A 71,266-nucleotide genomic window follows, 5' to 3' on the forward strand; every position below is an offset into this window, starting at 1 on the left:
CCACAACTTATCTTTTCTGTAAAGTCATATCTACACTTGCCGAACAGTGCTCTAGTAATGTCACCCTCAGATAACATCTGTAAAACCGTTTCCAAACATGGGAAACAGATTCTGTCCATTGACACTTTGAGGTCACATGGTTCCAGGGGGACCTGCCGGAGAACAGGTAAACCGAGACCACCTCCTTTCATGCTTGCAAAAAACGCCTTGTTGTTTAGCCGGAGGGGAGGTAGAACACACACTGCCATGGTCTACATTGTAAACAAACACATATACTCCTTTCCACGAATGCCACCTCAGAATATGACCCATTTATATCAGGACATAAAAAAGCTGACACCTCCCTGACAGAGCGCTGCCCCCTCTACTGGCAGCGAGCCACATACCTTGTGTCGGTGATGAAAGACGGGGTTCAGTTTCACTGCCCCGAGCAGATAAGTGCTGCCGTTTCCACGACAAGTGACAATGGAGGCTTGTACTGCACGCGGAAGCAACTACCGGAGACTGGTGCGATTTCACGATGAGTGACATTAAGAGGTGACATGCGGAGCAGAAGAAGCACTCAACCCTTTGAAATCAGAAGCTGCAACGACACGTCATCCAATCGTAGACGTTTTTTGTTTTTTTTAAAGCTGTTGAATTTCCAGCATTTATAGTTGTAATGGTAAGTGACTGTCGGAGGAATACAACAATGAGCTCAGGGAGAACGGAACGATGGTAACTTGAGAGCACCTTGGGGTCTCGTGAGAAACTCGATATTGTACGGGACAGATAGAGTTGCAACCAAAGGGAACGAGTGTCCCAGTTTTAAAACTGTGATGGCCACAGGTCAGTCCTCATGCGGTTTATGTGACACAGTCAGCAGGTAGGTCAAGGTAAGGCTGGGAGACTAAAGAGCGTGTTTACAAAACGACTCACGATGCACTGTGGAAGAATAGACTCATGAATAGTTCAGTGTTCATGCACTGGGAAAGGGAAGTAAACATTATTTCTTTTTGTCGTTTGCAGATGAACAAAGAGTGGCACGTAAAGCATCAGATCTAAACGTCGCAATGTTGATGAGGTCTCACTCTGAAAGAAGAGCCCTGCTTGGGTTCTCAGCCCTGCTGACGCACAGCACCCCAAAACAAAAAGCTGAATCCACCCCATCTCCTGTCTCCTACACCCCACGGGAGTCCCTTTTCACCCCCACGTCTCTGACTTCACCGCCCCCATGGGTGACTCAGGCTCTTTCCAACCTGGAGCAAGGTGAGCAGGAGCTGCAGAGCCTCCGGGAGAGACAGCAGGTGGAGGTGGAGGAGGTCAACCGAGAACTGGACAGCGCCGTGATCGACGCACAGCGAGAGGAGCGGCGTCTCCTTGAGAAGATCGAGCAGGACCATCGGGAAGCTCAGCGGCAGCTGAGTCAAGTGAAGAGGGAAAATGCCGCAGCCGTGAGAGTCATGCAGTCCCTTGTTGACCAACAGCTAAGAAAGATTGCACAGTTGAAGGGACAGATCCAAAGATGGGGTAGCACAGCAGGAGGAGCGAATAAAAATCAGCTCCAAAGAGGAGTAGCTGAGGTCACCCAACCATGGGAAATCGCTCTGACACTGAAAAGGGTTAGCTTCTTACCGAGCTCCGACTATAAGACCTTAATCTTAGGGGAAGTCGATGTTCGGGAGGAAGGTATGACCTACCCCATTGGTGTCTGTGGCGTCCAAGGTCAGAAGTGTGCCTTGCATTCAGGAGATACAGCATTTTCAAACAAAACCCCCCTTGAAATTCGAAAGGAACCACAAGCAAACAGAAGTGGGCAAAGGAACGGTTCACAAGAAAGCCTTAAGACAAACAGTGGAAACATGCGGGTTGTTCGGAAACTACAGTTGTCAAACTCGACAGAGAACGAAGAAGAGCTCAGATCACCCAAGTCTCCCACAGAAAGACATCGTGGAGTTTCAGAGTCATCCCAGGAGGAGGAAGTGGAGTCCGTGTGCTCAGAAACACAGGGCCTGGACCTCTTCCTTGAAATCCCACCAGTTTCCAGTCAGGGTGAATCTGAAGGAGATGACTATGACGGCAGACAGAATGAAAAGAAGAGACGGAGCACGGTGAAAGGTAAAAGAAAGGAAAAGGCCCTTGTCTTGATCTCAAGCGAAGAGGCATCCTGTCCTCCAGAGGAAACTGATGAAAAAGGCAGTGATAAGTCTCCGAAGCCAAGACGCAGTAGTTCACTCACCAGGCGTAGTCTTGGTAATGTTCCCACAAAACAACTCAGGAAGAAGAGCTCCAATGAATCATCAATGGACAGTGGTAGCCCTCCGTCTCCAGTGGACAGTGAGGAGTCCTGCTACACCTACACAGTGGGCTCTCCAGTGAATGAACCCATCAAGCAAGAGCACTTCCGTTCGATGTCTACTGCTGACCTCTCTGGCAAATTGCGTCCCCTAATTAAAGAGGCCAATGATGAGCCACGGGGAATCCGAAAAATCAACCGGATGCGTCTCGCCTCAGAGTCATCAACTCTTGACCAATGCCGAGGGAACAACACCAAATCTGACCGGATCGCCGCAAGCACCGATGAACAACGGTCACAATCCCAGACTGGTGTTACAAAAGCCTCAAGTTTAAACCGTGTGAGCAGATCTGTGTCCATGTCAGCAATTGAAGGAGACCAATTCCATCAAGTCAAGGAACAGCAGCAACACTGCAAAGACAAGCAAGAGAAAGTTGAGCCAGTGTTGAGAGAACTCGATGAGGAAGGGGGTTCAAGTGCGTTCGACTCGGCTCATCTGGTGAGACAGTTTGGAAAACAAGGATCGGGCCGCACCGACTTCAACCTGCCCAGCGGCGTCCACGCAACTACAAAGGGGCAACTGTTTGTGGTGGACTGTGGCAACGCCCGAATTCAAGTGACAGACCTGCAGAAGAATGTCGTACAGCAGGTTTCTCCTTTAGGCTCGGAAAGGTCCTCACGCATCTGCAACTATTTTGATGTTGCTGTGAACTCAAAGGGCCTGATCGCGCTGACCTGCGCTGCAGAGCGCGCTGTGCTAGTGTTCAGCCGCCATGGACGCCTCTTGCAGACATTTGGAGGCACAACGATCGGCTCCACCAACGAAGAGCTGGACGCTCCCAGAGGGGTCAGCGTTAACCGCCACGATGAGTTTCTAGTTGCCGACATTAAACGTGGGACCTTGACAGCCCTGAAGCTGGAGCCCAAAACCGGGGCCAGGCTGGAGCGCACCGTGGTGACGGGGTACCACCGGCCCTACCTGGTGGCCGCCTGTCTCACCACTGGGCTCATGGCTCTGTCAGAGCGAGGCAATGAAACTGGTCGAGTCCCGTGCATTCGGGTCCTGGAGCCAAGCTGGAACACCATCCGGATCCTGGGGGTGTGCTCCGGCCTGGGGCCCGTGCTCACCTGTCCCTGGGGCCTCTGCATCGACAGTGACGGGGACGTCTTGGTGGCAGATTGGGGCAAGCAGCACCACCGTATCCTGATCTACCCAACCAGGAGTGTTGGATGGCCCCTGGTGGCAGAGGACCTCAGCAGTCCCAGGGGCCTGGCGCTTCTGCCTGACGGCCACGTGGTCATATCAGACAGCATGAATCACTGCGTCAAGATCTACCAGTACAAGTGATCCACAAACTGTGAGACAGAAACGTCAGAATGAAATGGGGGGGGGGGCGGGTTTCATCATAATGTGAGCTCTTCAGGTGTTTCACCTCTTCTACCTCTTACCTATAAACTAAATATGATCAAAAGTTTGTTCAACGTAGTCTACAAAAAAACAAATGATTTTATTTCCTTAAAAACACACAAACAAAAAACTGTGATATTAAATCTTCAAGTGAACAAGACAGCTTAATAAAAAGAAAATAAATATTTCTAGTGCCTCTAAAGAACGACTCATAATCAGTTACTATGATTTAGGGGGTGGTTTAGCATGATCTTTCATTAGTATATTCACTGAAGTCTACAGCATTTCTACACACCGTGTTATCATCTTTTACAATTTAAATATGTCTCAAATGATAAAATCAACATGAACAGGCTCAGTGTGAAAGAACTGTGAAAACTAAAGGGGAAAAAATAATGCAGAGTTTTGTTTAATTTCATATGGATATAGATTTTGGTTTTGAAAAAGTATCCAAGTTGAAGCCATTACTAATAAAAAATTCAAAAAAAAAACACAACAGGGATTTATCTTTCACAAACAAGGAATAACGTGGACTTGCCCTCTTTGACACCTGGTCAATAATTGTCTTTATTTGTACTGTTTTAATAATCAGTTTAGAAAATGATGTTCAAATTTGTTGATTTAAAATTAAGCCAAGCTCTAGTATGAAATTTAAAAAAAAATGTACTTGGTTGTTTCTATTAAAAAAGAAATTAGGTAGATTCTGGGTTAGGGTTCGGGTTTTTCATTCAACTTTTAATAAATGCATAATCTCAGGTGTGGCTTGGGTTTATATTAGAAATAGGAAAATAGTAAAAGCATACCACTGTGATACCTGAGCAGGATCAAGTTCAATTCGCTGGAGAAAAGGGGAAAAATGTGGAGCATCATAAAAAAAAAAGAAAATACTAGATTGGATTTTTGAAAATACTCAAAAATAAATTAAAAGTTATTATTGGATTAAAATTAAATTGAAAAGAATAATTCAGGCTTAGATTAAAAGTCAGCTAACTGAAATTCTTTAGATTTCAAATTATCATTAGTTTATAAAAGTTGGACTTTAAAGGGCGTAATCTGTTTAAAGAACAAACAGTGTGAGCAGGTTCAGGACTGAGCTGGATTTTCATGACTTTGTACTTTATCCAAGGGAAAGTCATTAAACTTTGATTTCAATCTGATAATGCTGTTTGTGGAGTTATTTTGAAACACAATTGCAAAATCACCGGGACAAATAATTAGTTTTTTGGTTTTTCTATCGCAGCATTTGTGTCTGAATTGAAAATACACTTATAAAAGTCATCTTGTGATTCTTAATATACATTTTTTTTTCTTGTTTAGCGGCTAAAAATGTTTGTAATAAGTCAACAAAAAAAAAGGACTGTGGAATACGATTGATTTGTGCGTGGGTTCAAGTGTGTTGAAATATTTTCGCAGAAAATTACAAGGCCACATTTCGTACCGTGTTGAAGGCGAGCTGTATTTGTACAAAGAAGTATTTTAAAAGACAAAGAAATTCAACCTCCATTAGAAGCAAACGTAAACCTACACAGAATAGCACAATGATAATGTCAAAACCATTGCTTACATAGCTTTACCTTCATCAACATATAAACTGTTATTCTCACATTTGGATGAAAAAGCAGAAAAGGAACAAGTGACTGTTCAAGGCACATTTTGCAAGAACAAGAACTTCCAATGTTTACTCTGCACAAAGTCCACACACACCCCCCACCCACCCATAAAAGGCCAGGTTCAGTCCTGCTCCAGAGGACCACCATGGAGTTCTTCACCAGGACGCTGCTCCTCTGCCTTGCACTGGCCCTGGCCTCTGCACACCCTGTGTGAGTATGAATCTTAATTTGTATAACTTATGATTGAAAATGTGCTATCCCCACCCTGAAGGTCCTTGCATTGTGATTCCTAAAACCCTCCCTTCGTCACATAGGGTGCATTAAGATTTGAATTTGATGCAACCAGATGTTTAGATCATCAACTTTCTCACAGTAATTCTGTAATAAGCCACAAAACAATTTCATATATGTAGACGCTGTGTCTTTTTCTAACGCACGGTATTTTGGATTACTCTTTTGAGATAGGACCATTCAAACAAATGGCCGTCCATTCGTTTCACGCCTCCACTCATGGGTTCACCAAGTTCAGAGTGCATCGTTGAGCAAACCCAGCAGCATTGTATAACCCTGTGCTTCGTCACTGATTGACTCGTGGCTCCAGCAATCCACATCCAATCTAATGCTACGCCATCTTTTTAACAATCCACAGGCTGCACGACCATCATGCAGTGGGTAAGTTTTACATCCTTTTACATTCAAAATGTGTTCTATGCTTTATGAGTGATCTAGTAAATATTCTTGTTTTTATTGTGATAAAGATGGAGCTTTGCCAGAACGGTGCATAGGAATAGAGTTTGATGCCATCACCCCTGATGAGAAGGGAAACACTTTCTTTTTCAAAGGTGTGTGTTTTTTCAGGGTTTTTTTACATCATCTCAGTCATCCATGAGGAGTTTCCTACCTCAGCCCGTGAAAATGGTTTGTCTGATGCTCTCTCACCAGGTGAGCACCTGTGGAAGGGTTTCCATGGTCCGGCCCAGCTCTCCAACGAGTCCTTCACCGAACTGGATGACCTGCATCACATCGGCCATGTGGACGCTGCTTTCCGCATGCATGATGAGGAGAACAAAGATGATCACGATCACATCTACTTCTTCCTGGTAGAAGCAATAAAGATTACAGCAAAGTGACTAATTGAAAGCAAGAGCCGATATGAACTTTGGTTCTTATGCGATGACATTATCTCCCAGGATGACAAAGTCTTCAGTTACTACAACCACAGTCTGGAGGATGGCTACCCTAAAGACCTCGTGGAGGACTTTCCCGGAGTGCCCGATCACCTGGATGCTGCTGTCGAGTGTCCCAAAGGAGAGTGCATGACCAACTCTGTTCTCTTCTTCAAAGGTGTGTTTTCATCCACAGCTTAAAAGAAAAGCCCCGTTTCATGCATAATTAAGATAATGCCGCCCTCTCATGGAGAAAAGTGGTTACTACAGGACCACTTCATTCTGAAGTTTGTACCTGTAAGGTTGGTTTAAATGGTTTTGACATTATCATTGTGCTATTCTGTGTAGGTTTACTTAATTAACAGTCATACTGGGTATCAGCAGAATCAAAAGGAGTAGAATTGAACACAGAGACATAAATCTACTACAAACAAATCTGCTGAATGACTGCGACTGAAACTTGTCTTGTCAGGACATGACGTGCACGTCTATGACATTGCCACAAAGACAGTGAAGACCAAGAGTTGGCCCCACCTGCCGGTCTGCACCTCCGCTTTCCGCTGGCTGGAGCACTACTACTGCTTCCACGGACACAACTTCACCAGGTTCCACCCTGTGACCGGCGAGGTGTCCGACGGGTACCCAAAAGACGCCCGCAACTACTTCATGAAGTGCAAGGACTTTGGTGAGAGAAGAAAAAGGATGACAACATCACCAAAATACTTAAATACTTACATGATAAAACACATCTGGTGTGTTCATTGCAGGTCATGGAGGTGACGGGGAAATCCCTCAATGCAGCGAGGTCAAACTCGACGCCATCACAACAGACGACTCGGGAAAAACCTACTCCTTCAACGGTAAAGTGGAAATTTTTTTTTTATCATGTAATTTCAATCTTAAGCTCCTTCTAAGATTACCGCTCACTCTGCGCAGGTTCCATGTACATCCGACTCGACACGCACCGTGACGGCCTCCATAGCTTCCCAATCAGGAGGACGTGGCCTGAAGTGAACAACGGGGTGGACGGCGCTTTCTCCTACGGCGACAAACTCTACTTGATTAAGGTAGGCAGGACAGGAGGAAAGCAAACAGATTTCTGAGCTGGAGAGAGAGAGAGACTGAAAGCTCTGCTTTTCCACCTTGCAGGACGATCAGGTTTACATCTACAAAAGCGGTGCCCACTACACTCTGATCGAAGGCTACCCGAAGAGCCTGAAGGAGGAGCTGGGCATCGAAGGCCATGTGGATGCTGCCTTCGTCTGTCCCAATGTACACACAGTACATGTAATCCAAGGTAAGGAGACTGAGAACTGACTGGCACAATTAAGTGCCTTTAATCTGCTTTAAATAATGATATTGATGACCATATGTCGTTTTGTAACCGATAGGAAACAGGATGCGAGATGTCGACCTGACTGCCACGCCCAGGGCCGTTGGCAGTGATGTGCCCCTGCCCCTGTCTGACATTGACGCCGGCATGTGCGGTGACGATGGCGTTAAAGTCTTCAAAGGGTCACAATTCTACCGGTATGAAAGCGTAATGATCCTGGCTATGGGCAAGCTTGCTCCTGAGGCACAGCCCATCACTTCAGCCATGATGAGCTGCCAGGATTAGAGAGCGGCGCTGCTTTCGGATTGACCTCGGATGGAAAAACCTTGAATAAAATGTTCAATTCAAATGGCGTAATTGATTATTTGCTGGGTAAAATGTGAAAAAGCAAACTGCTGATGGGAAGGCTCGGCTCACTGGCAGAACACGCGGTCCAGTGGCGTGAGACATTATTGAGTGATGTCAGTTTGGCCACCAGAGGAAATACTGCAGATGTACTTGTTTCCTCAAATTTCAACCACAAAGACTAAATGTTTTCAGCATTTGTCAATTAATCCAAACACACGGACAGAAAACTGTGTCACGCCAATAAATATATTTCAAAATGCAAGCGCAAGTTGTGGCAAAGATGATCTTATGTGTTAAAAATGAACCCCCACATGTGAGTGCAATAGAAATTAACAAGCGCAGCGTGATGGCTTGTATGATAGATAAACTGCACTTTTGAAAGATGCAGTACAGTATTTGAACCGGCTGCTGCCGGATAGTATGGAGATGTATGCAGAGGTCGGGACAACGCCGGCGGGCATTCAAGGCCTTTTCACACTCTGGAGAGGTTTTTTTGTTCGGCCAAAATCCCTGGGACTTTCAGCATGCATAAAGGAAATGCTGGCCTCAGCATAGCTTAACGGGCGAGGCAACGGGTACATGTGCACACACACACTCACACACACACACACACACACACACACACACACACACACACACACACACACACACACACACACAAAGATATCAGCATGTGTTTTCAACGCCCCGGTCACAGCGTAGTAAAACACACACATAATATCGATCTAGAGTTTGAAAAAACAAACAAAAACCTGAATTAGAATTATTACTTTCTTTATCTTTTTTCTTTTCTTTTTTTAAAATTCCTCAACGGGTCAATTGTGTCTCGTGTTTTTGTGGTCAATGTGGTTCTGGAGCCCAGGACACCCTGAAACAAACAATAAATATGGTACAAAAAGTTTATTTAGTAACAGTTTTGTAAACATCCGAGGTAAATGAACATTTACATCAACATGTTCTTGAACAAAAGGTGCAGACGCAAGGCACTTCTCTTGAAAAGACAAGTCATTTTCCTCCATTTTTCTTGAACCGGCGGGAATGTGTGTCCCTGCTCCATGATAATCCCGTCACACAATCTCCAGCTTTCCAATCAAAGTCGCTTGTGGATTCGGTCCACGTTCAGGACAGAAAAAGATCATTTCTTGTTTGACCCATGTCTAATTTGGTTTTCATTATTAAAAAAATAAAACAAAAATATGTTAAAACCCTCTGTTATGTTTTCTTCTGGGTTTATAAATCTCTTCAGACTGTCATCTCACTGTGCAAATCTTCATCTACATAGCAAAAGAACTACAACAGCTCGGAACGACAAAGTTGTGAAAAAAAAACAAAAAACTTGTTTCAACATTGTTTAGAGACAAAGTTCAACATAATGTCTTTCTCAGATTTAACTGCGGGGCCGTAAAAGCTTTCCTGTGGCTGGAGCCGCGGTCGCTTCTCTTTGCTTTGGTGAATATCTTTGGTCAAATCACAGAAATCATCACAGTCAATGACTTCTCTGAAAATACGTGTGAAGTATGAAAGCTTCTTTGGGCTGAAATTTTTTAAGTTTGACCAGAGACGTGCCAACATCCACTGGATGTGTCGGAGGCTTCGGTTTTTAAATGAAAGTGCATCTGATTACACATGCAATATGTAAACATATCAAATATGAAGAAGTTAGTATGAATGCTCATTGACTTGGACCATGAGCCAAACGGTTCCAATCGCTGAGTCACTGAGTCTCGATCGGCTGAATGAACCGTCTCTTTATTTACCTCTCACTGGGAGTCGACGTCGACAATAAGAAATCTACCGGATCATCCCTTCGGCACCATTTCTACTAACGGCAAGAAGACATCGCAAGCCTGATGATAAAAATATTTCACATGGCCAACTTAAAACTACCAAAATCAATGAAGACCCCAGAAGAAAGCACCGGAAAAAGCCGGCACACAAACAGAAATGACTTTAAAAAATGTTTTTTTTTGTTTTTGTTTTTTAAATCTATCTTGTTGACTAGTTTTTCATCTCTAGACCACAGCGCTCACTCGACTTACAATGCTCGCTAGCAAGTTTCTAAGTGCTCCAAACTATTCTCCCTCACTTGTTGTTTAAGCGTTTTCATACTACTTTATTCCTATCAACAATAGAAAGAAAGAAATATGAACTCTTAACCTATCCCAATAACCCATTTTCTCAAAATCTTTTGTCTATTTTCGGCAGGAATTAAAGAGAAAAACGGATTAAAAAAACCAACAAACGATCCTATTAAGGATATCCGTTAACCGAAAGTTTAAAATAGTATTCTTTAATTACTTTTTACCTCCCAAAAAAAGTCTAAAAGCTACAGTATAATCTACAGCTCATCTAAGAAATGAACCCGGAGTTCTCCCATACAGAACAACTAAGAGGGAACCCAACAGCTCGTTACCACACTGCAAACACAACCATCACAAAGAAGGTGTACTGAATACTACTTTCAAGCTGCGAAGCAGAAAATCCTTCACCGTAACATCGTTTCAGCCCTCAGCCCTGTGCTGCGCCTCGACTGTTCCAACACTGGGTTTGCATAAAGTGACTCGTCAGGACAGTGTCAGGAAGAACCAAAGGCCTTTTTAGTTTGAAACTGCAGCTTAAGCAGACACCCACTTTCTCCTTGTGCATATTATCCTTTGTATATTTACATATTTATATCCTTTATGGAGTTTACCCTGATGTAACTGCAGAGATGTCATTTTGTAAACACTGAAACAACACACACACACACACACACACACACACACACACACACACACACACACACACACACACACACACACACACACACACACACACACACACACACACAGACACAGCCTGTCAAGCCTGCGGTCTTACATCCTCAAGTCGTCGCTCTGAACTGAAAGCAAATGTCCATCCTTCTCTTCATCGAAACTACAGGCTGAGTGAGAACGAAGCTCCACGACTGACCAATCAGAGACCGCTCGGCTCTACTGTTGTATCACAAAAAAATAAAATAAAAAATAAAGCAAACAACAAGTGCAAACCTTTCCTCTGGTGTTTCCCAGCAAAGAAATACAAACAAATATTGCCGCCACTCTGCTGTAAAACCTCTTTGCATGACTCCAACCGTCATCATCATCATAACAATAACCCTTGCTCATTGTGTAAAACGGCTGTCTACTTCTTATAATCACTTTTTAATGGTCTTTTTTAAAACTTTACTGTCATATTTTATGTGAACTTATATATATATATATATATATTTATGTTCACATAAAATATACATCGATACCTTCAAATCCTGGCTTCTGAACTCATATATATATATATATTTTATGGCTGTAATCATAACTGCCTACTCCATAGTCCAGTATGCACTGTAAACACCAGGAAGCGGTCAGATCACCTTATTTTGCATTAACCACGGTCCTGCTGCAGTCTCTTCTGTTAAAGCAAACTAGGACATGAAACAGAGTCTTTCCACACTCAATGATGAGATGCTATGAATATGAATATCAAGATATTCGAATTGTTTGTTATCATGTGACCGCTCAGGTAATTCTGCCCAGCATCATTTCAGTCAATAGAGCGACAACGATGATGCAGCCTGACCCTGCAGTTATGATCCACCTGGTCCCCTTGACCAAAAGCAGATGGGATTTTTACATTGGTTTCTCAAGATGCTACAGGAAATGCATTCTTTGTTAGGAAAAGCTTTACGACATACAGTTTTAAAGCCGACGACTATATGTAAAAAGCCCATGTTGAATGCTAAAATCAAATTACAGTGCTACTGTCAAGTGACTTTCACTTAGTCTGCACTTTTACCAGTTTTTCCCTTTTACCTAACCTGGGGAAAAAAAAAAAAAAAAAAAAAAAACTACAAACACATCTAACTATGAATTGGAGAGTTTAATTTTGAATAGTAGATAATGTACAAACACAAGCATGGATACATGTTCAGTGGTCTGACATATCGTCTTGGACTGACAGTCATCACTGGTTAGCAGCTCCCTTCTCAACGAAACGTTAAAAGCCTTCTAACAATTTACCAGAGGTGTATTTAGTAATGTTTACAGTTAAATCCTACAGCGTCTGTGTTTAACACAGTCTCTATCGCAAACATCAAACCAAAGACATATTTTTAAAAACCCATCTAATTCAGAACAAGGGAACCAGAAGCACCAAAACTTCTGAGCGGTGTCTGACTTTTAGAAATCATTATACTGTTAATGTCGCAGGCAGTTTGTGATGAAGCCAGTCTTCTTACTGGTATGCAGGTAGAGCATCTGTGGGACAAAACTCTATATGTTCTCACATGAGATTCACAACTCTGAGATTAAAGTAAGCAGCTGACTCCTGATCTGTGGAGAAAATATAACAAACTGCATCCTGCTCATGCTATGTGAATGCTTGGTAGTGTAAATGTGTCAGTGTGTGTGTGTGTGTGTGTGTGTGTGTGTGTGTGTGTGTGTGTGTGTGTGTGTGTGTGTGTGTGTGTGTGTGTGTGTGTGTGTGTGTGTGTGTGTGTGTGTGTTTAGCTACACTGCCAGGTCATCGGGGCGAGCGCGGACACCGCTGCTCCGGCCGGCCCGGCTTGGTTTCCGGACGTCAGCAGGAGGCTGATGGAGCTCCGCCCTGGTTATCACTTTGGAGTCGTCATGTGGCGCGGCGACGGTGTCGTCCCCCTCGTCCACCGGCTCCTTCGGCGAAAGCGGCGCCAGAGGGGTGTTACGGGGAAGGGTGGGGAAAGTAGAGGGATGCTGTTCATCTCGTAGTGGTGGAAACTCCTCCTGAGGAGAAGAGGAGGAGGAGTTCTGGGGCGAACAGCGATGATGATGATGATGATGATGATGATGATGATCAGGGACGTTGGAGGAGTTTTTTCCATTCAGATTGCTCAGCTCCAGCGCCATGTTGTTCCAGTTCTGTTCTGCTGCAGCCAGACGTCCGTTGTTCGCATTCCCGTTATTGCAGAGAAAGGAAGCTGGCAAGCCCTCCAGCGGGAGGTCATCTGGGTGGAACCCTGTGCCGTCCATCTTGCGTTCACCGGGCACCAGTGCAGGGATCACCGTGGGACAGGACTCGGCGAGGCTGTAGGCCCCCTCATGAGCCGCTCCACCCAGCACACTTATGCTGGCATATGCTGGGAGGCACTCAAGCACAGATGGAGACGCCGGCTCAGGAACAGTCCCAACTTCCCCGGGTTTCTCTCGGGCCAGCAGCAGCGACTCACTATCAGATACAAACTCGTTGGTGACCCCCTGCTTGACTTTCTTCCAGCCCAGGTGGTAAATCTCCAGCAGGTTGAGGACCAAAGAGATGCAGGCGACCACCAGCATGAAGATGATGAAGATGGTTTTTTCAGTGGGTCTGGAATGACAGGAGGACAAACACACATTTAAGTCTCAAATATATAACCCAAAATTTCTATATGTCCTACAATACAACTTACTTATGAAATCAATTGATGTATAACGTAAAGGTAAGTTCTTTTAGTTAAGAAAATGTGACCTAAACACAGTGACTACTAGAAATCTGAAAAGATTTAATAGGTTCGAAATGCAGATAGACACATAAATACACGCAGAGATGAATGTATTCGCATTATTTGACTTAAATTAGAATACCTAAATAATACTAGGTAATGTCAGTGACCTGGAGATGCATAAACGCATATTAACAAAAGTGTGTCTACATTGACGACATTAATATGGCATTTGACGCATTAGAATGTATGTTATCTGATTTAGACACTGGTTATTCTTTTCGGAAACATAATTGGTAGTTTTTTTGAGTTAATTTGGCGAAGCTTAGCATAACGTCCGGTAGCATTAGCATTGCAAAATTAGCATTGTAAAAATGTAGTTTGCGTCTTCTTTTTACCGTAGTATTGTAGCTTTGGCCTCTTTTTTCTTCCAAACGTTTTCCAAAGTATTCAGCTAAGTTTTGAAGTAATAGTCGTCACATAAATATACTTTCTTTTTACCAACAAAACAAAACCTCCCGGAAAGGGCGGGGCTTAGTGCGGAACAGTGACGTAAAGGCTCGATTTGATTTTACTTTATTTTTTTATTTATTTAATAAAAAAATTTTCGTTTAATCTGCACTTAATTCGCATATGTTAATTGTTACTCTTTTACTTTTTACTTTAATAATTCTTTTTTTCCCTGAATTTTCTTTGAATTCTTTTGCTTTTTTTTCTCATCGGCTTCTGTTTGGTTCCGTTGGTGAGATCCTACTTTATTTTCAATCAAAAATTACTCTGTAAACATCCTAATTGATTAAGTATTAAGTAATTAAGTAAGTGGTAGGCTGCAGTTGTTGGCTGACCTGGAGATGAAGCAGTCCACAGTGTTGGGGCAGGGCCAGCGGCCACATTTATAAAGAGGCCTCAGGTGGAAGCCGTAGAGGAAGTACTGCCCCAGGATGAAGCCCACTTCAAACAGAGTCTTGAAGATGATGTTGAATATATAGGTCCTCAGCAACGCCCCACGGATCCGGATCTTCCCATGCTCGTCGCGGATTGGTGGCTTCTCCTTCTTCCCGCCACCTCCATTGCCAGCTCCATTGTGGTAGAGATTGTCGTGGTCCTCCTGGTGGCGTCCGGACTTCCTGAGCTCGTCCTCCCTCTCTCTCCTCTTCTCCTCCATGCGGACAATGTGCAGCACATGGCCCAGGTAGATGAGCGTGGGCGTGGAGACGAAGATGATCTGCAGCACCCAGAAGCGGATGTGGGAGATGGGGAAGGCCTCGTCGTAGCAGACGTTCTCGCATCCGGGCTGCTGTGTGTTGCAGGTGAAGTCTGACTGCTCGTCGCCCCAGACTTCTTCAGCAGCTGCACCCAGCACCAGGATGCGGAAGATGAATAAGACAGTCAACCAAACCTGGGGAAGGTTGGGGGGGGAACTGGTTAGACCCCAAAACTTAAAAGTGTCCCAAATCCAGCCGATCAGGGGAAATAAATCATCCCAAATTACGGCACTGAACCAGAATGTATTCTGAGCCAGTCCAACCCCAAGTCACATCTGGTGACTCGTAACTTGGTAAATTAACACTGAAGCCTCTGCGGTGCCTCCTTGGCGTCCAGATATTTAAATCCAAATTACTTGATTTTTGTGAAATAATCCAAGGTTCAGACACAGGATTAGCAGTCACTCACCTTTCCAATCACAGTGGAGTGTTCTTGAGCATTCTCCAGCAGCCGCCCCAGAAAGCTCCAGTCCCCCATGCTTCACTTGGTTTTCTAGCCTGCGGAGAGCAAAGGGGAGTGCACGTGCATGGCAGCGCACATAATAACTCTCATCTAATTGATATGGAACTGTGTGTGTTTTCACAGATTTCTAACATTTATGCAAACAAAACCATGTTTCATTTGGTCAAGGACTTAAGAAGAGCTTGATTCTCATACTCATACTCATACTATCATGTCGTTGGAATGCTGCATGCAAGTTTTACCAATCAGTTGTACTGTAGTGTAGAGTAGAAAAGGAAATACAGGCTTACTAAGATATTGTTGTGTTGTCACTGATAAATCCATCGACCAGAGATCAGAAGAAATTATATACCTGCAAACGAGAGTCAAGACATCATTGTCAAAGAGAAATCACCCAATTCAGAGCTGGATTCTTTGTGCATATGTACATAAAAACTATATATATTGTAATAAAATCAGGCTACTGCGATCTGTGTGAGCAGCGTGTTTGAGGCAAAGTCTGTTGAGGCTAATAGCCTGTTTTTATTCAAAATTGCACATTTCATGCACAATGTACATTTGCTTGCAGATAAATGCGTGTATATGTGACCATGCTGGCTTCCCAGCAGACAATGGGCTGCCATCTGTGGGAAGTGAATGAGGGGATAACAGGTCGTTGAAGCTGAATGCCGGACTCATCACATCCCTGGAATGCTGAGGGGGGCAAATGCTGCTCCAGTATTCAATCATCCAAACAAACCTGCATGCAGACTTAAAAGTTGCAGGTGTAATAGATGATCCTGTGTGAGAGAGAGATGTGTGTGCAGCGTTATCAACTGGGCCAACTTTGCAGCCAATTTAGTTTTCACCTGCGAAAACTGCTCATGTGTCTAAAGATATGTGGACAGTCACACGATGTGTTGACATGATGAAATACCAGCAGACAATAGAGAAGCTGCGAGATGGACATTGTCCGGGAGTGTGTGTCTGCGTGTGCGCGCACGTGCATGTGTGTGTGTGTGTGTGTGTGTGTGTGTGTGTGTGTGTGTGTGTGTGTGTGTGTGTGTGTGTGTGTGTGTGTGTGTGTGTGTGTGTGTGTGTTTGATAGATCAGAGGACTTTGTGCTAAAACAACCCAAACCGTTAACTCTTGACCTGCCATCTGCTCCCTGAAAAACTCCTTTTTGCTCTCCTATTCAGTCTTCTTAACAAATTACAATAATCCACAATAATCATCGAGTGTTCATTTGCATATGCAAATAGTTCAAACTACCTCCTTGATCAAAGTCAGTACATTTTAGGAACAAAAGCAGTCAAGATGTGGAAAATACCAAAAGATATGAAAGTGTGTGAGATTCTATGCAGGAAACATAAAGCATAAAGCTGCAACAACGTTCTAGAAATAGATGCAATGCTGAAAATGTGCAAAGACTGAAGGTGCATACGTAATAAACAAGATGATTGCAGTCACTCACCGTCCTGATATCTTGGTCAGATTGATTTACATAAAGTGATCGTGAGGAATTGCAATGATATCTATAATATGTTGAATAATGGTTGGAGAGGCGACATTGAAATTGCATTAACTTGTGTTGATATGAGTTACATCAGTAGCCTAACTACCACGCACACTCAGCAGCAGAAAGACACATGCAGCTCCTACAAGTCACCTTTTCATGCACGTCTGCATCACAAATGAAAAAGTTTGTTCGTTCCTGAACATCTCGTGAGCGACCTCACAAGACTCCAGCGTGGCTGGAAGTTCTTAGGATTCAATGGGTTTTAATACGAGTAAATCAGAAACCTCACAAGACAAATATGTGTTTTTGGTATAGAATCTTAGTGCCTGCCTTCTTTCCCACAGGAAAGTGAACACAGCATGAGAGGCGCTGATATTCCAGCAGGTGGAAGGATGATAATCCCTCCTCTTCCCTCCCACTTCAGCCACAGCACCATCACTCCAGCATCCACCTGCTTACCCCTCTCCCTTTTGAAACGCGTCTCCCTCCCAGCGTCGTCCACTTCCACGACTTTCCTTCTTCTCCTTCTTCTTCTTCTTCTTCTTCTTCTTCTTTCTTTTTTTAGTCCCACGGGTGCAATCAAGAGAGGTGGCAGGAAAAGAGGAGGGAGGGCGAGAGACACACACACAGAGAGAATTACAGAGTTACAGAGAGGGCGAGAGAGTTTCCAAAAAAAAAAAAAAGACAACAGGCCAGTCTGGTCTAAAAAAAGGGGGGGGGAGGATAGGGAGGGGAGTGTGGGCACAGGCAGAGGCGATTCACCCATCACATTCCTGACAAGCCGTCATGAAAACACAAATAAATCAACAACAATTTAGGTTTTCCATCGAAATGACCAGAGAATTTACACTCAGACTAATGACTCAGTGTTTGAAGTCGTTACATTTTGGTTTTTTTTATATTTCCCATCATGGTTTTAGATAATAGAATAGACTTTATTACTCCGTTAAAGAGGAGATTGCTTGAATTTTCTGAATTTATATCTCTTCTTCTTTCTGTAAATTATCAAACAAATGAATTGCTGTGACTTCTTTTTCAGAGTAATTCTATTTACATTTATAAAAAAAACGTTTATCCTAGTAACATAGCAAATAAGATATTCATTTTAAATATGAAGAAGAAAACAATGATTTGAGTAAACGATGTAATGATGAACATTAGAGATGATTCTAAATCATTTTGGATGGACAAAGGTTCTTAAAAATGTGAACTAGAGATAATATTGCAGTAGTCAGTTGCAAGGTTTGACAGGCTTTAACGTCCTGTTGCTTGGGTAAAGTGATAAAGAGGAATGATGCATGTGAAAATATATCTGAGCTACAGGTACAGCTGCCTGAGACTGGCTGCACTTCTCGTCACTCATCAGCAGATGACAGCAGAGAGCAGCCATTCACTCATCTGCAGGAACTTTTGCTCTTATCAAAACAAAATGTTTGGAAAATATCGATCAGCCTAAATGTGTTCAGTGATGCGAGGGTTGGTGTCACAAGTCCTTCTCACATAGAATAAAACACAATAAAAGAACATTAAACTTTATTGGAAGAAGCAAACTGAGAAATAGTGAGTCATACACAGTGAATTAATATTCTTTAAATGAATGACAAATAAACAATTTTCTGTGTATGTGTGTACAAAGTATAAAGTAGCTGCAATAAATAGTCACACTCAATCACTTGTGATATTTTCTTGTTGTCCAGTAGATGATAATGGCACTAAACTAGTCCTTTATATAAATTATACAAATACGAAAAAACAACTAAAAGTTTCTAGAGAAAGTATTGAGAGAAAAAACAAACTGCAGCCTAACTTGTTGACATCCTCTCCACCACTTAAATGTTGCATCTCAGCACTTCAGGTATCACAGAAAATGTTTGCTTTTCATACATTCACATGTGTTTTGGAAGTTTTATTGTCTGAATTCTTCTTTTGGCTGCTTTCTCAGGCTCAAACGGTCACTTTCAGGTCTGTCCTTATCCGTGATTTCTCTTTGATGGATTTCCTCTTCTTTGAATAACAGAGACTCCTACAAAACAAAGGTTGCACAGATAAACAGCTGTAGCCTTTAACAGGCCTTCTTGACAGAATTTAATATGAAGATTTCTCAAAAGCAGTCATAATTGATGGAATTATTGCTGATTAATCACCTGACTGTCTGACTGATTAATACTTCTACCTCGTGACAGCCTTGGCCACAAGATAAGCCAGCTCCACCATGTTGAGGACGATGCAGATGGAAGAGGCTGTGGCCATGAAAACAGTGAAGATGGTTTTCTCTGTGGGCCTTGAGATGAAGCAGTCCACCAGGTTCGGACACGGCCACTGGTCACACTGCACCAGCCGGGGCATCTGGAAGCCGTCGTAAACCACATACAGGGCGTACCTGGAGGAACACATGTGAATCGCGTCACACGTTTAATAAGGTAGAGTAAAAGAAAAGTCCGGATCTTACATGAATCCTCCTTCAAACATCAGCCTGAACACCAGACTGCAGGCGTACGTCCACCAGAGAGCGCCAGCTATTGGGAGTCTCCGCCTCTTCAGGGTCTCCAACTCTTCCTCCTGACCTTTGGTGGCCAGAAAACCGGCTCTGCTGGAGCTCTGTTCACAAGACACCATTGATTGAATGACAATAAATTCTATTTAACATGACACAGATGTGGTGGCCGCAGAAAACACACAGTGAGTTGGAAGGTAATGAAATACTTGGAACGACACCCATGACATTATAAAAGACATGATGTATATTTACATTACATGATGAATGTAATCTTGTAAGTCATGCAGTGACGTGGCTGTTGTTAAATTTTCCAAGTTTTATTATTCTTATTATTCCCCTCCTTTCCTAATATTGAAATCAGACTGATATGATTCCCTGGTGTGATCAGATGATGTCAATAATACATCATGTCTTCTCTGCTTGTTGTATTTGATGAGGCATCGCATGAAAAACAATCAGACAGGTTGTGAGCTTGCATGATAAAACACAATGTGACATGGATTAGACATTCACAGTAAAAACCTGACAACCATACATCCAGGCAAACAAGTCAAAGGGCTGACACACCTGCAGGAGCCTCTTCCTGTCCTTATGGTTACGATAGGCCACATACGTGGCAACCAGGAGCGTTGGAGTCGAGACAAAGACGAGCTGGAGGCACCAGAGTCGGATGTGGGAGACGGGAAAGAACTGATCGTAGCAGACGTTCTCGCAGCCGGGCTGAACAAGTGCACAGGTAAAGTCAGAGCTCAAGCTTGTCCTGAGTAAGATCAAGTAAATGCAGATGGCTGTAACGTCCCGTTTCCATTAGTTCCAGGGGGAAACTGCTGCCCCACCTACCTGCAGAGTGTTGCAGGTGAAGTCGGACTGCTCGTCCCCCCAGACGCTCTCTGCAGCCACGACCAGCACCATGACCCGGAATATAAACAGCACGGAGAGCCAGATTTTTCCCAGACTGGTGGAGTGGCGGTTTGCTCCGACCAGCTGAGCGTACAGAGCCGGCCAAGACATCCTGGGGGGGGGGACACACAGATAGCCACAGTCAGAGGAGAGGCTTGCTGCTTAAAGACATCCATCTGGGCCTCCTTGGCAAAAGACTTGAAAGCAGAAAGCGGCACTGAGACAAAGGAGAAGTTTGAAAGAGGACGAAAAGGAATGAAAGTGAGAGGAGGAGGGGTGAAGGACAAGCGCCAACATTCATGTGAACCCTTGAACCTCTCTGCCCACTGTGGATTGCACTGAACTGAACCCTCTCTACTAAAACTACACAGTCCTCACGGAGCCACGACCGGCCGTCACTCTCATACTCAAGGATTCACTTTTCTGATTTAATTACATGTTTGCAAACACCTGCTTTCTATTGGAAGACTGCTCATAATGTAGCAATAAAAGATGAAATGTTGTTTTCTTACCTTGTGTCTGGAGCGTCAGGTGTTTTGCCAAAAATCACTCCTCATGGTACTGTGAACAAAGTTTCGGTGACGTCGGTGCTGTCCCATGTAAACATGAACTGGAGATAAAGTATTGAGTGTCATACAAACCTGCAGCTCCTCCTGGAGATACTTCTGTGAGAGTGAAGGCGTTCTGGAGAGAGACCACAACAGGTTCCTGAGCAGTCTCTTTGTGTGTGTGTGTGTGTGTGTGTGTGTGTGTGTGTGTGTGTGTGTGTGTGTGTGTGTGTGTGTGTGTGTGTGTGTGTGTGTGTGTGTGTGTGTGTGTGTGTGTGTGTGTGTGTGTGTGTGTGTGTGTGTGTGTGTGCAGCTGTAATTGGACACAGGTAGAAAGTCCTTGTGACTTCTCAGATCAGAACCATCGCTTGGCAGCGGTTGGTCTGCAGGACAGGGCGGCTCTGTGTGCTGACCACTGTGGCCGATGAGAGTTTCCCACAGTTTGTAAAAGTGTGGGAGCAAAAACCAACTTCCTCAGTTTACACTGAGGACGCTCACAACGCTGGAACCAGAACTCCTGCAGACAAGGTGGCATGTTGTAGCTACGGTGTTTTAACAGTGGTCAACACTGCACAAGTGTGCACAGCAGGTTCAGGGAGACTGAGGGAAAATAACCTGAAAGAGCAGGAAAAGTGAGACAGCGAGGGCGTCTGTGATTCTAATGGAGTCATTAGAGGAAAAACAGCAACACGTCTTCCTGATGCATATCAATGAATGGGGATCAGTGTCGGGGCCAGACTCAAAGAGCCACTGTTTGGTCATTCAGTCAGGACGGGGCTCAAACAGAAGGATAAAATGAGGCAGGACCAGAGAGGTGAACCACAGATGATTGTTAGAGTAACTCCAGAGAACAGAGCACAGCACTGTTACGAGACACACAACCACACACTGTCCAGACACACAATCACATACTGTACAATGCTCATATAGATGTAACCCCGGAAACTACACACACTCACCCACACACAGTGTAATGGGTGAGGGGTAGACCGAGCGGCATGTGACTGAGCAGCAGGGTCCACCTCTGGAGGTGGATTTAATCAAACCATAGGCTGTCGGTACAAATGCCGCAAGATGTCGCTCAAGTTTCTGAAGACAAAATTAGTTTATTAACAGAGAACTGGCACACAGCATCACACACAGGTCCAACCACAAAAAAAGTGAAATGCTGTAAATAAAACAAACGCAAAAAACCCCTATTCTGAATCAATATGAAAATCTGAATACCATCCATCCTGTTCGGGGTTGTTATGTGGGGCACTGAAGCCAATCACAGTTAACTACCTGGACAGGTTTTTAGACCATCAGAGGACAGACGCTGAGAGACAGACAACCACATCCACTCATATTCACACCTATAGGGGAAGTAATGCTCACCAATTAACCTCACGTGCATGGTTTTGGACTGTGGGAGGAAAACCACGCACACATGAGAGGACCAGCCAGTAGTTGAACCCATGACCTTCTCACTGCGAAATGAGGTATCTCACCAGTGCTCTACCATGTGAAATATAATTTTTTTTTACTGTAAGATGGTTATTGTTTTTTGAAGTAACAACAAATATATGCAACATTAAATAACAAAAACTACCACAAATGTTGGTTGACCATGAACTAATTATTAAAAAAGTGACAAAGTGACACAGAAAAAATACATACAGTAACATACGCACGACATAGATGAGTAGCAGTACCGCAGACAGACACCAAGAGGCAGTGAGCGGCTGCGGGAGAGTCTTTTCTAAATCAACAAAGAAGAAATCCAACCGCCATTAAAATACAACGAAGAAGAAGAAGAAGAAGAAATCCACCGTGCCCATTAGTGGAGGTCTTGCACATGTGAGCAGGCGCAAGTTTGTCATATTATTTCTATCTGTGCAACATCAGCATGGCGCTTGAATCCCGGATCACACAGGAGGAAATAAAGAAGGAGCCGGAGAAGCCCATTGACCGAGAAAAGGTAAAAGAATCGGCTCCGTGCAGCCTATTTACACGACGAGCTTCATGCTAACTAGCTGAGCTTCGCTAGCTCTCGATGAGAAGCGGTAATGTCTGAAGAATTGAAAACAATGTCTAAAGTAAACATAAAGGCACGCAAAGCTCATGTTCTACTTGTATCCGCTTGTAACGTCGACTAATCGTCCTTTATAGCTCAGACGGGTTTTAACAGACATGAACCTACAGAGTGCTAATGCTAACGTTGCTATGAATGGGATATTTACATTGAAGACTGTTAGCCTCAGAATCCTGCAATAATTGTTTCAAGAGAAACACAGTCAATCTAACCATAACAATCTTAAAGCTTAACTTAACAAGATGTCATTTAATTGAAATAAGAAAATGACTAAAGTCGGTTTTAAATCGTTTCGATTTGTTACATGACGACATGGGATTAAGGAGGATTCAAGGATTCTTTATTGTCGTATCAAAAAAATGATACGAAATTTGGACTCAGGTCCCGGTAAGCCAAAGTAATAAAAATAAAAATAAAAATATATATATAATAACTCAACTGTTATGCAAATCCAGTGTGAATTTTTTTTTGTTTTGAAAAAGCAGTCTTTATTTCTCCTTTCAAACCCACAATATGTATTTGAAACACTAATCTCTGCATTCATCTATTAATCTATATCTCTGAGGAGCAGAATTGGGCTATAAGAATGACCAGACAAGTGTTGACATTATCAAACAGTAACATGACAAGAAATGGATACATGAAGGAATTCACATGCTCCAATAAAGTAATGTTAGCCAGCATTTAAGCATTTGCACCATTTGTGTGTTTCTGCTGCTTTGTGTAGTTGGAAGTTTTACGTTCTTCATTATTCCTGCAGACCTGCCCTCTTCTGCTGCGAGTGTTCACCACCAACAATGGCCGACACCACAGAGTCGATGAGTTTGTGAGAGGAAACGTCCCCTCCAGCGAGCTGCAGATATACACCTGGTGAGAGCAACAAATGGTCTTTTTACAAATGTATTGTAGCATGCACATTGTTACATTACAACTTAAAGGGGATGTAAAATGACACCCAAGCCATAATACACAGAGGTCTAACTTCACCACAGAGAAGTACAATAAAACTACTACAAAAACTTTAGAAGCGAACACAAAACACTGAGAATGACCACAGAGAGGCTTAAACCAACAGTAAAAAGAGACACAAATGGATGTAATGTAACCACAAGTCTACAATAAGCTACCTCAAGGAACAAAACCATTATTGGAAGTTGCAATACCATGTCTGGTTGTATCTCAGGATGGATGCCACCCTGAAGGAGCTGACCAGTTTGGTGAAGGAGGTGTATCCCGAGGCCAGGAAAAAAGGAACTCACTTCACCTTTGCCATCGTCTACCCAGACCCCCGAGGGAAGATGTACAGGTCAGTATCGGTTGGTAATTCGCACCGATGAGTAATGTGGGGGCGATTCTGAAACTGTGTCTCACCTTGTCTCAGGTTGAAAGATATTGGCAGCACCATGTCTGGCAGGAAAGGTGCAGACGACTCCATGACGCTGCAGTCTCAGCGCTTCCAGATTGGAGATTACCTGGACATCGCCATCACGCCGCCCAACAGAGCTCCGCCCCTCAACACACGCATGAGGCCGTTCTGAGAACACACATGACACAGAAAACAAGACACACAAGCCTGTTTTTTTCCCCTCTTAAATCATCTAACATGTTCTCACCTTGTTGTTTTTTTTTAACTATGATGTGAAATAAAATCTTTTTTTTTTCCAAAACCTCAGTCTCTTTCTGTGAAAAATGCATTGAGTTTTTGTCTCAAACTGCTTTTATTTATTAAAGCTCCTGAAAACACAGTATAAAATATCAACAAGACCAGTGGGAGATCTGAAGAATAAAAATGACACATTAAAGGGACACGGTTTGATGAGGGTATTTGTAAATTGTCAACAGAAATCAAGACAAACATCCATCTTCCATACTGCTTTATCCTGGGTTGTGAGGTGTTGGAGCCAATCCCAACTAACTATGGGTGAGGGTAGTGTTCACACTGGACAGGTCACCAGTCCATCACGGGACAACAGCCTGGCTGGGTGACTATTTAGGGTTACCAGTTAAACCTTGCATACTTTACAAAGATGCTGAAGGCAAAACAATTCCAACAACAAAGTTGTTCAACTCGAGTGTAATGTAAATAAGAATTATCCTCTGCTAAATGTGAATTCATCCTGACCTGTTATTTAATATATAACGAGTTGTAACTTGTCGTTACATTATCTATAGAGTACTTTTCGGCCGGCTGGTGACCGGAAGTCGTCAGCATGTGACTGCGCATGCGCAGAGCCACATCTGCCTGCTAGCAGACCAGACTTGGCAGGTTAGCAGGAGAAATATCAGATTTCCGGTGAAATCAGTGTATAAGATGTTTCGGAGGAAACTCACGGCTCTGGATTACCACAACCCGGACGTCTTTGACTGCACAGGTAGGACCCGAGCTCAGCGGGCCGCTCTCTAAACGCACATCCGGGCTTGATAACGTGGAGCCGGCTAACATGCTGTCAAGTCCCGAGACGACGAGCCACCAGACTCGGTTCTGAAAAAACGCATTTCTGAATGTTTTTCAACCACAAACTCGTTTTCTATGTTGAAACATCACCAATAATCTCTCTTGCCATAGTATTGTATTAAACGGGACATGTCGCCTTTCTTTTAAAATACAATAAATGTGATTTAAATAAGTATGATCCGATTGTCATCTATTTTATTCCAATCTTTAAAATTCTGCTTTAAGGCTTCAAAGACACGCAAATGGCACTTCGGAGCTATGCCATGAAAGATCCCTTATCTAGTTGTTGAGATTGATTTATTCGGACGTGTCTATTTTTAGTCCACGTCGTCTAATGATGGTGGGAAGTTGGTGTGTGAAATATCTGTTTACTTTGTGCTCAGATGAGACTCAGTACAGGAACTGCATCGTGTGGCTGGAGGACCAGAAGATCAGACACTATAAGATTGAAGACAGAGGAAACCTGAGAAACATCCCCAGCTCAGACTGGCCCAAAGCCTACCAGAAGGTGAGAACACACACATCTCAGGTACGAGATTATTAGTGTGCTGAGCACATCAAACAGCTGGAGGCACAGGGACACTGTAGAGATGCAACACGTCCATTTCTGAATTCAAAACTCACAAGAATGGAACAAATTGATGAGAAACGCCATAAAGAGACACAAAAACACCACAAGGAATCACAAACTGACCAGTAAACTACAAAGAAATGTGATGAGAAACAGACAAAACTAGACATGAGGTAGTTTTATGTGACATGAGGAGTAAGTGTCTGTTTCTCCTTATTCATTCATGAGTGACACTTAATCTGTTCACAACCAGATCATGAGCTCCTACTGATGGAGAAGTCATCGTTTCTGGTGATGTGGCAGGTTGTTTGTATATATGTGTTTGTTTGTGGGTTCAGTACCTGCAGGATGTGAACTGTCCCTTCGGGGATCAGGAGAGGAAGGAGGCTCTGGACTGGCTCCTCGGCCTGGCTGTGAGATATGAATATGGAGATAATGGTGAGTGTGTGTAGCATCAATGGTGTCCAGTAGATGGAGGCAATGCACGTGGAATAACATTCTGATAGAGTCGATGTCATTGGTTTATGCTTGTATTTGTGTGTTTGTGTGTGACCTCAGTGGAGAAGTACAAAAACTGTCAACCCCTGGCAGCCAACAGCGATAAAACAGCGGACCCTCTCATCAACCTCGACGGTATGTAGGAGCGCCGCTCTTCATCCTCCTCCCTTCATCCACGGGTAAAACGTGTGACCACGTCTTTGTGTATTCTCGCAGGTAACTCACCAGATTTCAAAGCAGGAGTCATGGCTCTGGCCAACATCCTCAAGATCCAACGACACGACGACTACCTGGTCATGCTGAAGGTGAGAGATGATCGTGTGTGTTTGCAAACCTCGTATTTGCTTCTGTTCTTGGATCTGTGTGTCAACATCTGGCGGAAACTGTGAATAATATGGCGTCATCATGCAGTGTCAATGACTCAGTGCAGATTATGTCATGTTTTAAAAGACAATTTCAGCAACTTGCATAGTCTAGCACACGGTCTCTGTTCAATCAGTGTAAATTATCATTCTCCTTTTCCAAACACTTTTCTTTAGTGGGTATATTTTCAGCTCATCAACAAACAACTGGACTAATCAGTAAACTTCTCCTTCACAATAAAAGACACTTTGCATTTTGCACATAGAGCTTTTGCAGCTACAAAACAAAACCCAGTTTTTCCTTACAGTGACAGAAAATTCATAAATTCTTGTTCTTTGTGATTTGAGAAAATTAAAGAATAACTGCTCAGAGGCAGAGCACTCTGTGTTCTGTTAATCTGCAGCATCATAATAGGATTTTATTTATTTTTATTTTTTAAGAGAATGAGGCATAGTTACAGTTACAGTTAGTCAGATATCCAACAAGATAAGTAAACCTATAGATCTATAAAGATTTTCAATGGTTCTTGACACACTTTCTTAGTCGCAGGAGCTTATTTGTATTTGTGTTTGTCAGGCGATTCGTATTCTGATCCAGGAGAGACTCTCCCCAGAAGCCATCACTAAAGCCAGCCAGAACAAAGAGGTGAAGCTGAGGACACGTTGGTGATCTGCTGATGTTCCTCCATCGCTGTGCAGGGTATTTATTTTCCTGGTCTCTCTCTGCAGGGGGTTCCTGTAGCTCTGGATAAGCATGTCTTGGGCTTCGACACTGGAGGTATAGTATTGTTTTCTGATGTCTTCTGTCTCGCGGTCGCCTGGACAACGTAAGCCAAACTCGTCCTGTGTCCCGGCAGATGCCACGCTGAACGAAGCGGCTCAGATCCTGCGGCTGCTGCACATCGAGGAGCTGCGGGAGCTGCAGACCAAGATCAACGAGGCCATCGTGGCTGTTCAGGCCATCATCGCCGACCCAAAGACAGACCACAGGCTGGGCAAGGTCGGCAGATGAGAGAGGATGGACAAGGACTGTGCCACGGACGTTTTTAGTTTGAATTTCAAAGGAAAACCCAGTTTTTCCTCGGTTATTGAATTGATGTGAGCGAGTTTGTATCTTTCTGTTGGTGCATGACGTTAGGCCGGTTGACTTTAGAGAAAGTGTGTTATGATAAACTCCTGCCATCATCTCTTCTAGTGAAGATCTGTTTCTGTTGTTTATCAGCAAGAGGATTTTTTTTTTTTTGCGGATGGAAGAACGGCTTTATTTTGGAGACGTTTACAATGATGCTGTGAGGAAGAAAATATATATAAATCCAGCTCAGTTTGGCTCCTGTGCTCATTGTATTGGGTTTTTATTGACAAAAACATCACGACACGTTCACTTGTGAAAAGCCTGTGAAGCATCACATCACATTTTATTGTTATAAATATCACATCTTATGAAATGGTAAAAAATAATTGTCAGAAAAGAAAGCTTGGGTGTAAAATTAGTTGGATGTTTTTTTAGTACAGAGGATCATGTAAGGACTGAAGGGAACCAGACACACGCGGTGTGAGAAAATCTGAATACAGAGATGAGTGTCGCTGTGCTAAAACAGTTTGAAAGATGTAATCCAGCACTTTTAAAGTAACGCCACTTTTCGCCATGAAACTTTAAACTCCCAACAGTCACATGAGGTGAACTGCAGCTGCTTCTGTTCATGAGCCAACAGGAAACCCGGACTCAGGCAGAGGAATCATTGTGTTATAATCTGGATTTCTCTATTTTTCCTTTTATTCTTTCTAGCTTTTTATTTATATTTTATTCTTGTTTTCACTGCAAGCCTCACGTTTAATGGTGAGACGGTTCACATCTGTCAGTGTTCATTTCGAGTGTCTTCATGGTCCTGCTGTGGTTTTAAGTTTTTTTATTGTCCTCAAGATCATTTTGTGGATGTTTGGTCTCTTAAAGTGGTTATATGTCAGTTTTCATTCTGAGTGCTCCTCTTGCCTGCGCCCGGCTGTAACTCTTACATAGTCTGGTGTCTCTGCATGTCTTTACGTTCACTAATAAACCTTGAATCTAGAGAAGAAGGATGAGAAACTTTACCCGTCCTGAGAAAATGATATGCAAAATATTGTGACGTCCCTTCAGTTTGGCCTGCTGATACTCGCTTCATATTTAATGTAGCAGCTGTGATCCTCTCAATGAACTGAATAATATCAAAAACTAAAACAGGGAGGAGCCTACATTTACGTTTCAAAATGTGATGTCATTGTTCTGTAGCTTTAATTGATAGAAAAAAAAACAACTCACAAAAATACAAAATACAGTACAAAAAATTTAACAAATGAGGTATAAAACAAATTTACAAAACTGTGGGTTATATCTTTGAAAAGGTGAGATAATGGGAAGTGGGGGTGTGTGGAGGGGGTGTGGATTAGCTCTGACTGCTCATCGGGATTGTGGGAAGCCACCTCGCTTCCTCCTGAGCGTCCTTTCCTTCTGAGGGACACCGGAGACAGCTGTGGTCCTGTCCTGGGTCCGGGGACGACTCCCCCCACCCCCCCACATCGAACGGTAGCACCAAAAGGACCCTGCGGCCGCCGGTCCGTCGTTAGTGGCTCCCTGTCATTAAGAGAAAAAGAAAAAAAAACACAACCGCACGGCTTCGTCACGTCATTTCCTCCTGGAAGTGCGTCTCTTCTTGCAACAATGGCGTGTTGAAGGTGCGAGTTTCCTTTCCTGTGTGAGTCTGAATGCGGCGTAATGACAGAACAAACAGACCCTCCATCCATCCAAAGCCCTACACTTATCCACTCACCGTGACTGAGCACGACCTGTGTGCAGAGCGCGTGTGCGCTCTAAGCCCTCTACAAGCAGGGACGCTGTGCAGATGTGCGCGGCTTTCACAGCAACATCTGCCAAGGTGCTACTTTGGGGATTATCCTGTGTTTAGAGGCCTACTTTGTACTTTGGAGGTGTTTAAAGGCAGAGCTTTGAATGGGCTGGAGGCCATCTGCAGCCATCAGCACATCAAACACACAAACTACAGGTAGACGACTCGCACACAGCTGTGTGATCTTCGCTCTTTGGTCCGGTGTGTGTGCACACACACACACACACACAATAGTCACAAGTAGAGGGTGACACACAACTGTGTAATCATTGTTCCTGAGTATTTCATGTCAGTGTTAAGTCACCACACACACACAGACTGTTTTCTGAATGAGAAGTGATGAAACACAAGTTTTTTCAGACAAGATTAGTGTTATAAGTGTGTCACTGTGTACTCCTTGGTTTGTTTCGGTTGCTGCTTGCATTACAAATTTGAGACAACCTCCTGCAAAAGTTCACATCATCCGCCACCACCGGCTGATGTTTCCAACGGGGACGGGAGAATCCAGTCACAACATGTCAGAGGGGTACGTTGGAAAAAATAGCCGACTTGCCTCAACAGAAGAGAGAATATTTATAAAATGCATCTGTCAGAAATTGATTTATCACAAGGAAACTATTTGGTGACCCACATTCGGTGCAGAAGCTGAGCGCGCCATGCAGAGGAAGAAGTTCCCTCCACAGGTGTGTAAATGGAGGCTTTGAGGTTGAAGTGACACCTGGTGGGATGATATCACTGCACAGTGTGTGTGTTGATGTGTGCGTCACATACGTTGACAGAGTCTCTAATAATAGTAATCACGCCTGTTTGCAACATAGAACTTGCCGGTTTCCTCAATGTCTCACCTTCTAGACAGTAGCTGGTTGCTATAGCGATGCCGTACAGGTGGGAGCGCTGGTCGGGCAGGTACTCGTCTGTGAACTGGCTGCTGTCTTTGCTCACCGCGATCACGCCGTCCCTGTGAGGGAGCGACAGCAGGGAGAGACGCTGAGTCCGGATGTACCATACAGTGTGTGAATGAACAGAAAGGAGGTTTGACGGGGACGCCCACCTCCTCCAGTCGGTGTAGTAGAAGTGGTTCCTGTAGTACACCATGCTGAACGGGTAGTTGAGGCTGGGGTGAACGACTTTCCGACCTGATCCATCCGGAGATATGCACTCCAAACGCTTCGTACCTGACACACACATAACAAAAAAAGAGTGGATTAAATAGTTGCAACGTGAAGAAAAGGAAGGATTAAAGCTGTTTTATTTAATATAAGTCCCCTCAGGTGTCTGCACTGGAAGTAATCCAGCCATGCTTACCTGCGTCAGCCCAGCAGATCTGTCCAGTAGAAGAGTCGTGAGTCAGAGCGTTTGGCAGACCGATGCCGTCAGACACCAGCACTCTGCGGTTCTGACCGTCCACTGTGGAACTCTCGATCTTGGGAGCCTCTCTGTTCCAGTCGGTCCAGTACAGGGTGCTGCAAGGACACCACATGCAGGGCAAACGCTGCTTTCAATCTCAGCTTGGCTGCGTTGATGTGAAGTGGCTTTATCCGTGAGGTAAACATGTAACAATGACAAGATGTCTGCAGCAGAGGGGGGTGAAACTCCAACCGTTGTAAAGAGAATCTAAAAAGACGACTGTGGACTTGTTTTGGTGTCGAGTGCGGGGATCTGGCTAATATGAGGAGACAAATGGGTACAGAAGGGTATAAGAGCTCAAGGCTCAGGGGACCAGCTGCCTGATGCTGATGAGGTCACGGTCAGGTTACTCTGAGCAACGTGCGACCTTTGACCTCCGTTCCCCCTGCACAATTATTTAGTTGTATACATTAGAAAGTTCTCCAGCTCCGAGCGGACTCGTGTCTTCCTGTTTCTCATCAATGTCCTTTCAATGAGTGACTTCCCAGGATTATGAAATCCACGTCATTGCACCTCGAGATGACACTGCTGCATGAATATGTGTGTATGAGAGAGAGTGTGTATGGGCGGCTGATGAAGCCGAGCTGCATGCAATGTGTGTACATGTGGGGCGGTCCTCTGGGAACTGCAGGTAATACACACCACATGAGCAATCAGCTCACAAACACACCATGTGAGCATGAATGTGGTGAAGGTGCAGGACGCAGATGCTTCGCTGTGTGTGGTGGGAGGAGGAGGAGGAGGGAGGGGTGAACATGTGTCAGCTCAGACTTAAAGTGTATTCATGTGAAGCCATAATTACCTTTCGAGACTTGGCTTTATGTCAGGACACACAAACACACACTTTTGGCCTGGAGGCAAATAATAAACCCGTAGCTGTCGGACCGATAAGGTGAAACAAACATTGGGGGTTTTATGATTTGGATTATTGCCGCCGCGTTTAATCGTGTGTATCAACCACATTAACGTACACCCACACTCATGCATGCACGGGGCTGTTGATTATGTGATTAGCTGCGATAATGGAAAACAGATGTGATTCCTGCAGAGAGCTAACCAATGAAACGGAGGATTAATACCACCAAGTGCAGCTTTCTTGGCTCGCTCTGGTGTGACACCCACAGAGAAAGTGCAAAGAAAATCCCCAAAAACGTATGTGACACGACTGTCAAACATGCGATGCTAAACGAACGTCCACCCTGCAACTCGGATCACATGAATTCTCCTCCTGCTGCCTGCTGATGTCATTTTCAGGTCACAGTCTCGAGCGGAGGAACCAGACTCAACTTCTTTCTGCGAAAAAGGACTTAAGGAGCATCATTTGTACTGTACTAATGAATTAAGTGCAGGCCTTTCTGACTCATACCTGTGTTTGAGAGTGTGTGTTTAATTTCACGGCGCCGCTAATGGACTGAAAACCATCTGTGGTACTAAAGCGCTCGTTCTGTCTGAGTGAATCGCCACCAGGACATTAGTTTTGATCGTCAAGCGGAGGCGGTTGTTTGTTTCTTGCTCAGGGAAGACATTTGTATATGTTTGCAGATCCAGACTAAACTGTCCTAAAGTGGCACAACAAGGAAGAATTACAGCTTCATCAATCTATTGCACTTGATATTAGTTCATACATGGTTGGACTTTAAATCAAAGGTCAAAGCACAAATAACTGCTCTACTTAAACACAGGAAACAAGTACATTTTTAACTTTTCAAACTTTTTAAAAGAAAACTCATCACCAAGCAGGTTTTAATGAGATGTCTGATTGAGAGACACAATAAAGCTCGAGATTCAATGTGTCACAAATTGTGACAAAAACAGACCAAACCCCAGCGTATTAATTGAACATAACCAGGACTTCAAAGAGTACACCCCCCCAAAAAAATGCATTGAAAAGATAGACAATCTGAAAGCAACAACAAATAAATAAATGGATGCTGTTGTTTTTTTTACCCGGTAGAAGAAACCACTATGATGGCCCGCGGGTTGACCAGGTCTGTCTCAAACAGCGTCCGCCGCCCGCTGCCGTCCAGACTGGCGCTTTCGATGACGTCGGGGGTCGAGTCGACCCAGAACATCAACCTGCGTTTGACATCCACAGCCAAACCCTCCGGGCTGACCAGATCTAGAGCAGCACAGAGTTTAGGCTGGTCAAAAAAAGGCAGAAATCCATCATTTTATTAAATCAAAATGAGATCTTACTCGTGTTGATGAGTATTTTGGGCTCAGCTCCAGTGGTCATTGGAGCTCTATTGATTGTTCTTGCAGACAGATCCGTCCAATAGACGTGATTCTCTTTGCAGTCGTAGGCGATGCCAACAACAATCGAACCCTGAACACAAACAGAGTTTGTGATTAACTTGTTCAAAGAATTCAAGTATTCTCACATCCCTCCGGTGCGTCACCTACATGTAAAGTCAACAGCGTTTTAGAATCGGTGGCATCCAGTCCGGTCCCGTCCAGAGGCAGCGCTCCTATTTTCTGTCCCTGAGCGTACAGCAGTGTGACGGCGGCGTTGGGAGGCGGGGTCACGACCGGGCTGGGCAGGGGCCGCACGGTGGGCGGGGCCACAGTGGAGATGCCTGGACCGAGAGAGGATCCATTCAAAATAGACACAAGTCATATGTCGTATAAATGGGGGAGTGATAATGTCGAAAAATAACGAGAATAAAATATTTACATGCGGGCTTGACGACGTTGTGCGATCTGGTGCCAGAGATCTCGCGGCCGTCCTGGTCGACACACCAACAGTAGGTGGTCTCACCATAACACTGGACCGGACTGAGAGGAGAACAAAGTGACTGAACGACACTTTCTGTGATGAATTCAACTAAAACAGAAGGCAGGTGTGTTGCTGTGGTGTACCTGAACTGTCCGTCCTGCTCACACTGAGGCACGTACTGCTGAGGGTCCGGCTTCCCGCCGTAGTGCTCGATCAAACTGGCCCTCCATCGCTCACACACACTCTCAGGCTGAGGAGCCACCGGGGCTGCAGGGAAGGAAAACAATCCAACAATAGACCTAAACATAACTGTAAAGTCAGAATTCTGATGGACCTCGTCGTCTCTGCAGTTCCAGCGCCTCTCGAACCTGCACAGTTTATCTTGCAGTGATAGGTGGAGAACGTGATTAATGACGCCGGGATGCCGCAAAGTTAAAGATACACACACGTCCTGCCTTTGTCAAAACTGTTTACAGCATTAAACTCCCTTTACTAACTCACTTTACAGAGGAGCTTTAAACTCAAAACCTGAAACCACTTTAGGCTCCTGCTAATGTTTATTCTGGCCTCTCCGTCTCCAACACTGGACTCTTCACTTCGTAGACAGTGAGGATAAAAAAAAAAAAGATTCAATATAACGGAGAGACCGTTAACGCGCTGTAAGTCAGCTGGATGAATCACTGGGCTTTTATTTCTGTCTAGTAATCCACCACACGGCACAAAATAACAGCACATTGATGACTTTTCAATCCTCAGACTGACCTACTGTCTTGGCAGCGAGCTGCATTAGTAATGCACATAAATACAGACTCCCTCCAAATAGCACACAAATGTTTAGAACTGTTGCGGGCTTTGAAAAAGCAGCTTTTGGAATATAGGGTTGCATACACCCAGTGTTATAGAGAAGAATCAGGATAGTTTAATCAGCACATTCAACAAGCGGCATGAAAATAATCAGACAAACAAAACGAGTCTCCCCGTGCAGACTCTGCAGAGCGGGGTGTAACACCAGGTCGTCACTGCGCGTCTTGGACGTGTTTTGGCCCGGTTGGCATGGCAACCACTGGCAGCTCGTCGTACCACAAACGGACCGCTTCAGATGTCCCGACGGTCATAAATGGAATTTACAGCTGGGGCTGAATTTATAGAACGACCTCCATTTACGTGTGAGTGAGAGGATGAGGGAGGATCACGGTTTCACAACCAGGGAGGAAAGGCATCATGGGATGTTTCCTTTTCTTTTTTATTTCAGCTGCTAAATAATCAGCTTTACATGCTTGCTATTTTATCCATCCAAAATGGTTGAAGTTTTATGGAAGAAGTGAAGACAAGCAAAGTGATAATAAACTTAGATGAGCTTTTGAATAAAGTGAATAAATTAATTAAGCAATCATGTGGTTTATTTTCCAAACACAGTCTCACCTGGCTGATGGCAGTCCACAGGAGGTGTACCTGGAGCGGTCCTGGTTCCTGGTCTCTCTTCACCTCTGCTGCCCACACACCAGCAATGTCCAGTGGAACCATGGCACTATAACACGAAACAGTACAAACAACCGTATTTAGACGAACAAGTGGAGAAAAGTTAACATCCTCCAGTAGAAGAACTGAGGTGCACCTGTTGAGGTAGGTACTGTCCTTGTGCGTCACACTGAGGTACAAAAGCTCCCACTATGGGGTGTCCATCTGGGCTGGAGGTCTGGACGCCGTCCCTGTGGTGCTCACAGTGAGTTTTAGGACGCTCTGGTCGACCAAGAAGAAAAACAAAAACCACAGTGATTCAACTTGGGTTTGTGTGATTGGGGATCAGCGGCTCTCCTCGGCTCTCACCTGGTTCGTCACAGTCTTTGGGTTGAGTCCCTGGTGGAGTCCTGGTCCCCGCTCGCTCCTGCCCACTACTGTCCACACACCAGCAGTGTCCAGACGAGCCGTGGCACTGGAACAACAAAGCAAACCAATCTAGGTTATCACACATATCCATAATAGTCTAAACTGTGACTGATAGAGACGAACCTGTAGTGGCAGGTATTGTCCATTAGCGTCACATTGTGGCACATAAGCACCAACAACAGGAAATCCATCAGACGTGGCAGCCTGTGCTTTTTCTCTGTGGTGTTGGCAGTGAGTTTTAGGACCTTCTGGCTCATCTGAAAGACACATACACAAGATATTAAGTCGCTTGCAGGAATGAACAGGAAGCTTTCAACACCCCGGGTTAGATTTGTTGAGTAAACATGTCAGAGGGACCTCAACAAGACTGAGCTTCTTATTCTACACTGACGACACACAACTCCTCTGTACAGCAGTGCCAGCGGCTGCTTCCAGCTCCGCTCTCTTGTTTTGAAAATACTACAAATCCACCAGGCTGGGATCCATCATCAGCGACTGGTCAATGCCTAAACCTGAAGACAATACTCACACTACTTTGTTCAGTTTATCTCTTTTTAGTACTTCTTGAACTTACTGTTCTCGCAGTCCCAAAATAGAACCCAATCTGATGGGCTTTAAAGGTACAGCAGGTAATATTGTATTAATGCCGTAGGATTGAGTCGTGAGGTTAAGCTAACAAGCCTGTTCAGTCTTGTAAATCCAGCACCTTTTCAGTCCCCAGTTCACGCAGAAACAATGGCTTCTTCTTGCTGAGATGTAATAAACCGGGACACGATGGCGGTCTCACCTGGTTTGTCACAGTCTTTGGGCCGATTCCCCGGCGGAGTCCTGGTTCCTGCTCTCTCCCGCCCACTACTGTCCACACACCAGCAGTGACCAGAGGAGCCGTGGCACTAGGGCAACATGAACATTCGTCACCACGACTGGAAAAGCCACTGGCCACAATGTGGAGTTCAAATGTGAGTTCACCTGCAGTGGGAGGTACTGGCCCTGCTCGTCACACTGTGGCACGTAGGCACCGACTGCAGGGAACCCGTCTGAACTGCCGCCCTGCACGCCGTCTCTGTGGTGCTCACAGTGGGTTTTAGGACGCTGGGGTTCGTCTGAGTTGAGACAGACATTCACGCAGATTTACTCAGAGACGAAGGCGAGTTATGACGTTCAAAGCTGAGCTGAAACACGAGACGTTTAAGGTTAGGATGGGACTTTCTGTTGGAATATTCTCTGTTTTTATAGAACTAAAGGTGCTTATTTCGACCGGAGTTCCACCTGGTTTGGACTAAGACCACTCGGATTCATGTTCACCATTAAAATCTCATAAATTCGCTTAGACTTTTGCTTTTCAATGTATGTCAGACCTTAATATGACTATAGACTACTGTATAGAGTACATCGGTGGTTTGACCTGGTCGGCTGCAGTCTACAGACGGCGTCCCCGGTGGAGTCCTGGTTCCAGGTCTTTCCTCTCCTCTGCTGTTCACACACCAACAATGTCCAGTGGAGCCGTGGCACTGAAGAAACCCACAGCAATCACAACTCAGAGAGCTGCAGTACATTTTTCACAATTTTTACAAACTTTGTTCAACATATCAAATGTTTAAATATCTAAATTGGTCAGCATTATTGATCTATTAGGAAAAGAAGGTGTTGCTCAACAAGCTAAGAGTAGAAGCAACAGTTGTGGTTTACCTGTTGTGGTGTGTATTGTCCGTTGGCGTCACATTCAGGTATGAACACTCCTGGTATGGGATGTCCCTCTGGACTGCTGGTCTGCACGCTGTCTCGGTGCTGCTCGCAGTGAGTTTTTGGACGTTCAGGTACATCTGAAGACCGAAAAAAATAAATTTCTTTGGTTTTTTTAACGACTATTAGTTGTGTGAGTTTAGTCACACCTGTGTCAGGTCATTAAACTACAAGAGACGCTCGGTATCTCACCTGGTCTGTCACAGTCTCTGGGCACTGTACCAGGTGGAGTCCGAGTTCCTGCCCTCTCCTGCCCCCGGCTGTCCACGCACCAGCAATGCCCGCTGGATCCATGACACTGCAGAAACGACAGATGCCACGTTGAAATCTCTTCAGTCGTACGTGTGATCGTTCAGTCAATGAGTGTGTGCAGACCTGCAGGGGTGTGTAGCGTCCGTCAGCGTCGCACTGAGGCACGTACGCTCCAATCAGAGAAAGCCCCTCGGAGCTGGTGGTCTGGACGCTGTCTCTGTGGTGCTCGCACTGAGTTTTATGTCTCACAGGTTCATCTGGAGGGAAAAGTGGCAGGATCTTTAGGGCACATGAGAAAATAGTCAGAGCATTGTTTGAACTATGTCCTGAGCTAATGTTTGTAATATAACCCACTCTTTGCTGAGCACAGCTTCAACACCCTACTTTAAATTCATCAGGATTATAAAGTTGCATATAAAAACCTCTTAAAATATCTTTTCTTGGTCTATAAAGGTTTTTATACAAGAACTGTGAGATGTTCCAGCCAACAATTGAAGTTTAGTCTTACCCTGCTGCTTTTTAACTGTGACTTCTGCAACCATATAAACAACACAACACTTTTTTTTTCTGTCTCCGTCCTGCTCCGTCTCGGTATACATTTAACATCTCCTCCTCTATAAACAGTGAGATCACCTGTTTTTCCAGGCGTTCCAAGGCAACGGCCCAATGACCCCAATAGAGCACCACTTACAAGGTTACACACACACACACACACACACACACACACACACACACACACACACACACACACACACACACGGCGCAAACGTGCTGCATGCTTGGCTTGCCATTGAGCTGAGGAATTAGCGGGAGTTCACAGGTCAGCGTTTAACAAGAAAACCTTGGAGAGTCGTGACATAATGCACCTGCTGACGCTCATGCTGCGGATAACAAAACAGGCTGGAGTGCTCGTGGGAAGATAAACAACACAATGGTGTATTTGGGGGGGGAAATGTGACGGAGGAGGAGGTGGTGTTGATGTAGAACATTTTGAAAACTTCCAATTAATCGTGTTCATACAATGGTAAAAAAAAATGAAAATGTTGAGCTTTAAAGCAGAAAATGTTAGACGTAGACTTATTGTCCCTCACCTGGTTTATCGCAGTCTTTGGGTGGCTCGCCAGGAGACGTCCTGGTACCCGCTCTCTCCTGCCCGTGACCGTCCACACACCAGCAGTACCCAGAGGAGCCGTGGCACTAAAACACACCAGTTCATTTAGTGCCATTGTGGAACTCTCCAGGAGATCCAGTGTGGGTTAAGAGTCACCGACCTGCAGCGGGGCGTAGCGTCCGTCTGCGTCACACTGGGGGACGTAGGATCCCTCCGGACTGCTGGTCTGAACGCTGTCTCTGTGGCGCTCACACTGAGTTCCGGGGCGCTCTGGTTCATCTGAGCGGAATCGGACAAGACATGAGACAATATTTTGTATTTCCTGGACTCATTATTGTTCATCTGAATTCATGTAACATTCATTCAGAAACGTATCGACGTGATCAGCATTAGGAATTCGCGATTTTGTGATTCTTAGGTCAAGCGAGTAAACTCTAACCAGTTTATAATGACCATGATGACCTTTGACCGGGATGATCTAATCAGTTCATCTTCGTGACCTCGGCTCTGAGGTCAGATTTGAAGGTGAAAATAAAACCTGCCGAGACAAGTAAAAGGAGGAATCAGCTCCAAACTCGAGCGAGAGTACCTGGCCTGTCACAGTCTTTGGGTTGCGTCCCGGGTGGGGCCCTGGTTCCTGCTCTCTCCTGCCCCCTGCTGTCCACACACCAACAGTGTCCAGTGGAGCCGTGGCACTGAAAAGCACCAATCAAGTTAAAAAAACCAAAAAAACAAAGTTTGCGAATCTTCGATCGACGTGTCAGGAGATTTCCACCTGCAGGGACCGATATCGTCCATCTGCATCGCACTGTGGGACGAAGGCGCCGATACTGGGGCGTCCATCGGGCTCCGCCCCGCTCTGCAGGCTGTCCCTGTGCTGCTCGCACTGGCTCTTTGGACGAGCCGTTTCTCCTACGGGAGGCAAATAATTCAAACATACTCAAACAGTTTGTCCTGTTTTCGTAACCGGTGACCACCATGTCCTTGCTTTGGCGGCGTTTTCACCCACCGTCCTGCTGGGAACAGAAGAAGCCGTCCCCATAGAAGCCAAGCTGGCAGCGACAGTTGAAGGACCCCAGCTCATTCAGACATCTGGCATTGATGTGGCACGGAGACGAGCTGCACTCGTCTACATCTGGGGAACCAGAGGGAGTCGCAAGAAACGCTCCGATCACCAATGTACTGACGTGAATTCAAAATCTTGAGACTGCGCTGATTTCTGCCGCATCTGGTTGCAGCTACCAGCTTAATTTAAAATGCATTAAAAGGAAAATATGATGGGAGGGTTCAGACGAAGTTCAGCAGGAGTTCACCGTGATGGTTGAGAGGAGGACACAAACTCACACTGACAAGAGGACCGCGCTCCTCCACACATTCCAATCCAACAAACACACTGTGCCACTGCTCCATTTGTCTTTTGCTTCACACCCCCTCCGTCCTGCCTAATCTCACCCTCTCATTCTCACATTTGTCATCCGTCCTCCCCTCTCTCTCTCTCTCTCTCTCTGTGTTTGTAGCTTTTGCAGCTGTGCATGGCTGTTGTGGGAGAAAAGGTCTCACACAAACAGGCAGGTCTCTTCCAAATATTCAGCCCCGAATGGAACGTGGAGGACATCGAGTACATTGCTCACATAAAACTGGACCCCAGGGCGCAGACAGGGACGACGGCCCCCCGCCCTACCCAAAGCTTTCGCTCTCTATCTTCATATCGTGAATCAGATTAGTGTTTTACTATAAGTGTGTGTTAGTTTTAGCCTTTATGTAACTCGGTGTCTTGATGGTTTAGTTTCGTGGTTCTTTGAGATCATTTTGTGGTAGTTTCATGTCATTATGTGGTCATTCCACATCTTCGTGGTAACTGTGTGTTGACGTATTTATGTGGTCATTTTGTGTCTCTTAGTGGTCGATTTGGACCTGTTCCTGGTTGCGTTTTGTGTATTTGTGGTTGTTTTGCATTGTCACGTGTTCCATTCCAGGTGTTAACCACAGGATCCATGCTCAATACTCCCACATTCTTTGTATTCTTGTTTCCAGGAAAGCCTTCGAACTCACCGACACAGGTACGCCCATCGAAGCCAAACTCGTAGCCTTTCTGACACTGGCAGCGGTGGCTTCCCGGCAGGTTTACACACTGAGCGTGAGCACCACACATGCTCACACTCTCAGCACATTCATCTACATCTGCAGCAGGAGAGACAGAGGGGGAGGGAGAGGGAGACAGGACTTTACTTTTTTTAATGATCTAACATGTCTGCAAACCAGAGATCCCTCATCTAACGACACGTAACATGTGCACACGAGGCTAAAAGCTGTAATTAAAGGCCATTACTGGTGCATATGTATTGCTGGCGTGCTTGTTTGTGGTGCTACAACATGGACCCCTGCACCTGGATTCCTAAATGCACTTGGAATAAAACCACAGCGGCATCATTTGACCAGAGAACGAGACGCTGAAGAGCAACTATGGGAATCGAGGCTGAGCCTGGGGCTTTCCTAGACCTGCTGCTGGGCTAATGACAGGCCTAAGAAGAGAAGAGAAGAGAAGAGAAGAGAAGAGAAAGAAGAGAAGAGAAGAGAAGAGAAGAGAAGAGAAGAGAAGAGAAGAGAAGAGAAGAGAAGAGAAGAGAAGAGAAGAGAAGAGAAGAGAAGAGAAGAGAAGAGAATCCAGGATGAAGTCGTTCTCGACCCCTCGACGGACACATGTTGACGGAAAACCAACACACGGCTGTGTGTGAACCAAAAGCAGAGTTACACCATAAATTGCTCTCTGAAGCACATATCCAGCGTCAGGATGATGCACAGAGAAAATACGTCAACATTACAGTCTGTCCAGCACATGCACCTCCATATGAAACACGAGAAGCTGGTTACCATAGCAGTTGCGTCCATCTCCTCTGTAACCCGTGGCGCACTGGCACTGGAAGGCCTGACCATCGGACGGGGATGCACTGGGCGGTGGTGTCACAGTCGTGGGTCCCAGCGTAGCAGGGTTAACCTGCTGAGGCCCCGAAGGCTCCACTACAAAGACGGGAAAGGGAAAGGATTTCTTTGACTGTGTAACAATGGCAGAATTCAAGGACGTCCATGGGTCACGGTTTGTCCGCTACAAATGTTCGATGCAAGTTCCCCATTTTTTGTCCTGGAGATTTTGTGACAAACTGACACAAGTTGCAACAGGAATCATTATTTTTTTTATGATTTGCACTCTGTACTTGTACTAAGATTGCAACCTCCTTATTGTACCTTAAAGATTAATATGAAAAAAAATACACAGTTTAATCTCAAATTTAATGACGATAACACCAGCAGCCAGAGGCCTTCTCCACTGCTGCCCGTGCAACAGTATGAAACTGAAATGAACTGAGGAGCAGATCATTCACCAGTACAAGTCTGATGATTAGAGCGATGATTACAGGACGACTTAACCAGACACACATGTAAAAATCACCCCAGACAAATTCCATAGGACGGTTTCCTCTTGGGAAGCGACTGCCTTCATGTTCTCAATATTCAACATATGGACGATGTTAGACACACATGTACATGAGAGCAGAGGGGAGGCGAGGGGGCGACACACTGACAGAGGGGATGAGTGAGCGGATGTGAGTTTGGGGTTTCCTCGTACCGCTCTGTGACTCAGACAGACCTTTTATAAGAAAACCTCAGAATAATTTGCAAAGATTGACAAATAAAAAGCAGCAGACTTGGGGGGGGGGCATGCAGATTCTTGGGAGAGGAATGCAAAAGATGGAGCAGCATGCATGTAAATGACAGCCTCTGCAATACTCTGGTAGAGTGAGTACAAAAGATGGTTTGGTTTGAAAAACATGATTTCCAACTCCAGTTTATTTCAAACTGTGACATTTCACATGAATACGGCTCGATATGTTTTTATTGTGGAGCTGCAGAGTTGGATGACAGCCGTATAGAAACACTCAATCCCTAATTGTTTTCAGGATTTTAAGACCTAATCAAATGCACTTGGCAAATTTTCAATAGAAATGCTTTGATTTTGACATTGAGCACTTCATTTATTTCTGCCTCACACAAACGTTGAGGAGCAAGCCAACATGTCCACGTATGGAATGGTACCCACGTGGAGAATAAAACCAAACCACCAACAGACTCTTTATGGCAATATCTGTTTTTAATGAGGTTTAAACGTGGACCATCAGGGGTATCGTCCACCATCAACAACACAAACACACCAGCGCAGCTTGCTTTCATCTCCTGAGGCCGGAGAGCAATTTTGGCTCATTATCAGAGAAGGGAGAGAGACTCTGAGTGTGGCTGAGAAGCAGGGAGAGATGAGAGGGTGAGATACACATGGATTGGAGAAAAGACTGAGGGATAATTAGAGAGAGAGAGAGAGAGAGAGAGAGAGAAGGGTGACGACCTTACTTATTGCTTTTCACACAATCTCGCATCACGCCACATTTCCACTCACAAAACTTAAGCTGAATTTAACTTCACGAAGACACTAAAGTCCCCACACACTCCAAATACGGCAGTTAAAAAAAGTATGAGTGATGCAGACACTTTAATCTGCATAATAAATCCACAAGCTTAAACAAGCATTGCACTCATTTTCTATGTGGAGCTCACTTCGAGTTCTGAGCCGGGAAAGAAAAAAATGCGTGTGAAATCCTCTGTAACTCTTGAAAGAGCCTTCAAAAGCCTGAAGCAATCTCGATATTGGCATGATGTTGCCCGGTCTTGTGCTCTCTGGGGAAAATAAAAGTTCACAGTGTTTTTCCGAAAAGTGTCTTTTACTTGCACACGTGTTTTTTAAAGCATCACATCCTTGTACCTTTGTGTCTGCTCAACATACATGAGATACAAACATGATGAGACTCTGCTTTACTGCCCTGTTGAACATTATTTTGTGTTTTTAATGCAATGACATGCCTTAAACCGATTATTGGCTGCGTTTCAATATGTATAACGAACCTCCCTGCTCTGTGCAGCTCGAGTGAAATGACTTTTACGTCATACATATCAAAGATGTTTCTTGGAGTTGTGTTCAGTAATTTACATTCATCTCCATGAATTGTTTCCAAACTCTTAAAAAAATAACACAGTAAAAGCTGCTTGGACTGAAGCCAACATTGGTTCAACGTCTCAAGCTCCTCTTATTCTCATGACATCACTGGGTAGCAATTCTGCCCAGCAGACCCCCGCTCTCCAAAATCTGTCAATGGCTGGGATATTATTTCCCCGAAAAGTGTAAGAAACCAGAAACACACACACACACACACACACACACACACACACACACACACACACACACACACACACACACACACACACACACACACACACACCACTTAACCCGTGTTTACAAAAGCCCTGATCCCAGAAAGCTCTTCCAGCTGTACGCAGGGTGTACCGGTGTGTGTGAGCATGTGAGAGATGTGTCATCATAACCTTTTTAATCAACGTGTTGACGTCTAAATGACAGAAACTTGGGCCACATCCAGGAATAATAGGAGGGGGGGTCTCTAACTCGTTCCCTTACTCTTCATCTTCGTCTCCCTTTAGTCATTCGCTGCTTCTCATCAGATAAAGCAGGTAAAGAAACACAATGATGACAGAGAAAGAACATCAAACTTCTGCTGTGCTGTGCTGTGCTGCACACACACACACACACACACACACACACACACACACACACACACACACACACACACACACACACAACACACACACACACACACACACACACACACACACACACACACACACACACACACACACACACACACACACCACACACACACTTCTCTTACTCTTCCTGTAGGTTTCTGTGTGTGTGTGTGAAGAGACACAATTCAAAATGTATTAATGAAAACGTGAGCTTCACAAACCTCCATTTAAAGTGTGTGATTTACTCTTCACTTGGGTGCAGTAAAGACAGAACAGCCGTGGAAACATAAATTGAAAAAGCCACATCCAGAGAGCCTGTCGGCTAAACACACACTCCCAGACACACACTCCCAGACACAAATACACAGCAGAGGAAAGTCACGAAGTGCATTTGCTCAACTATTTTACTCCTCTGCTGCAGTCAAAGAGCTGCGACCTTTAAAAAAACAAGACTTAGCATTTTTTTCACGCAACGTTCAGTAAGTTTAGTTACAATGATTTCATGACATTTAGACAAAGAGTGTATGGAGGACATGAACTGTCGTACCGAGAAAACATACCAAATATCACCAGTATTGTAACTGTAAGTTGTGGCACTTTAATAAACTTATCAACTGAATAAGTTCTGGATGATCTGCTCGTGAAGTGGCATTAATCATTTAATCTTCATTTAGTTTCATTTCCTCAGAGACGTCAGAAAGCTCAACAGTTGGAAACGACCTTGTTGCATATATGAAATAGGCTCATTTCCTTTCACCGCACGTACGCAACATGTAGACCGGCCTTACAGCCAAAAAAGTAATCAAACACATGTAATCCAAACTGTAAAGCCACAACACCAAACCAATCTGGTCAAATTACTACGTTTTGGGTTCAGGGAAAACCAAGTACCTTTAAATACCAAAGCGAACACTGAAGAGCTCGTTGTTTCGGCACTCTGAGGTTTGTTTTCATTCCCCTGAAGCTAAAAGCCCACTTGTTGTTAGCACGTGGTCAGATTGAAGCCATAAATGCCAATCATGTTGAAGTCGTGACGCACGCGACGCTGATAATTATCCTCAGGGAGGCGAAGGCCTTCAGGAGACAATCGACCCAGAGAGAGCAGAGGTCATTCAGACATGCTTTCTATTCTTTCAATGCAATAATTATCAAAATCTCCAGCATGAGTCTCAACCTGAGCTCTGTCCAATTCTTTGCTGCGGTTTCTGTGGCGTTACTGCAACAATTTACACCGGCGGGCCTTTAGAAATTATACATTTTATGTTTTCAGTGCCTTCGGTGTTAGGCTGTTAGGCTGCCAACACAGACGTCTGGAAGGAATCAGGCCATCAGCCATCCTGACTGTTCTCGGTTTAATGTGCAAATGGACTTTTGATGAAGTAAACTGAAGGTTCGGTGGTGCCTCATGGTGGATGTTCGTGCAGTACTTGTTCGGACTCACCGCCAACGGGGCTGATCTTGTTGGTAATGGCGTATCTGAGGATCCGCTCCTCTTTGACGTACATCACAAACACCCTCTCCATGGTGATCTGCAGCGTCTCCAGCGAGGCGGCGGCGCCATCGTGCCGACAGTCGCGATAGGTGATGTTCTGCTTCAGCTGGAAGGAGAACGACTCGGACCCCCGGTCGGCCGAGACGACCGAGTACTCCCTCACCGAGGTGGAGGTGGCGACTACAGGAGGAACGGTGGAGAGCAGTGACGGTGTTTATTGGGGCAAGAGAAAAGATCAGTCGAATGAATGAGTGCAACGTGTCTGTACCGGAGGGGTAGTACTGATAAGTCTCCTTGAAAGGATCCATGGTGACTTCAGCGCCGGGGGGCAGGAACGGCACGCTGCCGCTGACCACGGTGTCCACGCTGAGGTGGTTGTGCTCATCGAGGCCACGGCCCGTCTGGGTGATGGACAGGCGCTGGTTGCCGGGGTAAAATATCACCTCTGCTCGGCGAGTGAACTCGGCCCCTGAACGACAGAGTCGGCTCATCAGCTTTGTTTGTTTGTGGGCAGGTGATGCAACAGTGCAGCAGCACACATGTGAGAAAGGGTCTGTATTTGTTGTAAACACACACACACACACACACACACACACACACACACACACACACACACACACACACACACACACACACACACACACACACACACACACACACACACACACACACACACACACACACACACACACAGAAAACCAGCTGTTTCCCATTAGGGAAGGGAGGTGCAACCCTGATATCACAGCACATCCCTGGAGACGATACAGCTGGCTGGGAAATTGAAAACACACACACGTACAAACACACACTCCAGAGGACTTCCCTCATTTCTCTGCAGAATTTCTCAAACATTCAAAGAATGAATGAGTGTACCTGTGTTTTTAAATCCTGCCTGGCTGTTGGGCAGCTCCAGAGCGAACAGCCACCCGAACAGCTCTCCTATTGGGGCGACTGGCATCAGGGCCCAGCCCACGGGTTCTGGCACCTGATCGACAAGGACATTTGTCACATTAGGTTCAGTCCAAATATATATATGTTTGCGTTATGGGCGTGTTTCTGGGGCCGCTACCTCGCTGATGGCAGTGTACGCTCTCCCGTCTCCCACAACGATGTAGGCGTGGAGATCGATGTTGTTCAGGTCCACTGGGGTCGATCCCACAGTCACGGTGCCACTCACCTTGCCGCTGACGCGCTGCGGAGCGCCTGCAGCACGAAGCAACTTCCAGTAAAGAATTCACAACTTTTCCATGATATTCCTACTGCTCATAACACGTTGTACCACCTCCAGACATGACTTCTTTTTTTTTATAAAGTGTGTTATTTGAAGGCGACAGCTCTCACCATCAGGTAGACAGTGGCGTCCATTCCCGTAAAACCCAGACCGGCAGTGACAGCAGTAGCCGGTGGCGTAGTCGGAGCAAAATGCATTCTGGGAACACTGTTGCTGGAACCTACAAGAAATAAGATGTGAACGTGGTGCATCAAGTGTTTACACATCAACTTTCTTCAAAAGAAGGTTGCACATCTGTTCTAGCAGTGGTTTCTACACACCTGGCACAGGTTTCCTTATTCTCCGTTGTGTACTGAATCACTGAAAGTAAAAACGAGAGGTTTATTATTACTACGTATAACACACACACACACACACACACACACACACACACACACACACACACACACACACACACACACACACACACACACACACACACTTCTCTTACTCTTCCTGTAGGTTTCTGTGTGTGTGTGTGAAGAGACACAATTCAAAATGTATTAATGAAAACGTGAGCTTCACAAACCTCCAGTTAAAGTGTGTGATTTACTCTTCACTTGGGTGCAGTAAAGACAGAAGACACACACACGCCTCTCCAAGACAATATCACAAAACAGGGGACGTCGCAGGAGGTTGACGGGCCTCTCCCGTCATCCGTCGGTCTCGGTTGTGTATTATTTCAACGTCAATTTTCCCCAAATAAAAGCCGCGTTTATTTGGAAATGAGTAATGGAAGTAGACAAGATACAGGAACATACACACACACACACCCACCCGCACAACATATGTCACAAGGCACAACTTGAAAAGGAACCAGCTGCTGCAGGACGGCCTCCAACGCAAACACGCGCACACGCACACGCACACTCACGCACACACTCAGTCATAAATTTAACCGAACTCTGACCTTAAAATGAAATCTTAACCCTCAAATGGCATGTTAAAAGTATTTGCAGAAGCTATAAAACACAAAAAAAACCTAAAACACACAGAGACTAATTTATTTGGGATAAATACAAATGAAGTGTAGAAAAGTGATATTGAGTTCACACCCTCCTTTATCTTGCCTTGTGTAACAATCAAGTGAGCACTCAGCTCGTCTTCTCTCTCGTCTTCTCTCCCAGTGTTTGTCTTTTGTGCTAATGGCCGGTCTGGGATTGAACTTCAGCATTCTCTCATCCTACAGGGGCATTACACTCACACAATGCGCAGAATTACAGCTGAACACAGGATGTTGGGGGATTTTCACAGGAGACAGATGACGATCAGAGCTGTGAGGAAAAGCCTGCATACCAGCATAACAACATCTTCGTTGTACACTTCAGATCTGATCGTTGTTCTGCAAGTTCCTGGAGCTTTGGAAGTTCCACAATACACATTTGGTGAAGAAGAAAGGTGGAAAGGCCACTTCCAGTAAAGAATTACAAGGTGACAGAAAGTTTTCATAATGTTGATTTAAATGTGAGACTTGATGTTCATGATGGACTGAAGATCATTCAGCCTGAATTGAATGATGCAGGTTTAAAAAAATGGATATAGAAATAGTGAAGTAAAAAAGCAAGAATGCTCTTATACTTTTGTCACATTAATGATTTAATAAGATTTATTGTTACCAGTTTAAAAAGTTGCTAACAATTTTTATTACTTACTGACTTTTTGTACAACTACATTTGCAAAGTTATTTTAAAAATATGTCTCTCCTGGGGCTATTTGCTATGTAAATTAGGTCCGGAAAAAATTCCCTTAAAAATCCCCTCAGCAGACCAAAATCTGCTCAGATTTCCACCCACATGAATATTTGTTTCAAACTTTTCTGTTAGTCTCTGAACAAACTAAACACAAACAAACAAGCGGCAATGACTGGAAAGGCTCTTGTTTCCCTGGAAGCTAAGTGATGAAAAATATTATTTAATTCATTTTTAGGGTCTTATGTAAGCTGGCGAGTCAACTGAGAACACATTCTTATTAACGGTGAAATCCCGTGGGAGCAGTTTGAGGGGAGGGGGCGCCGAGCACACACACCTGGGAGCTGCCCACCGCACAACGGCCGTATTGTCCTGGCAGCTGCTGAGGGCGAGGTACTGTTACCCCGCTACTCTCAGTGACCGGCCTTTCATCCATTCATAACTTTATATGCGTCTATATGTAACAGTATATATATATGTATATATGCATTGTGCAAAGTTGTGTGCGTTCCTGTGTTTGGCTTCAGGATTACGAGGTTTAAAAAAAAAAAAAAAAGTACAAGTTTGTTGATAATTGTCTTCCACAGAGCACTGAGTTCGATATCATGAAGTGAAGTGTGGGATTACATAAAGACACAAAGGACTCGGAGACAGATCGAATCCAAGATGCTTCATTTGACCTTCCTGTTGAGGTGAACCTCACAGGAAGGTTTAATGTAAAGTGTACCAAAACGCTGACTCGACATATATGTTCAGCCAATGAGAGTCATGAGCATCACCCTCATGACTCCTATTGAACAGAAAAGTAAAGTTTTATTGGTTTATATACACAGAAGCCAGTTTTGACGTCACAATGTTGAATTTGAAATTTGGAAAATAGACTTTAAGTGTTGTTTATGCGTCTTTTAAAGTCGCCACAGTAACTAAAATATTTGAAAACAGATCAAAATCTCATATTGGACCCATTTCCTGTCCCTCTTGTGCTCGGTTGTCATTACCTCCCGTGTCGAAATCCACGTCGTCCTCGTCCACGCTGACCACGTGACTTCCCGGTGAGAGAGGCGCCTCGTCCCTCCGAGGGGGGTACACGTCCGCGGTGTCCAGGGGAGGCTGCAGGGAGACATAGTTGTCGCCGAGAGGCAATCCAAGTGCTCTTTTAACTCTCTCCAGATGCTCCAAGCCCCAGTGTATTTTTTTTGCACGTTGTATCCAGCATGTAAGAGGTCGAGATCGCAGCGTGGCCGACCATTTTCACTGGGACGACACCGCGCTGCGTTCAGAAACATCCCTCTCCCAGAACCACAGAATTTACATGAAGGGGCTAAAGTTTCAATTTATTATTATTACAAAACGCCGACTGAGATTCCACCTAAAAATTCCTTTTGTTTCACCTTCTTGCCAAGAAGTGATGTCCGGGAAATATGAGCAGATGCAAAACCAGTCTCAGAGGTTGCGTATAATTGTGGCGTCGCTGTTGTAATTTGAAGAAAACAAAACTGGCGGCCGGTGTTACCTGTGGCTGCTGCTCCTGGGGGGGTTGAGCGCCTCCCTCTGGGACTCCCTGCGGTGGACCCGGAGGCGCCGACTGCCTCCCGGATGGCTCGGTGTCGTACCTGGGCTCAGACGTCTGCGGTGCATGCTCGCCACCGGGACGAGCAGAGTCCTCCACGGGGGACAAGGGGAGGTCAGGACTCTCAGGATGAGGCTGAGCCGGAGCCGGCTGGAATTCAGGGTTCCCGCCCGTCAGGGGATAATCATCCTCATCATCTTCCTCCTCCGGGGCATTGGGGTCAAACGTGTAGTCTGGATACTCCTCAAGCTCAGCGTACTCAGGGGTGGTGGTGTCCTGCAAGGCGAGCGCAGGGGGGGAAAATCCCATCTAGTCTGGGACAAAATATCGTCAAATTGAAAATAGGAAACAAGTTACCTGTGAGAGGAATTGTCCTCCAGGGGGAGGGGTGGCGAGGAGCCCGCCAACTGACGCAGGGACTATGTTGTCAAAAGAGTAACGGTTGCCTGTGTGAAAAAGCCAAACGCCGGGAATTCCTGTATTACCAACCCTGCAAAAGAAGAGAGCAGTCAGACGTATACAGAAGCAGGAAACATGAATCGAGAACTTTATACCAATAAAGAAGGCGGCTGATCAAGATTATTTCAGTCAGAAACAATTTAGCATTAAAAAAAAGAAAAAAAAAGAAATGACTTTATATCACATTCTGTCTTTGGGATAATTATTCAGTTAACTCTTTACAAATAAATCTTCACAGTCTAATGTGTCCTTTGTTTCATGGTGACTCAGATGCAAACTGGCAAAGTTTTTACTCACTGGTAGAGGTTTTTAACACTTTGTTCGTCACTGGTGACGCTATAGTGAGGCCCTTCACTCCGCGAGAAGATCAAGTACGTAATTTCTCCTCTGCTGAAGCCGACTCTCGCTGGAAGCTGGATCTCAACGTTGTACGATTCCTAGAATACGACACTTTAGCTGTGACAGTGAATTGTGTGCAGTTCTGGAGTGTAAAATTAAATATCTAAATAACATTACCTTTGGGCGTGTCCCAAAGAAGTTCAGCCCTCCATCAGGGTAAAGGAAGATCACATATGAGTCTGTCTCATCGTAGGCGATCACTGCCTGAAATGTGTTGACCTGAAGAGACAAAGGAAGAGATGCACATGCAGCTCCAGGCCTTCAAGGATTCATGGAAAACCTTCTCAGGTGCATTTTATCACTTCAGTATCACTAATTTGAACAAATGTCAGAGGGGTGAGGTCAGCTTGGCTTAAACACTCTGAAATTGTCCCAACATGAAAACTTCACACCTCTCCTCCTGCCCCCACCCCCCCACCCCCCTTCCTCTGTGAGGTAAACCCTCCCCTGTTTCTTGATCTCCTTCTCCCAAACATCTATTTCACCGCAAATTAGGACAAATTAAACAAATTGACTCCGCATGGACACCGATGAACGCGGGGAACATTTCCTCGCACAACTCCGACTGCAGGAGCTCGTGTCCTATGTTGGTGCGGGGGGGTGGGGGGGCACCCGGCCCTCTCGGCCTCCCCCATAAAGCCACAGTTGAAAAAACAAGAGATTTTGGTGAATGAAGGGGAAGACTGTGTTGTTTCCCTTTGGGACACAATCTGATTATCTGCGCACACACACACACACACACACACACACACACACACACACACACACACACACACACACACACACACACACACACACACACACACACACACCGTCGTACTCTCCACCCCCAATCCAGATGTGGATCTACACAGCTGTCTTCCTGTGCGTCTGAACATCTTTCATGACAAACATGCAAACCAGACCTCATTACAACACGAGCCACAGGGTGCAAACACAGATGTCCCCTCCACCTATATCCATCCCATGTGAACACATGTGTGTGTGTTCCTAATTGTTTACATCAACATCTTTAAACTATCTCGTTGTTTGTGGGCGGGGAGGACTCGGGAGCCCCTGGGCTCGAGGTAATTAGTGAGGAGGGGGTCTTTTATTTTCTTCTCTCTTCTTTTTTTTCTGTCTTGAAGGGAAGGAGGAGGAGAACAAACTGGAGCAACAAGAGGAGGTTTACTTTGTCTTCTGTTGCTCTGCTGTCGAAGAGAAGACAAGGAGAACATGGGGAAAGAGAAAGCTGTGAAGATGAAGGGAGGCAGGAGGGTGTCGGTCCGGGGAGATATGGGATGACGGAGGAAAGGACGTCCAAACACTTCTGAAAAATTCTTACTTTGCTTTCTGTGCAGAGCAAACAAACAAGATATAATGTGGGAATGGGCGACCTCTTGATGGCCGCTTGCTCTCAACATATCACCCATACGATGACGCCCCCCCCCCACTATCTGTGTGGTCATCAGCCGTCTGCCTCACCGGGTGTAAAGTCGTCCTGCTGCTCTTTACTGACTCACAGCTGTACGACAACAAATTGCAGCCAACACACATCAAAGACTTTCAGGCAGTGAAGTTCACTCCCAGCACTCCCCACAGGCCCTCCATCACACCTTTTTTTTTTAAAGCGGCCTCCTCGCAGTTTTCACACTGGCCGGACGCTAACGTTAATTGCCTCTGGGGGCAACAAATGTTTGCTTTTGGGGGTCACTCTGGAGAGGTGGTAACGTCACTCGTCTGCGAGGTTTGTCTGCGGCACAGCGGGGGGTTAAAGTCTGGAAATACCAAGCGGCATCACACACTCCTAGATGCAATTCAGGGCATTGCTCAAAGACCCACAGTAGGTGGTGGGATTCAAACCAGCTCAGACTTCTGACCTTTCTGAATTTTATTATGAAAATATATTGTGTGTATTTAAGGATGTATATCCATCAATGGCAGCTGCTGTTTGGAACTTGTCACTGATGGACTCCAGCAGGCTGCACGGTCAGTAACTCCTCCCAGAACATAAAGTACAGACTGGTAAATTGTTCCTGCTCCAGATGGGAAGGTTTTTTTGGGATTAAGTGGAAAATCGTCGACCACCTGGAGCACGATGTTGATTTGTAAAATCTCTGAGCAGGAGATCTTTCTCTCCCACCTCAGTCACCCACACTTCCTGCTGACCATCCTACCGGATCTTTTTTTATCTTCACCACCTTCACACCAGCCTGCACTTCCTCCAGTCGTTTCACCCCCGGTTTGCTGTGGACTCACGCTGCAGCCTGTGATTTGTAAATACGTTGCACTGGAGACAAACACTGACCCACTCACGCCAACGTACAAAAGCAAAAGCCTACGGAATAAAAACAACGCGTCGTGTCTCATTATCATGGTTTTCTTTGACCTGCGCAAATTGAGTTTATGACAAACACGGATCAGGCAAAGTTTTCTGCCTTCTTTTGTAAATAGTGGTTTACTTCATGAGCCTGGAGGGGTGAAGGCTGGTCCATCCTGGTCAAAACCATAGATCCTCCATATCCTCGGCCATTATTGTGTCCTTCAAGTCTCAAGCAACCAATACAAACATTTTATCATCACTATTGTCTGTCTGGCACTTGTGCATTGGTCTCTGCTCAAAATTACTACTTTGAAAGCATCTATTGTTCCATGTGGTTTTCCTCAGCCACTTATGAAGAGCTTACCTGAAATGTGCAGATTATTAGTGGTGTAGTGTTATATATAATGTAATATATAACACAGCAGAGCTACATAATCATCTGCATGTAGCTTTAACATGTTGTAAGCGACGTGACGTGACATTTCAGTGGTTCACATGTAATTTACTGTTTTCTGCCTCTCCTTAATCTCCAAGCTTCGGCCTCATGTGTGTTTTAAAGAAGTGACTCAACACATTACAACTGCTGCGCTGAATCATGTCACAACTATCCAGAGCTGGAAGCCGAGCCTCTCGAGGAAAAAGGATTCGGCGTGGGCGCTCCACACTTTGTTTATTGATTGAATGTGTGTTCAGCAAACAGGCCGAACTGAGAGAGACAGACGGCAGCTGCAGTCCAGTTGCCAGCCTCAGCAGAGCGCCACGAACAGGAACTGCCTCCAGCGTGGGAATTGGCACACACACACACACACACACACACACACACACACACACACACACACACACACACACACACACACACACACACACACACACACACACACACACACACACACACACACACACACACACACACACACACACACACACACACACACACACACAGTTGAGTGCAGGCTTGTGGCCAGGAGCAGTCCAGTCACTGCTCCACTGTTGTCTTATGAAAATCCCTTCTGCTGCTTTTCGGGGACTTTTCTGTTCTAACTTCAGCTGCACTCCACAGGATCTCTCGCTCATCTAAAGCCAGAGGAAATTGTACAACTTCGGGGCTTATGGAGGCTCTTGAAAAACCTTTTTGATCAGGCCCCGTGCACATGGAGGGTAAAACCAAAGCTTCTTTTCTTAGATCCTCGGTGGTTTGTGAACATGAGCGTCTTTCACCACAGTTACAAACCAAACGACTGCGACGACGTGCTTGTAATTACTTATGGTCGTGAGCCTTGTTGAGTCATTGTGCTCGACGTTTGCAGAGCGGCGACCGTCAGGACCTTTTCTCGGTCAAACATGATCTGTCCTCGCTCCGGGACAGAAAAACATGTTCTGAAAGTTGGAGTTCAGTCAGTCTGAGCTTTGGATGCTGCCTGTGTCACTGCAAGGAGCCTCCCAGAAACAACAAATAGCACTGGTGGTAACAACCCTTCCTATTGTGCTGCAGAGAGAAGAAAGGCAGAAACATGAGCTCTGAGTGAATTTCATCCTCGGACCAGAGAAAGTTAAGGGTCAGAAACATTGTTGAGCTTCTATCAGAGTATTATGGCCTCTCCCTGTCCCGGAGGGGCTTCTTACTTCAGTACAGCTGATTGTAATGACTTTTCCACCCAGTTCATCTATTAAATTCAGGTTTGTTGGTGTAGTGAGACATTAAAAACATGAAGGAGTCACCTGGATGAACATGTAGACCCACAGCCCCTCCAGGACCAGGACAGCCACCCGTCCATTCAAGTCATCCTGCATAGCTCAATGTTCTCACTTTGCTTTTTGCATTTTAAATCCGAGCTGTGCAATATTTCACTTTTTAGCTCAGCTTTCATCTTCTTGAGGATATTGGTTTTTTTACCCATGAAATGTTTAAAATGAAGCATCGTGTGCTACATGACAGCTGCCTAAGAAAACCTATTTCATCAGATTGTATCTAAACAGTGAACATATTATTGTTACTTGACATAACATGCCTTAACGTGTTTCATTAAATTATATCTTATTGTATTGTACCGCATCAGATATGTATAACCATATTACATTATATTGGCTTGCATACAATTGCTATGCATCATAGTGCATCAAACTGTATTGTATTAGTAAATGGGTTTTAGTTAAATTGTGCTTTTTCACTGCTTTGGCAGTCTCAACACATGTTACACTGTACTTTAAAGTACTGTATCAGTAAACATGTATTGAAACTCTGCGAGTATCAAACCGTTATCATTCTGTTATTTAGTTTTTAGACGTCAGACAGTGACGAGGATAAACACCATCAACACAATGAGATCCAGATTGGTTTCTAGTAAAATGAGCTCCATGGTTGCTGATATAATCGCTCTTCTTATTTCTTTTTTTTCGTGTCCACATCCAACCCCCCCCTAAATCTCTGCAGCTTACCCCCTCACCTAGAACAACATACCAAACACACACACACACACACACACACACACACACACACACACACACACACACACACACACACACACACACACACACACACACACCTTGGGTTAATGAGCTCTCACACACATACCACTCCACCACACCCAGCACCTCTGGCCTAATCTCTTCAAAAGAAGATGCTATCTGCACCAAGAGACCCGCTGAAGGGAATCCCAGGGAGCGCCGGGATCCGACGAGCCTGGAAGACCCTTCAAATAACCAAGAGAGTCGTCCCTCATGAGCTCTTTGAGACGTGGCCCCCAGCCTTTAATTAACACTTCGTTAACTTTGCACAGAGATTTAAAGACAAAAAGTTTGGCTTTTGATCAGACAGGAAAGAGGAAATAAAAGAAACCAGGCCTTGAGGGGAGAGAACAAACTCAGATGGGAGAGAGTGAGAAGGATCCCGTGGGTTTGTTCTCCCCCGAATCAGCCTCCATCCCTCCATCCCACACGCTAGAAACCGGGAAGAACAAAGCTCCGCTTGTTTGATTGATAAGTTGAGGACGGCCGGCTTCGCTTCCACTCTCCACTAAAGTTTCACCCTAATGAAGCTTTGAATGCTCCTCGATGCAACTCTTTCTTACAGATCATGTATCATAGGACCGGTAGCAAGTTTCACTGGTATGAGAAACCCTAGATTAACCCTTTATCGAGCTATAGATATGAGTTAACCTAACATGTGTTTGTGTTATCATCTAAACAATAAATCAAGGAAACATAGAAAATAATTACAGGAGGCATTCATACTATAGTGATTTAAATCTTCATTATTATTGTCAATTTATTTGCTGTATTTCTTATATTATCAGTGATTGTCTATTCAAGTAAACATTGTTCATCATGTTTAGTTTTGTAAATAAGACATAGTATTATAGAGCAGCAGTATTCATTGATGTACAGGCTGAAACTCTCTGAGAAATTGAGGATTTTAGTCAGTTTGATGCTTGTAATGGTGAATCTTTAGACTAACGCTGAAGAGCTCAGGCTTAAAATTCTTATCAATAAGTTAAATGTGTGTGTAAAATATCATTCATATGATAAATGAGCTTGATAATGTCTCTCATAAGGACAATGTTACCGCTGAGTAAATAATTTTATATTCACCTCTTCAATTCAAGATAAAACTTTGTTTTACATGCTAAATAAATAAAAGTCCGGATGTGTCAACATCAGGAACTTATAAATCTCTGCTCGCCTCATCTCTTCATATAACAGCTTTCTTTTTAGATTTATTTTAAAGTTTGACCAGGGAAATTTCTCAAACAACTGGAGTTTTATTCCACTTTAAGACAAGAGCTTGTTTTGCTTTGGACCTTTCTTCACCATCAAACTGTGACAGACAGAAACAGCAAACCTTTTCGTGGCACCAACTTTTCCCCCCCCCCCGAAAGTAAACAAACACGCTGAAAAATGTATATCCCACGGCTAGCGGAGCCGCGGCATCACATCCTGTTTGTATGTCTGGACGCCCCCCCCCGACACGGTGGGAACTCGTCCCGGAGCCCCTCAAAGAGCAGGAGGACAGAGATGGGAAAGAGGAGGGTGAACTCTGACGAGCAGGGAGTGGTGAGGAAGAGTTCAGGCACGTCTACCTCGAGGAGCGGGATAACGAGGAGGGCACTTTGATGACCCCGAAAGATGACCTCTGACCTTTTGAAGAGGTTAAGAGGTGGATTAAAAGGGGAAGGGGGATAACAAATAGACCCCCCCCCCCCCCACCTCAGGCTGAACACAGGAATTTGAAGTCACCTTACCTTGTTTGAAAGCGCGGCGGTCCGAGTGGGCTCTTCGTACGGAGCAACGTTCTCCCACGTCGCAACGACGGCGTGCGTGGGCGTGAACTTAGCATCTGGGAACCCCCGGTGGACTTCCTGTGTGAGCCGGCGATTGAATGAATGAATGAATGAATGAATGAGAAAAGCGAGGAGGGAAGAGAGGAGGGCAATGGACTGAACTGATGAAAAAAGTGAAGAGAGTGAAGTGAAGAGTTTTTTTTTTTTTTTTTTTATGTATTTGTATCAGTTGCCATTGAAACTACTGTGGACGCACCTGAGCCACCCTGTTGAGCACGCTGGGTGTTTCAGTCACCCGGTAGTATATCTGGCCTCGCCCTCCGCTGGTGTCGATGTCGGCGAGGAACGGGGCGACCGCGGGGAAGTCCGTGGGGAATCCGTCGTCCACGTACTGCTTCTCCATGGGCAGGTCCTGGGCGGAGATGATGCCGTTGGTCGCCACCTGAAAGGAGAAGGTTTACCTGGATGCAACACGACGGACACAACGAGCTTCAAACTGACCAACCAAGGTGAAGAGCCACATTTCAGAGGGCAGAGACGTCGCAGCCTCAGAAATTTATGAGTAAAATATACAGTATAATGGTTCTGATCTTGTTATTTTATTTTATCTAAGGTTATCTTATGTAGCACAGCAGCTCTCACATTGTACGATCACAAACCACTTGACAAGAGTTCCTTTTCAATGATATATATAAGTTTAAATAAGAGAAATATTAAAAAGATAAATTAAACAGCAAGTGACCACAAACAAACAAAAAAAGGCCTCACATGTGTGCATGAATATTACACGTCTCTTTAATCATTTATCTTAAAGGATAAATAAAGTTTTAATCAATTAATACATTTATAATCATACTTTTAAACTGACGTGTTACATTGAAGTCATTTATCTGAATTGGTCAAAGTTACTTTCTGGTACTATTACTACAGAATGTAGTTACTTGTATTTCGGGATACTGCTACATTAACAGTGACAAACATCAGTACAGATGTACAGTATTTTTCAGATGAAATGGAGTATTCTCATATATTCAAGCTACTTGTTCAGTAATGACCTCCAGCTGTTTTCTTGTTATTAATTCCTGCTGACATCTCCTGAGTCTGTGAAATTAGATCTCGCTAGAAATGTTTACATGCATGCATTAGGAGGGGGGTGGGGGGTGATTTATATGTGAGCATGAAGCCTGATGGAATCTTGTGTAAATACAACAAGAATAAATTGTGGTTCCTTCTCGCTAGAAACCAACAGATGATAATGAACCGAGTGGCCCCTCGCTGGTCACTTTGCCCATTCAAACAGGCCCATGCACTGCAGGATTTCTGCCACTGCAAACATCACCTGAAATGTCAAACACAAACTTTTCCCTGCTTCAGGCGTGCAGTGCCAGACAGTAATGCCCCAGTGGGAATGAATGGATAGCAGAGAAGTGATACTCACGTAAAGCTGGGAGAAGAAGGAGTTGTAGAAGTAGAGGGGTCTGGGCAGGGTCAGCACTCTGGAGGTTTCATCGTCGCCCTCAGCCAGAATTAAATCTCCACTTAAAGTGCCATAAGGGAACAGGTCAGGCCTCTGGATGGCGGCGGCCAGACGCAGACTGCAGCTCCAGCACAGCAGACACACAGCCAGGAGTGTCCCCCTCTCCATCGCAGACAGCCGGGGACGGGATCTTGGGAGAAGAAGGGCGAGAGGTGCAGCTGGACTCAGAGAGGAGAGCTGAAAGAAGAAGTCACTCACTCACTCCTCCTCCTCCTCACCATCTGAGCCCTCTCTTTCTCTGCAGGGATGGTGGGAGGAGTCCAGACCGGCTCTGATTGGTCTGAGGGTCACTGAGTGACATGCAGGACCGGGTGCCGCTGGAGGTAACATCTGGCTCACATTAGCCGCAAGACAAATAGAGCATTTTTAATCCGGATGTAACTTTATCTGTTTCCCAACACTCACAGAGAAACACAATCACCAACACACACCACACACACAGCTCTAATGTTTAAAATGTGCACATAATGTTCCCAGAATAGAATGCATACCTGTAGTTTAAATATCTAACCTCTACTTCATATTCATTTAATCCACTCCTGGTGGCACATTCAGGAATACCTCAATGACACGTTCACTGGATATTTGAGCAATTCATCCAGTGTGTGAAAGTTATGAATGAAACTTTAATTTATTGAACCAATTGTGCCCCCAAGCGTCTGCACATACATACTACAATGGATGATTCGACACGGTAAAAACACATTTTAACCATAATGATGTCTTTTAACGCTTAAAGACTTGGATACAGTGGAAGATCCTGTACTGATCCTACCCCTTTTATTTTTTAAGTTTCATTACCTGAACCGCAAACAGAAGGCCGGAGGCCTACGTGGCTGCAAGGTGAGTTAAAGGGCGCAATAAACTATGCAATTCATTATAATGTCTTTGAGCAATGTTAAGATGACGCATCGCATGAAAATAATACACAATATAGAATTTATAGAACAATATAGAACTGCCTTCACGTTCATCTTACAATCTATGCAGACGGTAGCTGGATTATTATTCTTTCAGCAGGTGGGATTATGTTACCTTCTTGGCCCCAGAATGTAGGGTCGAACTCAGCTGCTCCATATCTGTGGGACAGGTCATAAAACTGACAATTTAGCACTACAGTGTCAGACACACGGTGAACACATGGCAAAGGCAGAGAGGGGATATAAGAATTGTTGTTGTAATGACTCAAGTTAACCAGCAGATGGAGCCAAACGTTAAACTGAGACGCTACACTTAACAGAGCAAGACAACAATGTACATTTGTATTAACTCTTTGCAGTAAAAACACGAATTTCTGTATTGATTTTCAAGAATGCAGAGTGTAAATTGGCCTTGTTCTTAAAACGTGCAATAAGAATAGAGTGTTTCTGTACAAAGGTTGGTGTCTAACATTACATTTTCATAACGACTGATAAGTAGTTTACACAGTAATTTTTAAGTTTTTTTTATCTGTACCTCTTCTCTAAATCACACTCTCATCTCCAGTCAGGGTCCGTTTCTCTTCCAGAGTGTAATTACAGGATGGCTGGTGAGGCTTCATCTGTGGGGATTCAATATTTACCAAAAATCAATGAACTCATGAATGATTTAGACAAGGACGTTTACCAGGCTGCAGCACATACACCCATCAGAGCTGCAGTGCGCACGTGTGTGTGTGTGTGTGTGTGTGTGTGTGTGTGTGTGTGTGTGTGTGTGTGTGTGTGTGTGTGTGTGTGTGTGTGTGTGTGTGTGTGTGTGTGTGTGTGTGTGTGTGTGTGTGTGTGTGTGTGTGTGTACGTGTGTTTGTGAGTGAAAGGCAAACAATACATGCAGCTCTTGTCAGCACTTTAACTGGTGCCATGTTTTCACCACAGGCTGTTTACCAGCAGAACAGAGAACAGTAAAGCATTTTGTGGAAAATAATGTTAAACACTAAACTCAGAGAGATGGGGAAAAGATCCTCGACATTATAAATAATCGGGACTGATATTAACATGAAAGAGGATCAGAAAATCTGAATTTTAACACCAAAACATGTATTTTATCAAACTCTGTGTCAAAACTGAAAATCTTTCTCAGATCGTTGTGATGGAAACTTTTAGAAGTGAAAGAAATGAAGAAAGAAGGCGAAAACCAAGAGGAATACAATAGCATTATAAGAGGAAAGAACAAATGAATAGATGTATTGGAGAATAATAAAAGAGAAAAGGAAAGGGAAAAAGCTGTGAGGAAACCAACCAGATGTTAAAGGACATTAAGGGAAAGGGAACGAGAGGTGAGAGAAGGTGGTCTGGTGTCAGAGGACCTCTGCTATCAGAGGAAATATAGATCAAGGGTGAACTAGCAGAGAGGAATGACTAACAAAAGGAAAACAGAGAGAGGAAGAGAGAAGTACATATAAAGTTGAATTTCCTTTGTGAAACTATGCTGTCAAAACTATAAATACACTGAGAGAATATAAAAAAAACCCACAATGTGTGATTGTACAGGAGATATTGATGGAGGAGGATGGGATGAAGACGAGATGAAGTGATGGCAATACATCACAATTAAGAAGCCGTTAATGGGCCTGAATAAAAGCACCCAAGTGCTCTGGCCATTTCAGGGCTTTCAGTGTACATCACAATCACTTTGAGGACCCCGTCCGCCCTTAAATCTATTTTTAATAACAGTTGCATTATGAACCTTTTAAAATCACGGTGGTCCACGTCATGCCCGCTGTGCTCAATCACCACAAAGCAAAAAAGGAATCAACCGATAAAAGCTTTGCAGGGAAGGTCACACTCACACACATACAGAATATAAACACTCATATTTACCCCGATGGGAAGTTACGTCCTCTGAGCCATAAGGTCTGTACGGGAACGTCACAGAGCGAAATGCACTTTCCACAATCTTTCAGTCCAAACACATGCTTCAAATGGTTCTGGTGTCACATGTGGCTTGTGAGAGCAGAGCACAGACTCACATAGAGCCTCGCGTGATAATCCCAAAATATCACGGTGCACAGAGGAAGCAGTTTCAACTTTTTGTCTTTCTTTTTTGTTGTTTTTGGAAACTGAGTCCTATGCATTTGGGACATATTCGCTTAGTTGTATTCAGATAATTATTGCTTCAGGGACTTCAAAAGGACTGTTTTTGTTTTTTAAATCTTATCGTGAAGGAAGTTGTCTCATTCATTTTGCACATTCATGGAAGAATGAGCCACTGGGCACGGTCACAGGGGGCCGAAGGTCAAAGAGCCTCAAAGGGACACATGCAATCATAAAAATGACTGGAAATAGCACAGTGAGTGCAAAATAATGCAAGGAGGCCACAGAAAACTGCTGCACAAAATACGTGCAAAACGACATTGCAGAGGGATTAAACATGAGAGCAGAAACAAAAAATGATCAGAAATACAGGAAAACAAATAAAAAGTGTTTGTAATGTAAAGTGTTTGTAATAATGAACCGTCTGAAAACAGATACAACCGACAAGCAAAACAATATATATATATATATATATATATATATATATATATATATATATATATATATATATATATATATATATATATATATATATATATTATTGCAGACATGGGTCCATATAGAGAACAAAGAAAAAGTAGAAAAAAAATAATAAAAAATAATGAAAGACACAACATCCTAAACAGTACATATAAAATTTTTTATAAAGCAATATAATAATAGACATTACAACCAAAAGACCCTCATTGTAACTGAAAAATGCATAACTACTTAAAAGAAATGTCACAAAACCTCACAAAAAGACTGGATATATATTTTTTTTAAAACACATAAAAGGAGCAAAATAATCACAATAAATTGCAAAGTATAAAGGACATCGGTGTAATTCCATGGATTAAGAACAGCGTCCTCTACAGGTCAGTTTTAGTCTAAATGTACATGTTATTTTCTGGGACGAGCTGCAGCATGTGCGCACAGAGGTCCCCTCTCCGCGTGACGTCACCGCGCGCCCCCTGAACCAGGTCCATTCATGCCCGATTCATCAGAGCGACGCGCGCCTCGCCCCGCACAGCAGCGCACCGCAGCTCACAGCAGCGCACCTCCAGGGGTGGAAACAGAAGCTTCCAAACGTGGATTTATTTCACTGCGGACTGAAACTCGCAACGAGAAAAAACGGGGTTCAAACCGACGCAACTAACAAAATAGGTAAGAACTTTATTATCCGGACGCGCTTGGAGCGCATGTTGCGGTTGAAGCGCGAGAGATTCATTTATTTACATTCAAAGCGGAATATTTCCAATTTACTCTCCTGAACTCGCCTCATTTAAACTACATCTATCGTTTCTGTGTCTTTTTGCCCAAATTCAGAGACACTTAATTCCAAAAGACAATCGAAAGCCAGCGAGTCCGCTTCTTTGTTGACACACACCCAGTGAAAGTGACGGCGCACACGCGGCCTGTGTCAAAACTGATGGGCCAGATGCACAATGTGATGTGTTTTAAAGTAAGATCCACGTGTTTCTCTCAGTAATGCAGCAGCTGCTTGGATAACATTTTTCTCAGACTCAGTTGAAAACGTGTATGGGTGCAAGTTCCCTTGTGAGAACTTGCACTGCACTTCTTTTTTTCTTTTCTTTTTTTTTCAACCCTCAGCTGATATGTGTTAAGAGCTGTGACAGAAGAGGAACGAATTGGAGTTTCACAACCACCAAAGCTTAAACAAAAAGCGAGAATGAAAGCGCCGGTATTTCCCAGAATAAATGTTGTTTCTTAATGAGAATGAAGCTGCTTTAGTAAGATATCAGATCAGTGACTCAGAAACTCAGAGAATTAGAGTTTCTGGTCAGAGTTGTTCACATTAAACAGCCTGTGTGTCAATGAGAGTCATAAACATGCTTCAGGGAGGAATTATACACAATTTGAAAAATCAATAATAAGCCATCACCACCATCACTGTGAGGTTATTCTCATTCTAATCTAATAGAAACATACTAATATGAGGTATTGATTATTGTTTCTTGTCTTTCTGTGCTTAAAATGTCTTTTTTGTGTGTCTTGATCCTTTGTGACTCTTTGAGGTCAATGTGTTTCTACTGTAGTGAACTTACTTTAATCTCTTTGTATAACTTCATATTTCTCTGTGAGGTTTTCAGAGTCTCCTTGAGGCCAATGTCTGTCTCCTTGGCTTTTATACAAATCGTTTAGGTTTGTCTGGAGTCATCCTCAGTCTTTATAATTGTGTCTCTTTGTAGATTTAAACTTCTTTGAGGTCGTTCTGTCTGCGATGTGACTCGTGTCTCTCTGACTTTGTGTATCTGCAGCTGTTTTTCATCTTTTGGCGATGGCTAATGTCTCGCCATGGAGACTTTTATGTTTCATTGTAGTGGTTTTTGTGTACTTTCGGGGTAATTTTACAGGTTTTTGTTGTTCTTTGATGATGAGTCTTCTCACAGTATTTTTATATTTTATTAAGAAAAAACAATTGATGAACATTATGGCTTTTTCCTTTTAATGTTATTTCAAGTTTCCCTCTTTTCAGTTTCTGTCTGTTTATTCAAATAATTTAACTGTGTGGTTATTTATGTGTATTTGTTTTGTCATGTGTCACTTTTGGCCCTTTGACCTCCCCTGCTGTGGACTCTAGTGGTATTTATGGCCAGGGATCGTCTTGCCCACTGCTGCAGTGCACTCTGCAAGTGTGTTGCCTAACGAAACGAAGGCGGGAACAAATAGTTCTGAAAGTTATCTCTCACAGGTACTTGGTGTATAATAAATCTGAAATCCGTTGCATAATTACAGCTCTAACTCTCAGGTATTGATGTGTTTCTTTGCAGGATGGCTGCGGACAACGACTTAGATTTGTATTCTTGACATACTTTTGGAGGCGTTGACCAATTTCTCGGAGTGAATCGAGGACGTTTTTTTTTCACCAGCGATGGACGTCCAGGACGACCCGTGCCACAGCAAGCACCACATCGACTCCACCAAGAGCCCCATGATAAGCGCCATCATGTTCGCCGCCGGCATCTTCGGCAACGTGGCGGCTCTGGTCATCCTGGAGATCAGGCGGCGCAGGGACATGAAGGCCGGGGGCACGTGGCGGCGAGCGCTGTTCCATGTCCTCATCACGTCACTGGTGGTCACAGACCTGGCGGGAACCTGTCTGATCAGCCCCATCGTGCAGCTGTCCTACTCGCGAAACACCACCCTGATCGGGATGTCGCCGGAGACGAAGAGCGTGTGTTCGTATTTTGGCGTCAGCATGACTTTTTTCAGCCTCGCCACCATGTCCCTCCTTTTGACCACAGCGTTGGAGCGATGCTTCGCCATCGGGTACCCGTACCTGTACAGCCGGCACGTCACCAAGAAGTGTGCCTACATCACCATCCCCCTGCTGTTCGTCATGTGCACGCTGTTCTGTCTGCTTCCGTTTGTGGGATTCGGTAAATACGTGCAGTACTGCCCCGGCACGTGGTGCTTCATCGACATGAACCCGCAGGCGCCCAAGGACCGAGCCTACGCCAACCTGTACGCCTCGGTGATGCTGCTGCTGGTGCTGGCCATCGTGGCGTGCAACTGCTTCGTGGTCTACCAGCTGTTCAAGATGTACCAGCGCCGGAAAAGGACCGGCTCGGTCATGGTGACTGCCAGAGCCCACAGCGATCGCAGGCAACCGTCCATGGCGGAGGAGGTGGAGCACCTGATCCTGCTAGTCTTCATGACCATCATCTTCATCATCTGCACACTGCCTCTGGTGGTAAGAGCAGATCCCTGCAGATTGCACACATCAGAGAGTCTACTTCATTTGCACACGGTGAAAAAAATCCCCAAACTGTTGAATGCAGCGTTTCTCCACATATCTGATCTGAACTCTCCCCGTCTCCGCTGACAGTTGAAAACCGTGAAAGCACAGACACTGTTATCAGAAAAAGAAATCAACAGCCGACAGTGATGCGGAGCTGTAACTGTATCGCAGCGTGTGCACTTGTGGCATTCAGTGAAAAATGCAGCTATTCTTAAACAACACAATAGGCTGTTTGGTGGCTCTGATGGTAAATTGCAGGCAGGAAGCAGAGCTGACTCAGCTGCCTATTGTAGTGCCACAGGCATGTTGAAAAGTGGACCAAAAATATGGGTCCAGTTTGCTTCTTCTACGTCATTATGAAACAAATAGATAGGAATTCAACAGTTATCAATGAAAAATCTTTACGATGGAGTGAAATGGAATCAAAATGAGCTTCTGTTATGTGGTGAACAACTCCTACATTTAAACATGGGCACGAACCACAATTTTATTGAGACATGTAATTGTCAGAGGAAATCATGGGAGCCGACTGCATGATTCACATACTGTCCCTGTGGGACTATAAAGGGACGTTCGGAGATTCCAGGATTTGATCAGTAATGTCATCAGGAAGCGATCTGGATTGTGTCCCTAACGACAATATCAAGGTATCTGGCTCTGTCACACCGAGCAACCACGTACCAAGTACGTTTGCTGCTGATGACAACTGCGAGGAACCCAGTCGTCATTTACTGCTCCTGTTCGAGGCACGTCTGACGGATGGCGGTGGCATTTTAAAGTGACAAGACATGGATCAGATAAAACATAGACCTGATGAATACCTGCAGCCGATGTAGAGTAGTTCGTGGAGCGAAAAGCAGTTTTTTTAGTCACAGAGTTGAAGTTGAGGAGCAGAAACTGCACCTTTTTATAGATCAAACTGCAAATGACTCATCACATTATCCATTACGGCGTCTCGGTACGACTCCTGTTTGAAACCACACGGGGCTTGGCGAGTGTCACTTTGGACTTCTAAATGGGAAATCAATAAGTTTCCCAGCAGATATGATGTTGTGCACTTTACAGCGGTAATGGCTCGGCGTGGCCTCCCGCACGCTGCCGGGTCTCGGTGGGGGCTTGAAATGCAGACTCATGAGCTTCTTCTGCGACTCGGCTACCAAATCCAGCACCCCGGCTCAGTTAATAGCATTCACAGCAACGCAATCGCAGATGCTGCCAAGACAGAAGCAACTTTATGAGCTGGAGACTTTTCGAGAGTCTGTTTTGGCAAAAAAACATTTTGTTGAGTGTTTGTCTTGTTTTGTCACATAGAAACGATCCAACAGCAGTTTATTTGTCTTGAACCCGACTCAGTGTAGCAGTGGAACGACTTCTTTATGCAGCACTTGGTTGCTGTCAGAGATTTTTCCTTCAGCTTACGAGGAAATCAAGTTTCTGAAAGCAAGGAAAATCAATTTTTGCTGTCTGAACAAGGAGTAAACAACTACAATACACAGTAAATGAGGGAGCAGTTTTTTCAGGATTTCTTGACAATTCAGCTCCTATATAAACAAAATAATATATAAATATACACATAAGTACTGCAAAATTATGTAAAATGAACACCTTTTACTTCAGGGATGCAACAAACAGTTAAAATGTGAATATAACAATACGATCACCTGCCATTTTATTAGTTACAGTCCTATGTGATTTAGTGGAAAAGCCCAGGCATGCATTTTATCTTCACAGACATCCAAGAGATTGTATTTTAACCAGATGTCTAATCTTAGCTGTGTTCATGAGAGATGTCCACGGGATCAGAATATTGAAAACACCCCAGTTTATTGTAGTTTGTTTCAACATCATCATAAATCATAACATGAAATCCAGGAAGTATTCAGTCAAAATAAAACACCAACCATTAAATTCCCATCACAAAAGCAGAAGTGACAACAGAGCTGTTGTCCTGGATCACGTTAAACTGAACACGTGTGCCCAGTGAAGTAGCAGTATATAAAGTATTAGTTGTTTTTTTTAGGGTTTCAATGAGAAAGAAAAAAACTTATTTTCAACATTTTGCATTTTAATAATGTCACTGTACTTTAGAGTTTGTGTTTTGCATGGTTGTGTCTGATGGCGTGACGGGTCGCTGGTTTGACCCCCGCCTGTGCGGTTGGAGTCTTCTGATGTAAGCAGGTGGGGGACACTTTCTAATGTGGCTTTAAGCACTTCGTCATCTGGAGCCTGAACAAAACCGATGACTCGGTACAGTGAGGTGAAACAAGGGCGCGCGCGCACACACACACACACACACACACACACACACACACACACACACACACACACACACACACACACACACACACACACACACACAGAACCCTCACCTTAGCCCATGTCTTCCTTCACATACCCAGTGACCTCAGCTTATCTTCACAGGTCTCTTTTTGTTAATTACATCATCAAATTCAAAAGTCAGATATAAAAGTGTAACTACCTCACAGCCTGCTGTTATCGGCGTGTCTCCACTTGATCTCATCTCTTCATATTTCCACAAAAATGCCACAATAACTCATTTGGCAGATGCAGGAGCCCATTTTACCCGCCGTTGTGCTTTCGCTAATTAAACTGCGAGGTTTCTGGTCATCCCTTCACATTTCTTATTCTACAAATGGCTTTTCTCACTTTCCTCTGCACGAATAGGCTCGGGTGGAGGATCACTTTTGAGTATGAAGCTGAAACCGCCACATATTTGGAAACAAGTTTTAAATATGTGTTTACAATGGTCGCTTTGTCAGGTTGATGCAGCATATTTGGATTTTTAAGATAATATTTTTGGCTCAAGCAGCAGTTGTCACATTTAATGTAATTAAATATTTCATGGTTGCTAATCAATTGTCCACTTAGAAATGTAGATTAATACAAAACCAAGTTGACAGATTGAGCTCAATGTTGTCACACTTATGAGAAAAGTGCAGAATCTTCATTGTCATCCTAAAATATCTTAAGTATTATGTTAGCACAGTTTCAGTTGCAGGCTCCGATATAAATATAACGTCTCTGTTGAGTGTGTAAACTCTGTTGTGTGTTTATTCACACTTTACAACTAATGGCTACAAACCAGACACCTGCTTATTGTGGAAATGTTTCACAGATGTCTTGGAATAACAAATAACAAATCTTCTGTGACTTAAAGTAAATACCCTGATCAAGGTAATAGCAGGATTTAGGGAAAGTGTGGCTTAAACATCGATCTTCAAGGAGTTCCACCTTCCAACATGGTGAAGCTCACAACGGATGCATAATTAATGAAGCGCTTTATATAAACACATACTCGAGTCCAGCCCAGCAATGTGATACCACGATTGGGGGTCAAGACCACAAACACACACACACACACACACACACACACACACACACACACACACACACACACACACACACACACACACACACACACAGGCAGGAATCAGATTACACTCTTCTGCTGATATCGAACGGATGTTTCCATGTGTTGCGCCTCTGGTTTTGTGATTGCATTAAAAGCTGAAAGCGCCACACATGGTTTACATCAGGAAAAATGAGAAAGTGTGATGACGAAGGCGAGACGGGCTGAAGAAAGGTACAGTAATGGAATTAGTAATGGGATTAGTCCTTTTTTTATATGAACACAGCAACAGGATAATACCGCAGATTAAGCTCTCGCTGTCTCAGACTCACTTATTTGCTCAGAACACACCTTAATGATTTAAAGTGTTGTTGTAGAAAATGAAAGTCAAACAGATGGCCGTGTTCGCAGCCCTCCCAGACTCCACACATTAACACTTTTATTGCACATCCTGTTGGTGCTCAGAGGGGAGAAAATAATGATCTCGCAGCGTGAAGCACACCTCACTGCTTGACATGGTAAAATGATCTCTCTAAACACGCGATTCTGGTAAAAACACCATTTAGAGGGACGGTCAGATTGGAATGAACAATTCAGCAGTGGAATTTACAGGTTTTCTTCTGGCACTCAAGTTTCCTCCAACAATCCAAACACATGCGTTTGAGGTTATTTGGTGAGTTACTTTATTCGTGAATGGTTAAAAAACACAAGTTAAATTAATTAAACCTTATATCAAATGTTTAAATCTCTCCGGGATTTAATTTTAAACTTAAGATTTCTTTGTTCTAATCGTGCCGATACCAGAAACCAGCAGAATATAGTTGTTGCAATAAGCAAACAGTGTAATCGTGTGACAGTCACTCTTACATTTATCATGATCTCAGCAAGTCTGTTGGTTTTTAAAGCAGATTTTAGAAGAAAAGCAGAAGAGAAAGAGAGTGGTTATTGGGTGATGAAGAATTAATAGAGAAGCTAAATGAAATCACTGTGAGGAAGTGAATAAAAGTAGTGTTTTCAGGGAATAGACTTCTTCTGGTCAGGTTTTAACAGCATATTGTTCCTATGAGAGCCCAAGAGAGACGAGCAGCAGGGATTTCTAAACCTGTGAACTGGTCATAGCTTCCACGGATTGTATTAATGTGCTGGTTCCCGGCCTTGTGAGCATCAGCTGAGGGAATTTACTGCCTCCTCCTCCTCCCAGCTAATAACATGTAAAATGGGATTTCACTGGCAAATTCAAGCTGCAGGAGCTAATCAGTGAAAATCAGCTCATTCCTGACTTATAAACTGACTGACTTCATTTTTCTTTCTTTTAAAAAAAATAAAAGGTCAACAGCTTTGTAATATAGCTCTTTTTGATTATTGTGATAAAAAGCTGATTGGAGGAAGATTTGCTTTGGTGGTTCAGGGTTGTAGTGGAATGCACCTGGGAGATGCTCATCTCGTTCCAAAAATATATAAGAATTTGACATTCATGGTTGAATTTAATACATCAGAGAGCAGAATTCTTCCATTAGTGCAGGAGTGAACCGTGAAGATGGAAATGAATGACGGTATTGATGACTGCGGTACAGTCCTCAGTATCAGTGAAAGATTTCTCTATTAAATGTGAGTCTTGGTGAACTTGCTCAGCTGGATATCAGCATGGGAACCTGGATTTGGCTCCGCCTCTCCTCGAAACCACTAAACACACACATGTTGGCATGTTGCCTGACATGTTTGCCTTCTGAATAGCAAACAAAATGATGAGGGGAGCAATTC

The 71,266-nt window shown here is 44.3% G+C and overlaps 7 protein-coding genes across 7 annotated transcripts in view; 4 read left to right on the top strand and 3 right to left on the bottom strand.

The window, feature by feature from the left end:
- Positions 1-5,438: 5,438 nt before the first annotated feature.
- hpxb (hemopexin b) lies at positions 5,439-8,077 on the top strand (the record flags this gene model as incomplete). Its single annotated transcript, XM_080520153.1, has 10 exons — positions 5,439-5,503; positions 5,943-5,965; positions 6,052-6,135; positions 6,236-6,393; positions 6,484-6,637; positions 6,932-7,144; positions 7,227-7,319; positions 7,396-7,526; positions 7,609-7,756; positions 7,851-8,077. 10 exons carry the CDS (start codon positions 5,439-5,441, stop codon positions 8,075-8,077), a joined length of 1,296 nt encoding a protein of 431 aa, XP_080376279.1.
- Positions 8,078-12,666: 4,589 nt separating this feature from the next.
- gja3 (gap junction protein, alpha 3) lies at positions 12,667-15,356 on the bottom strand (the record flags this gene model as incomplete). The annotated part of the gene is made up of 3 exons (XM_080519662.1): positions 12,667-13,498; positions 14,459-15,012; positions 15,288-15,356. 3 exons carry the CDS (start codon positions 15,354-15,356, stop codon positions 12,667-12,669), a joined length of 1,455 nt encoding a protein of 484 aa, XP_080375788.1.
- A 3,652-nt stretch (positions 15,357-19,008) lies between these two features.
- On the bottom strand, positions 19,009-20,347 carry LOC308147497 (gap junction beta-6 protein-like; the record flags this gene model as incomplete). The annotated part of the gene is made up of 4 exons (XM_080519672.1): positions 19,009-19,219; positions 19,289-19,437; positions 19,904-20,056; positions 20,177-20,347. 4 exons carry the CDS (start codon positions 20,345-20,347, stop codon positions 19,009-19,011), a joined length of 684 nt encoding a protein of 227 aa, XP_080375798.1.
- A 2,243-nt stretch (positions 20,348-22,590) lies between these two features.
- sap18 (Sin3A-associated protein) lies at positions 22,591-24,518 on the top strand. The gene is made up of 4 exons (XM_080519673.1): positions 22,591-22,744; positions 23,619-23,728; positions 24,042-24,164; positions 24,240-24,518. The coding sequence occupies exons 1-4, from the start codon at positions 22,673-22,675 to the stop codon at positions 24,394-24,396; spliced, it is 462 nt and encodes a 153-aa protein (XP_080375799.1). The 5' UTR covers positions 22,591-22,672; the 3' UTR covers positions 24,397-24,518.
- A 571-nt stretch (positions 24,519-25,089) lies between these two features.
- rtraf (RNA transcription, translation and transport factor) lies at positions 25,090-28,065 on the top strand. Its single transcript, XM_080519671.1, has 8 exons — positions 25,090-25,230; positions 25,697-25,821; positions 26,223-26,322; positions 26,443-26,517; positions 26,599-26,687; positions 27,322-27,390; positions 27,474-27,522; positions 27,602-28,065. The coding sequence occupies exons 1-8, from the start codon at positions 25,170-25,172 to the stop codon at positions 27,754-27,756; spliced, it is 723 nt and encodes a 240-aa protein (XP_080375797.1). The 5' UTR covers positions 25,090-25,169; the 3' UTR covers positions 27,757-28,065.
- A 48-nt stretch (positions 28,066-28,113) lies between these two features.
- Positions 28,114-59,521, bottom strand: nid2a (nidogen 2a (osteonidogen)). Its single transcript, XM_080519653.1, is given in 42 exon segments — positions 28,114-29,352; positions 30,469-30,581; positions 30,675-30,798; positions 30,929-31,086; positions 32,978-33,149; positions 33,227-33,356; positions 33,434-33,606; positions 33,705-33,805; positions 33,890-34,013; positions 35,169-35,274; positions 35,362-35,486; positions 35,574-35,679; positions 35,757-35,890; positions 36,421-36,526; positions 36,603-36,736; positions 37,039-37,144; positions 37,323-37,456; positions 37,569-37,674; positions 37,752-37,885; positions 38,720-38,825; positions 38,900-39,018; positions 39,329-39,434; positions 39,515-39,651; positions 39,749-39,874; positions 40,792-40,920; positions 41,611-41,680; positions 41,682-41,731; positions 41,734-41,757; positions 45,827-46,057; positions 46,146-46,346; positions 46,751-46,862; positions 46,947-47,080; positions 47,219-47,328; positions 47,429-47,468; positions 49,834-49,945; positions 50,349-50,681; positions 50,763-50,895; positions 51,162-51,301; positions 51,381-51,482; positions 57,804-57,920; positions 58,099-58,284; positions 59,281-59,521. Coding segments are annotated over 42 exon segments (5,322 nt in total). The 5' UTR covers positions 59,488-59,521; the 3' UTR covers positions 28,114-29,341.
- A 5,701-nt stretch (positions 59,522-65,222) lies between these two features.
- The window catches only part of ptger2a (prostaglandin E receptor 2a (subtype EP2)), an 8,726-nt gene continuing 2,682 nt past the window's right edge, over positions 65,223-71,266 (top strand). Inside the window, exon 1 of the mRNA XM_080519665.1 lies at positions 65,223-66,087. Within this exon, the coding sequence (XP_080375791.1) occupies positions 65,266-66,087 (822 nt within the window). The 5' untranslated portion in view covers positions 65,223-65,265. The remainder of the gene's footprint in view (positions 66,088-71,266) is intronic.

Source organism: Blennius ocellaris, assembly GCF_963422515.1.
Source record: "Blennius ocellaris genome assembly, chromosome: 24".
NCBI lineage: Eukaryota > Metazoa > Chordata > Actinopteri > Blenniiformes > Blenniidae > Blennius > Blennius ocellaris.

What these genes read in the sequence shown, in the direction of transcription:
- sap18 (XM_080519673.1), top strand. Translation starts at nt 22,673, where the DNA reads ATGGCGCTTGAATCCCGGATCACACAGGAGGAAATAAAGAAGGAGCCG. An exon ending in AGCCCATTGACCGAGAAAAG is followed by an intron (nt 22,745 to 23,618) that starts GTAAAAGAATCG and finishes TTATTCCTGCAG; the next exon opens with ACCTGCCCTCTTCTGCTGCG. An exon ending in CCCCGAGGGAAGATGTACAG is followed by an intron (nt 24,165 to 24,239) that starts GTCAGTATCGGT and finishes ACCTTGTCTCAG; the next exon opens with GTTGAAAGATATTGGCAGCA.
- rtraf (XM_080519671.1), top strand. Translation starts at nt 25,170, where the DNA reads ATGTTTCGGAGGAAACTCACGGCTCTGGATTACCACAACCCGGACGTC. An exon ending in CCCTCTCATCAACCTCGACG is followed by an intron (nt 26,518 to 26,598) that starts GTATGTAGGAGC and finishes GTATTCTCGCAG; the next exon opens with GTAACTCACCAGATTTCAAA. An exon ending in AAGCCAGCCAGAACAAAGAG is followed by an intron (nt 27,391 to 27,473) that starts GTGAAGCTGAGG and finishes CTCTCTCTGCAG; the next exon opens with GGGGTTCCTGTAGCTCTGGA.